This window comes from Notothenia rossii (genome assembly GCF_949606895.1).
Source record: "Notothenia rossii genome assembly, chromosome: 2".
Lineage (NCBI taxonomy): Eukaryota > Metazoa > Chordata > Actinopteri > Perciformes > Nototheniidae > Notothenia > Notothenia rossii.
In genome coordinates, this window is record NC_136904.1 from 52487028 (window position 1) to 52558576 (window position 71549).

A 71549-nucleotide genomic window follows, 5' to 3' on the forward strand; every position below is an offset into this window, starting at 1 on the left:
CCATCCAACTCGGCATGGATCTTTTCAAGTCTCTCCTTGAGGCGTCTACAATTTTTGAGATTGTGCAGAAAAGCCTCCGAAGCGCCTTGGGTCATTCAAACATCCGTGAAAATATCTTTATCAATAAGAGTCTGGTCGATCTCAGTAATGAAGTCGGTGAGCCAGTCTTTTCATTAACGTGTTGTAATTGTTTCTGAAGAAAAAATCGGGCATGTCATTCAGACAATCGTGTTGCCTCTGGCCGGGGTGACTGACTCGGCATCCGTTGCATATTTCTTCTCTGTACCGATGTATCACCCCCTCCACAATATCAACCAACACTGATTTCACTGTGTCCATAAACAGAGACGTCTTGGCCCAAGGAGCAAAAATAAGCAGCAGTAGTACTGCAAGATTAGGGTGTCCAGAATGGTGGTGATGATGGTAGTCCAGGAGTTTGTTCCTGGCTGCAACTCACGGGGGGAGACTTGGTTTTTCTCAGATCCATAGCTAGTTTTCAAACTGTCGTCTTAGTGGGGTCCTTAGTTTTAGATGCTTTGCTGAGTGGAGGGAGGGACTTATTGCGTTGAGTGGAGGGGGAGTCATTTGTATAATTGAGAGTTTTTTTCACCAGTATAATGTCCCTCGCTGTTTGAGTCTTTTTTTTTTTTTAAAGTTATTTTTCAACTATCATTTTCAACCAAGCAGCAAGAGGTCAAATTTAAGAATAAGTAATAGTTTGTCACGATTTTACGGGGGATAGTCAGAGCGCAATGTCACATCTTAAAGACAGCTTGAACTGGATAAATGGTTAGTCTTCAAACATACCATACGTTCTGCATGTTAGTATATCTGGCCAATTGGTTTAGACCCTACTGCCCTAGATGCATGCTCTCAATAGGGAAGTCACACTTTGGGAAGAGGTGTTTAATTTCACAGATCCACCTTGATTCTTGTTGTGCTGGCTGAAGGAAGAGGGACGGGGGAGGAAAATTCAGAGGATGAAGAAGCAGAAAAATAACTTGTTTTGTAAAACGGGCAGCACGTCAGTTTCAAGGAAAAGATGACACCGTGTTTATGCATGACATGCAAAATATCTTGAAGCCCTACAACCACAACAAAAAAAAAAGGTACAAGTATATTGTGTTAAAAATATGGCAAAAAGTCGTAATATTGTATAATGTATTGTTTCTATGTTGTATGCGGATTCCGTCCTGGTCGTGGAACGACGGATCAGCTTTTTACTCTCGCAAGGATCCTGGAGGGGGCCTGGGAGTACGCTCATCCAGTCTACATATGTTTTGTAGACTTGGAGAAGGCGTATGACCGGGTTCCCAGGGAGTCACTGTGGGAGGTGCTGCGGGAGTATGGGGTGAGGGGGTCTCTACTCAGGGCCATCCAATCTCTGTACTCCCAAAGCGAGAGCTGTGTCCGGGTCCTCTGCAGTAAGTCGGACCCATTTCAGGTGAGGGTTGGCCTCCGCCAGGGCTGCGCTTTGTCACCAATCCTGTTTGTAATATACATGGATCGGATTTTGAGGCGTAGTCGTGGGGGAGGGGGTCTGCAGTTCGGTGGACTAAGGATTGCACCACTGCTTTTTGCAGATGATGTGGTTCTGATGGCTTCATTGGTCTGCGACCTTCAGCTCTCACTGGATCGGTTCGCAACCGAGTGTGAAGCGGCTGGGATGAGGATCAGCACCTCCAAATCTGAGGCCATGGTTCTCAGCAGGAAACCGATGGACTGTCCACTCCAAGTAGGGAATGAGTCCTTACCCCAAGTGAAGGAGTTCAAGTATCTCGGGGTCTTGTTCTCGAGTGAGGGAACAATGGAGCGTGAGATGGGTCGGAGAATCGGAGCAGCGGGAGCGGTACTGCAGTCTCTTTACCGCACCGTTGTGACGAAAAGGGAGCTGAGCCAGAAGGCAAAGCTCTCTGTCTACCGGGCCATTTTCGTTCCTACCCTCACCTATGGTCATGAAGGATGGGTCATGACCGAAAGAACGAGATCGCGGGTACAAGCGGCCGAGATGGGTTTTTTCTCCGCAGGGTGGCTGGTGTCTCCCTTAGGGATAAGGTGAGAAGTTCGGTCATCCAGGAGGGACTCGGAGTTGAACCGCTCCTCCTTCGCGTCGAAAGGAGCCAGTTGAGGTGGTTCGGGCACCTAGTTAGGATGCCACCTGGGCGCCTCCCTAGGGAGGTGTTCCAGGCACGTCCAGCTGGGAAGAGACCAAGGGGTAGACCTAGAACCAGATGGAGGGATTATATCTCTTCTCTGGCCTGGGAGCGCCTTGGGATCCCCCAGTCAGAGCTGGTTGATGTGGCCAGGGAAAAGAAAGTTTGGGGCTCTCTGCTGGAACTGCTACCTCCGCGACCCGACCACGGATAAGCGGGAGAAGTTGGATGGATGGATGGATGGATGGTATTGTTTCTTCGAAACAGTGTTAAAATCACAAACTTGCCTTTTAGAGTCGCAGTCTTTTACAAAAATTCTGTTTTGTTAAGAGCTACCAAAACATAGTAAACATCGCAATTATTCCCAAAACAAATTGGGAATGGGGACATCGATAACATATTTTAATGTTTAATTTTCTTCCGGGCTACCGTAGTGCACACGCTGCTGGCTGGCTCACCCGGGGAATTCAACGCCTTTTAATAGAAATGAGTAAGTATATTAAAAACATTATTTTTTTATGATCTGCTACGGTTACTCACTACATGACCTCTCTGGTGAATCTGTAACCCTTTATAAAAACCCCAGCTGAACTAGCTAGGTTTATGACTCTAAAAACCAACCAATCGGATTATTCCTAGTTGTTTAACAAATTAGCATCACATTTGTTTTTTATGACAGAGAAAATACTGTTTAGAATTATTCTTATATATATATATATATATATATATACACATTAAAAATATGTACATACACATTACAACATGTAGATAGTAGACAAAACTAAAAAAGAATTTCCCAGCCTTTCTGTGTTCTGATCAGCTCTGAATCAGCATATTTTGGTCTGGATATATTGACACCCCCGAGTCTCCTCTCAAAAACCCCCTCCTACCTGCTTTTTCTAAACTTTTACAGCCTCAGCCGACTGCAGGACCTTGGGTGTTAAGACACAGGAGTCTTCATCTCCATGTGAAGACATCCGTGACTGCTTCACACACGCACCTAGGAAGGCAAAAGGTGCTTTCTTTGTTCTGATCGGCCCCAATCTGCATACTCTGTCTGAATACATTGAGAGTTACTTTTGACTCTAACAGTGTTCCACTGGAGTCATAGCTTTCTGAACTTATTTCTTAGCAACAATTCGGTTTCTTTTAAATGGCCAAGGAGAATTTTGGCTTTTTTTTTTTTTTTTCTGTTGCCAAGATACTTTTAGACACACTTTGAGGTATGCAAAGCCTTAAAACTAGAACACTGATGGCTGGCATACGCTGCAAACTTCATCGCCTTTTAACAAGAGAGTAAGTATATAAAACGTTATTTTGTATATTTTACACATCAGCAGAAACAGAGAGAGAGAGAGAGATGGAAGGAAGGGGTGAGGAAGTCTCCCCCAACTCTACAGACACAGGCCATAGAAAAGAGGAAAGTGTGACATTATTGACAAAAGGTGTTTTCTTTGTTCTGATCAGACCGAATCCGCATACTCTGTCTGAAATTCCTGGAGAGTTACTTTTGTTAGAGCTTTCAGAGCTTTCTGAACTTATTTCTTAGCAGCACTGGGCATTTTTGTGTTGTATTGTATACAGTTGAAAAGTGCACAGATAAACTGTCAAGCATGGGCGGTAAAAATGTGTCTCCTCAGGCTCTCTAATACACACACAGTCATCTCTCAAACGAGGTGCCTGCCTGCTTTCCAGGACTTTTTACAGCCTCTGGCCGACTGCAGGGCCATGGGGTGTTAAAACAGGCACCTATAGCTCTGGAGTGAAGGTCTAGCCCCCACACACACACACACACACACACACACACACACACACACACACACACACACACACACACACACACACACACACACACACACACACACACACACACACACACACACACACACACACACACACACACACACACACACACACACACACACACACACACACACACTTGGGGGGCGGGCCCACCTGTCACTTTTTATGCATACTAATGTGATTGAAACATTTTTTATGATACACCATAAGGCGCAACAGTGGGGGCTTTTCACACCTGTGAATACACATCAACCCCCTCCTATCGACGGATCTCACACCTACTTGGGATATCACACCTACTTGAGATCTCACACCTCGAACAAAGGGGAGGCGGGACTTAGCTCATTAGCATAAGTAGGTAGAGGTGTGACCTGTCACAGCACCTGTCACTTTCTATGCATACTAATGTGATGGAAGCAGGATGAATCTTGCTACTTATATACACACACACATACATACACACATATATTTTTTTATATATTACCAAGTGGTTTCATGTACAAACCACACAAGTATCATGCTAAATTAAGCTGTGTTGCTTGGATATCACTAGATCCTGCTTCATCAGCGTGATATAAGTCCACTGAGACAAATGTAACATTTGTGATATTGGGCTATATAAATAAACATTGATTGATTGATTGATATAAAAGTACATAAATTAGCATAATGACTAGCTAGCCGCTAGCTGCTAACTGCCGCGGCCGCCTCGTTAATATCAAAATCCATCAACAATCCATTACCTTGCTGTCATGAACGCGCGGTGCTGTTACGTGTACAAATAGACGTGCTTAATGTGAACGAGCTTTTTTGGGGGGCGTGGTTAAAGTTGCGCATGCTCTATGAGCGCACATACGGGTACTTCTCAGGCATGCCGGGTAATCTGTGACGTTTCGCTCCGCTCTCTCAAAAGTTGGGCCATTTTGACTTCATGCGCCAATGAGCAGCTCCCATAGAAAAGAAGGCGACCCCTCGCTGTATCCAGTTCTTATTATACATCCATGCTCCAGACGGGTAACATATAACTACCCTCGAGGCGCTTAGTTCTCTCCGCCGTGTGTGTGTTTGTGTGCGTGTGTGTGTGTTGCATGCATGTAGCAGGTTGTGTGTGTAAACTGCCCCACCCCCTCTCACACCGACAGTGGAGAGAGAGATCTCTCGTCTGGATTTGAAAGATCAAAAATAAATCAGACGTATTTTGTAGTCTTATTGCATATTAGAAACGGAGTTGGCGACAGTAAGACTGCGATATAATGTTTATGTAGATATAATACATATGAAATCTATTTTTTAAATGTCTACTGTCCAGTATCGATAAAAACATCGATAATGTTGGACCTTAACAGTACCACGGTCTTTAATAATTCAGCCCCGGGGCCCCGTTAATACGGGGACCTGGTACCCATCCCTAGTTTTAATTATTACATCATCAATATTACCTTTCAAATAACCAAGTACTTGGTGTCTCACAAAGAGCAAGTGGCTAGTGCTGCTAAGAACATACCTGGTGATGGTGATGATGGTGGCTCTTCGCTGCAGGATCTGGTTGATGTCCTCCTAGCAGAAGCGATTGCCTTTGTCGTTCTCGTCAATGAGGGCGGCGTAGGCTCCTTTCCTCAGCAGGTCCTCGATCTCCTTCTTGGAGAACTAATGGACCGGCTAAAGGCGACGCAGATGGAAATTTACACAAGTGGATTTAGAAAACTCTCGAAAATAAACTAAGCGTACTGCAACAGCGACTGGCCCAAAAATGACTTGGCATCTAGAAATATGACAGATTTTCTTTTTCTCATCCCAGCCCGAGCTTCAGACTAGCTTTATCCAGCATTTCCCTCTAATAGTTTCTTGTGATCAGACGGTACACCTTCAGTCCTTCACCGCCTTGGACTGGCCAAAACGATGACACCGAGTTTGAGCCTGAAATACATTTTCAGGTCAAAAGAGCATCATGTGCAGTTGCTGTTCAACGTTTTTAAGCATTAAATGGGAAAATATACACTTAAAGAACCGAGGGAATAAACAGAAAAACTGTTGTTGTTGTAGCCCTATTGAACAGACAGAGCAGATATATATATCGTACCTGCAGGTCATTTTGAGGGTTCCAGTCAGTCGAATATCACACAGGTGTCCGCAGCATTGAGGTTCACAAGCTCTTGATCAGGTGTTTGATGCATGATCCTTTCTGCAGCGATAAATAAAGAAAACAAAGAAAACATTTTTAATAATAGTAATGATGGTAACAACAATAATATTAGTATAACTATTTATATATATATATATATATATATATATATATATATATATATATATATATGTAATAAAACATAATGCACAATGGTACACAGTATCCAAACTCTTTAGGCACTGGTCAGAGGCATTCATGTAAAGCAGATCAACAGAAACCAATACTGGTAAAAACGTTACAGAGATCAAATGTTTCCTTGTCTGAAAGGAGAAACCTAATTTTAAAACAACATTTTCAGTGTGTGACTTGAAAGATAAGTTCTGATCAATAATAAAACCTAGATATGTGTATGTAGTGACCCTTTCAATGTTAATGTCAGTCCCTTGAACAGTACAAATGTTGGGGAGAAAAGAAGTTAACTTTTTGCCATTTGAGAATATCATGAGTTTGGAGTTGTCTGCATTTAATACTAACTTGAGTTGAGATAAATGGGATGGAATAACATCAAAGGCAGACTGGAGGACATCAAGACTTTGCTCTATAGAAGAGGATGAACAATACATAACAGTATCATCTGCATAAAAATGGAAAGCAGCATTTGAACAATTATTAGAGATTATTTACATATATGGTGAAATTATTGGTCCTAATATGGAACCTTGGCGCACACCCTTTCAAATCAAATCAATCAAATCAAGTTTTATTGATATAGCACATTTATAAACGATTTTTGGTCGAGCCAAAGTGCTTTACAAATAATAAAAATACCCTACCAGGGGTAGACATTAAGGGTAAAATGCCACTGGCCCTCCGGGCCGGTGGAATTGTATTATCACTGGCCCCACCATTGTAACCACTGGCCCGGAGCATTCGTCCAAAAGAAATCGACTAATAATGAAGAAAATTAACACATTTGTTGCAATAGTAATTTATGCTAACTACATTACTACTTGTACTACAACATTTTAATACTCAGTTCTTCCTCACTTTCCTCAATTGATCATATTTGGTTTATTAAAATAATTATATTGTGGTCATTGTTAAAACATTTCTGCTATTATTATGAGTATTATTATTTGTATAATGCTCTTTCTGCCGTCATTAGGAGTTAGAAATGTAATGGCTATGTAGTAGATTAGATTAGAACCTTCATTATCCTAAACTGCTGGGACATTTCCCTATAGCCAATACCTTTTATATTTTCTACTCTTCACTTACTTGTCAGCATAGGTCGGCATTGATGTAAAGAGCCGACAGAAGACCTTGTTTATATTGGCATCATATTGAGAGGTGCAGTGATGCGTCATAAAACCAGGAAGTAAGCCGCTGGTTCCCTCGACAAAAAAGCAATGGGACTTCTCTACAGGGTTTTGGAAAATAGCTGGAAATAAAGTCTGTGGAAAACGAACCTGTTTGATAAATGCAGGTTTTGTTCAGCCGGATAATCTCCACATGTCTACCCTACTTTTATAATTTTCGAATCATAAATCTAATCGATAGATTATAAAAGGGTTTTCGGACGCGTCACTGCACCACTAGAAGCCAACTCCATCGATCAAGCTGGCTGAAACTTTCTCTCCCTCTTCTTCTCATGCTCCCTGTCACTCTCCTTTAACTCCTCCGGTGACTTTCTTTTATTTGAAGATCGTTTTTTGCCCGGCGCTTGGCCGGTTACCGCTGGTATTAAAAACATTTTGGCGAATGGTTAGGTGGCGCGATAGTCTTTAGTGAAGGAGCGCGCTCCCGCTCACGGGAGCCTGCTCGCGCTGCGCCCCGCAACAAACAGCTGTTTGCTTTTCACCCAACAATGACAAGCGACTCACGAAACGCTATGTTGTAGCGTTGATAAACGAAACAATTTAACTAAATTGATAGTCAAAATACCAATACCACAGGAAACATTTTTTTTTAAACAATATTTTTAGTGGCCCGAGCGGGCAAGTGGAAAGTACGTTATGCTGGCCCGGGGTGTCTAAATAGTGCTTCCGGGCCAGCGGGCCAATTATAATGTCGAGCCCTGCCTACAGTAAAGACATTTTACAGCTAATACAACAGCAGTTTGTTCAGAATATCAGTATGAGAAGAAAACGACACCCTCTGTCCTTAGACCCTCAAATCGTACAAGGAAAAAGTTCCAGAGAAAACCCACAGTTTAAAGGGAAAAATGGGAGAAACCTCGGGGAGAGCAACAGAGGAGGGATCCCTCTCCCAGGACGGACAGACGTACAATAGATGCCGTGTGTAAATCGAAGAGATAATACATTTTACAACATAGACCGAATGTTAGGAAATGCATGTCTATAATAAGAGGATGAATCCACGAAGATGTCAACAATCCTGTGGGAGCCTTCAGGGAGGCAGCACGACGAGACCCAGGCAGGACCGCAGAGACAGGTTCAGCCCGAAGTCCACGACTTAATCCAGAACTCAGGATAGAGGATCCAGGATGCGGGACCACAGCAAGAGGATCAGCCTCGACTCAAGATCCCGGCGTTGATATAGACACAAAAGAAGAATACACAGATACAGACAGACAGAAGGAAGAACAAGCGCTCCCTTTGGAGTGATTTTTTTTAAATATTGAAGTTAAGTTAAGTTAAAAATAGTCCGTTGTTACTGTTTGAACTAACGTACCAACGGCACTGAACATATTACATATCCATCCATCCATCCATCTTCTCCCGCTTATCCGTGGTCGGGTCGCGGAGGTAGCAGTTGCAGCAGAGAGCCCCAAACTTTCTTTTCCCTGGCCACATCAACCAGCTCTGACTGGGGGATCCCAAGGCGCTCCCAGGCCAGCGAAGAGATATAATCCCTCCATCTGGTTCTAGGTCTACCCCTTGGTCTCTTCCCAGCTGGACGTGCCTGGAACACCTCCCTAGGGAGGCGCCCAGGTGGCATCCTAACTAGGTGCCCGAACCACCTCAACTGGCTCCTTTCGACGCGAGGGAGGAGCGGTTCAACTCAGAGTCCCTCCCGGATGACGGAACTTCTCACCTTATTCCTAAGGGAGACACCAGCCACCCTGCGGAGAAAACCCATCTCGGCCGCTTGTACCTACCATATTACGTTATATACTTCTTCCCTTCTATTTCTCTTATTCTTCTCCTCATTCGTCTTTGTTTTTCTTCAAGTTTGTATTGTATTTCTTCAAGTTTTTATCTTGTTGGTCGAATGCACTTATTGTAAGTCGCTTTGGATAAAAGCGTCAGCTTAATGCAATGTAATGTAATGATAAAAAAAAACCTCGATACCAGGGGTCTCAGACTCAATTTACCTGGGGGCCGCTGGACGTAGAGTCTGGGCAAGTCTGGGCCGCTTCAAATATTCCGCAAAACATTTATTAAAAAATACAACATTAACAGTTATTCAACATCTTCTTAACATGAACTGTTCTTCACAACATAACTATGTACAGTTGCTCTTTCTTGCCTACTCCTTGCTGGTAGAGACCTGGCAGCGCTTCCTCTCACACAGCTGAGCCACATTTGGTTTGAGGGAGGAAGCAGTTGAAAACCCTCAGTATGGCTTGAAGATGTGCATCAGTAAGTCTGGACCTGTACTTTGACTTATTGAAGTTCATGGTGGAGAAGAGCTGTTCACACATATATGTGCTCCCAAAAAGGCACATGGTCCGCTTGAACATCCTGGAAATCTCAGGGAAGGAGGGGGGCAATTCTCTCATGAACTGTCCAAGCTTGTCTGCTTTCCCATTCACTTCCCTGAACTTGGCTTTGAGCTCAGAATTGCACTGCAGGTCGATGAGCTCCATTTGAAGCACACCAGGGGCATTTTCCACATCAAAGGAGAAGGGGTCTGCAAACATTTGGAAAGTGGCTCTGTGTGTCTTGAAGTCTGCAAACCGCTGATCGAATTCCTCCTGTAGCTTCACAATGGCATCAATATACTTCTCACCACTGAATGCTGTGCCCCTGTCCATGAGAGCCTTGCATGCTGGGAAATGGCAGAGGTTTTTCTGAGTGAGCTGGGCTTTCCATAACATCAGTTTTGTAGAGAATGCTCTGACATTGTCATATGCTGCACTAACAAGCTGGCCCTGGCCCTGCAACTTCTTATTCAGAGCATTCAGCTCCTGCATGATGTCAACAAAAAAAAGCTAAGTCCATGAGCCATTTGGGATCACTCAGCTCGGGAGCAGCCATCCCACCCTTCTCCAGCATGAATACTTTCAGTTCTGTTCTCAACTCAAAAAACCTCTTCAGGACGATTCCCCTGCTGAGCCAACATACCTCTGTGAAGTAGAGCACATTCTCATATTCTGACTCAATTTCCTCCAAAAAAGCACGGAACTGGCGGTGCTTTAAGCCCCTGAATCTGATATGGTTGATGCATTTCACAACGACAGACATCACATTGTCAAACTTCAAGCATTTGCTGCAAAGGGCCTGCTGATGGATAATGCAACGCAGAGCAATAGCCTCCTCCACACCCTCCTCCTCCAGTTTTCTTTGAACAAGTGCCACCAGCCCGTTTTTTCTCCCTGTCATTGATGGCGCTCCGTCCGTCGTAATTCCAACAAACCTCTTCAATGGCAGACCGATATCCGCAATGGCATCACACAGTTGCTGAAATATCTCCTGAGCGGTGGTCTGGCCATGCATTGGTTTCACTGTAAGCAACTCCTCTGTCACTTCAAAATTGTCATCAACACCACGGACATACATTGCGAGCTGAGCGGTGTCAGTGATGTCTGTGCTCTCATCAAGAGCCACAGAGTATGCACGGAAAAGTATGGCTTTGTAGCACAGCTGATCATATATGTCACTTGATAAGTCAGAAATGCGCTCTGCCACTGTGTTAGCTGACAGGCTGATGTTGTTGAACTGACCCTTCTTTTCCGGACAGACTATACTTGCAGCCTGCAACATGCATTTTTTTACAAACTCGCCTTCCGTAAACGGCTTTCCCGCCCTAGCAATCATCTCACTCACCACATAGCTAGCTTTGACTGCTAAATCAGCCTCATTGCTTCCTTTCTTGAAGAGATTTTGTTGCTTCCATAGAATGTTTTTTAGCTCTGTGACTTTTTTCTCTCTCTCATCTCCCAGGTATTTTGCATACTCTGCATGTTTAGTTGAGTAGTGACGTTTGACGTTATACTCCTTGTATACAGCGATTTTCTCTGTGCATATAAGGCATGTTGCGTTTCCCCTGTACTCAACAAAAAAATATTCAGTCTCCCACTTCTCCTGAAATGTTCTGTGGTCATCATCGATTTTTCTTTTCCCTGAAAGTTTTGATGAAGACATGGCGATATATTTTGCTTCCACTCTGTGTCACTTTTGGATCACTCTGGATTGATTCCGCTGCGTGCATTTGATTGACGTGTGGCGCAGTTCCCTCGGAGGGGGGAGGGGCGAGGGACCTCCACGCAGCAGTTCCCTGCCAGCAGCAGCAGCGGGAAAAATAAAATTGAAATATAAAAGCGCAAACGCGCGGGCCAGATTAACACTATTACCAGTGCTTGAATTGGGCCGGTACTCACCGGTACGCAGTACCGGCACTTCTGATTTTTACCCATGTGGTACCGGCACTTCTTACTGAGTACTCAGTAAAATGCCGGTACTCAGCCGCCGGCAATATACGTATATATTGTAAACGCAACGCAGCGCAAATGTGGGTCTGACTCTGCCTCACAGAGGGTGACTGGCTGTCTACATGACGTGGCCTGCCGACATTGCCACTTTCATACAGATCATACTAATCCCCTCGATTGGTCTCTGTGTGTCATTCAAGCTCGGGAGGGTGTGTGTTGGTGTATGTGTGGCGCGAGCGAGCGAGAAAGCGCGCGCACCGGTTACGTGTATTGTTGTTAGCATCTGGTGCTAGCTAGCTGCGCTAACGGATATAAGGAGCTTTTTCAACAACAAGGTGGAGGGAGAGTCCTTTGCTGTCAGACTGAGAGGCTGATAACTATAGCTCTAGTGAGGTAAATTACTCTCTGAGTCTTTAGATAGTTAACTTAGTTTAAGTTATCTCAGTGGGTCTCAAACGGTTCGGTCACCATTTATGTAAATGTAGCAGGTATATAAATATACAGGAATGCATTCCACCAATAATCCCTCACGTTTTATTTTATTGTTCCAATATTATTTATTGTCACTTTTATTTTGGTATGTTTACTACAAAAGACCGTTTTGGGAGCTAATGCTATTATTTTGAAGTCTTCACTTTCGGCAGTGACGTCATCTACCTGCGTTGCACCCTCTCTCACTCAGTTGTTTGTATGGCAGACTGAGGTGAGGAGAGTTTGTCATGTGCTCTTTGTAGATTTCTGTTCTAAATGATGTTTACAGTGTTTATATAATCTTAAACTGTGAAACAAGGTTATAATATCATTCCATGGTGCTAATGTGTTGCTGTGTAGTTGTTTTGCAGAAGTTTGAGTGTTTTAGCAAACTTTTAGTTAAGTGTACTGTTTAGCAGCACTTGTGAGGACTCACACACAGCACCTGCAGCATGTTTAATGGCGTCTTTTCCCCACCACAGACTGTTGTGTTGCAGACGTCCATGTTTATTAATGCTGCTGCTTTATTGTGTTTACTTCATGCAGGTATGTTTGTTGCTCCCATGTTTTCGTCTATTGTGTTTTGTACTATGTGTTTATTTTATTGTTTTATTTACATGTCTAAAAATACTAATTAGCCGGTGGTGTATACATTTCCAGTGTAACTGTAATTGTACAGTGTATTGTGATCTATTGTGACAGATTTGATATCTGAATGTTTTATAAGGACTAGTCTCTCAGTTGTTTGTATGGCAGACTGAGACTGGTGTGTTGCAGACGTCCATGTTTATTAATGCTGCTGCATTATTGTGTTTACTTCATGCAGAGGAATAAATACGCCACAGTTTCGGTTAAAGACAACAACCGAATCTCCTTGTCCATCAAACACGCACAACACAACGCAGAGTCGTAGCAAGGGTCTGCTGAGAAGTAGGCCCAGACCGGCTACATAAACACATATTTCCATTTGAGGGGGTAGTGATTAGTCAAATATGCATGAATAATACAAACAAAATGTTAACTAGGTGAAAAAAGGTAAGATAAACTTGTTGAGAGCTAAAACTAGTCTTTGCTGTTGCCTCAAAGAGGAGCAGGGGGGAGAGGAGGGAGACAGGAGAGGTCGATTCAGGAGCCCAGACACACTCACAACTATAAATGAACCAAAAACAAATAAATAAACAAGTTTCAATGTTTTTTCATATTGGGTATTGTATGTTATTTGTTATGGCCATGTACTTATGATTTTATGATTATTTAAATGTATACATTTTTGTTTCATATGGGTGTAGTCTCTTTATTTCCCCCTCAAAATGCACCAGATTGATGCATTTAAGTCCCAACATTTAAAAAAAAATCTTACCGGGGGAGCATGCCCTCGGACCCCCCTATAGGATTTGAGGCCCGGCCCCACTGTTCCCAAATAGATTTGCAATTTTTTTTAAATAGTAACCCATCTCCATATGTTTTCTTTTTGGGTAGTAGATTTAAATTAGAGGGCTATCACTTTGTGCAGCAACGCTATTGACAAATAAATCCAGCAAAATGGCACAAAAAACTGGTAGTGGCCTCAGGGACGAGGAGTCATTTAACCAGCCAGTAGGAGCCAAGCTTTACTTTCTTTTATATCCATAAAGAAAAAGTAAATCTGTTTACAGTTGTTTCATTATGGATGTTGAGAGGTATCCATATATCTCTTCATTTTGCTCTCAAATTGCACCAGATTGATGCATCTAACTTCAATATTTTAAAAAAAATGTTCCCGGGGGAGCATACCCCCGGACCCCCCTAGACTAGAGGGTGTCTGGCCCACTCCCCACTTATAAAAATAGCACTTTACCACTGCACCCCCTCTAATCTCAGATGCACCCTGAGTCATTTTGTTTAAGTACAGTGAGCCTTTCTAAAATATACAGTAAAGAGATAAACCCACCAGCATTATAGGATATACTATGACTTTGTGCAAAATACTTGTTGCTGATTTAGAGTACTGGCACCTTTTTTATTCCAATTCAAGCACTGACTATTACATGATATCAACAAAGGGGCCATGAGAAACTGTCTCGCGGGCCACGTCTGGCACGTCTGGGCCTGGAGTCTGAGACACCTGCTCTATACTCTAGTTTTTATCTTGTTGGTCGAATGCACTTAAGCGTCAGCTAAATGCAATGTAATGTAATGATAAAAAAAAAACTCTATACTCTAGACAGAGTGGGTAAATGACCGTACAGCCAATCACAATGCGTGACGTCATTGACGTCATTACGTCGTACGTCGTGACGTCACTGGTAAGAGACGGACCCCGAACACATATGGTACCCCGAACACATATGGTACTGACACCGGCTCCGCTGCGGCTGAAACAGGAAGAACCATGGCTAAATCAGGCTGTAGCCCGGAACTGGCTCTGGACTCAGAAGCAGAGAAGAATCAGTTAAGCACCAGAAAAGCACAAGAATGGTTCTTGAACCGGTTTGGTTTATTGGCAGTTTGCAAACCACTTAAGAGTACTGGAGTGCGAAACAAAAGCTATTGAGTCAGTGTTGTGGTGCTGTTGCTTTGGTCTGGATCTGTGAGCTAACCACGCCCCGTTCATTTGCATATAAGGAATGGAAATGTGTCATTATGAAATACAAGTCCCCTGAAATAAATAAATGTGTCATTATGAAATACAAGTCCCCTGAAATAAATAAATGTGTCATTATGAAATACAAGTCCCATGAAATAAATAAATGTGTCATTCTGAAATACAAGTCCCCTGAAATAAATGTCATTATGAAATACAAGTCCCCTGAAATAAATAAATGTATCATTCTGAAATACAAGTCCCCTTAAATAAATGTGTCATTATGAAATACAAGTCTCTTGAAATAAATAAATGTGTCATTCTGAAATACAAGTCCCCTGAAATAAATGTGTCATTATGAAATACAAGCCTCTTGAAATAAATAAATGTGTCATTATGAAATAAAAGTCCCATGAAATAAATAAATGTGTATTTAAATGTATACATATTTATTGCCTCATTTATTTATTTCAGAATTTATTTCATAGGCATATTTTGTATTATGTATGTATTTATTTAATTATGTATATATTTATTTAATTAATTAATTTTGGCTTAAATGGCATTCCATACTTTCGAGGCGAGTCGCAGCTCGTCTCAAACGAGGGTTGCGTTCCAATAATCCATTTAGCTTAGGAACCTTCCTAACCAAGTGAAATGACCCAGAAGTACGTCAGTGGCAGCCATGTTAAGTGCCATTCCAATTCTCCAAATGAAAGGAAAGGAGGTTTCAAACTTCCTTTATAACCTCCTTTAGCTTAGGAACCACTGGACCTCCATTGAAGAAAGGAGAGGAGCAAATGCTGCCCCACAATGCATTGCAGCCGCAGCATTTGCCGTCACTCAACAGTCGGCAGTTCACGGAAACAACCGATTATGACCGAGAAATTATATCATGAACGTTACGGTGCTTATTAAGCATTTTAAAACGTATGTGGTAAGTTGCCAAAGTGCTTTGTTCTGAACGTTCATCAGTATTATAATGAAAAAGAGAAATATGAACGCTAGTTTTTACTGAAATTATCAAATAAAGTCAACATTTCAGTCTTTACTGAGCTGTGTGGAGTTTGTTCAACTTTTAAAAGATGTTTGAATGGTGATATACACAGTGATAGATGTTAAGGAATAAAGTTTATAATAAATACATTTGTATTGATTTTAAGATCTTTTCATAGTTCATACAATCATACGTATTGGGATCTGTAGCGGCCAAAATCCTATAGAAATAAACAGATAATTAACTTAAAAATAATACAGCCGCTGAGGCACTAGTTAGCAGATCTTACGCAGGGCAATGATCCAGGTCCAGACAAGAATCTCCAACCGGAGATATTTTCTTTATTGCAAATACAAGTGGACCCTGGATGAGGGAAAGGATGGACAATGATTGGTCAGCTCTAGCCCCAAATGAAGACCAGTGTCATGGAGACACCTGTTTGAAGATCTGCCTGCTCCTGGATGCAGCAGCGTAGCATCATGAACATTTATTCTTTCTGTTTCTCTAGACTATTTTTCTTTCTCTCTATTTCTTTTCCAGGAAGCTGTTGCCTGAAGACTATAGACGATTATTTGTATGGTTAGGATAAAGATAGAGTAAAGCTCCATTTATATATATTTAAGTAATTGTGTGTTTACACTGGCCACAATTAGGGGCCGGAATGTTGGAGCTATATATCTCTTTATATTATTTACTAGTTTAACATTTATTTTCTTGCTGTTTTAGTGTTTATTTTAAATGTATTCTTAGTTATTCTCATAAGTTAAAGTAGTTTCTATGCTTTTATTTTGAAGGCATGTTTTGGGCACTGGGTGATTAGAGCACCTGGTGTATTTGTATATATTGGAGACAGGTGGGTGGTGGGAGCCAGAGCACTAGTAGGCAAACGGTTTTTTATCAGGGTGTTTAGAGCCACAGGGTTTTCCAACCACAGGAAAGGAAAGGAAAGCCATAGGAAAGGCTTAAGGAACAAACCATAGGAAACCTGTTCATTGTCAATGATATTGGATCATAATAAATGTACAACGGAGAATCTTGTCTGGACCTGGATCATTGCCCTGCGTAAGATCTGCTAACTAGTGCCTCAGCGGCTGTATTATTTTAAGTTAATTATCTGTTTTATTTCTATAGGATTTTGGCCGCTACAGGATCATTTGTATTAATGTGGACCGAAGGGAGAGGGTGACGAGCATAAGTTATACTTTCCTTTTTTATTTCAATTCCAACTTTGGTCATGAAGAATATTCTCTGTTGTCCACGTTCATAAAGCATAAAACAACAGCATCAGAGCACGGTGCAGAGTCTCTAGATGAGTTTACAGTAGTCCCTCCTTCTTATTATACATCCATGTTGTAGTCCGCTATAGAAAACTGTAGTGTCCATAGTTTCCCCACAGCAGCAGACGCACATTCATGACGTCCGCTGGCGCATCATAAACACGTTGGATAGTGAAAATGCATTCGGATTCTCTAAAGTACCGCGGTCTCTTCTTCTAAGTCCTTTTGAATTCTCCTATCCACTATCCCTTAACCCCGTGACGTTTCACTCAGAGGTCAAGGAATAGGAGATAGGGTTAAAATTTAGGAGCTGATTTTTGGATTATCGGAACGCAACCAAATATTCGACCGCAACCAAGGTCCCATGGAGGTCCCCGGAAGGGGAGGGACTTCGCCTGACTTCGCCTCACTAACAAACAGAAAATCATGATGTGTCCGAGAAGGGTCTAGCTGCGGCCGCGGACGAGGAGCCCCTCACTGCAGTGTGCAGTGCCTCAATGAGCTTGATGTGGGCGGGAGCTCAACGTGGGCGGAGCTTCACAGATGACGCGTTGCATCCTGTTTCCCGGGTAGCAGTTCTCTTCCCTCCCTTCAATCTAACCCTTCCCTTCCCCCCATCCTAACCCTAACCACTCCCTACCTTTTTACCTAATCCTAATCTTCCTTCCTCCAACCCAAACCCTCTCCTCCTGTCGTGTAGTGTCGTCAATTCGCTTTGCGTGTAGTGTTGTGTAGTGTCATGTAGCTTGGTTTCACTTGACGTCACACCGCTGCGTTCCTTTGGCGCGAAATTCCATTGGAGGTCAGGAAGTAATTTTCTACAGAGGATCTAGCTGCTGTTAGCATTGTGAAAATGCCGGTGTGTTGTGTAGTTTACAGTTGTTCCAATCGATCCGGCCGAGAGAAAAACAAGAGGTTTTACTGAGTGCCGAAGGTTGTCGTCCATAAAGCTGAGCAATTTAAGAAGCTAACCGAAGAACGCCGGAAAAAATGGCTTTCAAACCTAGATCTGTGGTCGGGAGGAGCAGAGTCGTCTAATTAGACCCTCCAGAAAAACACGAGTCTGCGATCGCAGAATTTACCGCATAATCAGCAAAATGGCCCAGATTTTTAAAAGGCCGCATATTTATCAAAAGGCCGCATAATCCCCGCATTTTTCCACACAAAGTTGAGAAGAAAAAAAAGTTAACTCGTCTTGACGTGACGTCATCAGCTCGCGCATCACAGAATGTAAACAACACTGTATAGAGCTCATTTACCAACGAACATTTCTACTAAAGACCGGGCAAAAAGTGGGGGGAAACTATTCTGCACCCCGTGCAACTGTGTGTTGCAGCATAAGAGAAAATCGACGGTGGCGACCCACTTTGATTCATTCAAACATTTGAAAATGCTTTCTGCTACTGCGGACAAGAAAGCCATTCAACTCACGTTCACCAAGGGATCAACCTCCAAAACCCTTTCGAGGGCTACCAGAAACGAAGTGAGTAGCCTACAAGATTGAAGCTGGTCAGATAACGAAAGAGTAAATTAAAACAGAATGAGGCGGAGAAGAGTGTGTGTGTGTGTGTGGGGGGGGGGGGTGGTGTCTGTGTGAGATTAAAATAGCCTAATTGCTTTTACAATAAATAAACATTGAATGTGTTTAATTGAATAGTAAAGGGGTTTAACGTTAGTGGCAGGTTGTGTGTGAGAGAGAATAAATAAGACAGCCCAATATTTAAAAAAATGGTTATTCTTTTCCCCCGTATATTTAGCATATTTCGCAACTTTCCGCATATTTCCTAACTTCCCGCAATTTCACCGCATAAAATCACATAAAACCCCGCATGTTTAATCGCATAATCAAGGATTTCTGCCCGCGTTTTTCTGGAGGGTCTATCTAATGCACGTGTCTGCAGCGACCACTTCATCAGAGGTATTAGCTAACTTGGTTTTTGTGGCTTTGTTTATGTATTATTGGGTTGTGGTTAAATGCTTATTTACTTAGTAATACTGATCATGTTTAAGTTACCTGTAGTCTAATATGGACTTTGTTGGGACTTTTTAGGGTGCCTTAGCGCTTTGGGTGACGTTGAGTCGGTAGACTGGGCTCCCACTGTTAGCCTCGGTTACCACACAACAAGTAAGCCCAGATCAGAGGCATCTCTTCGACGAAAGCAGAGGATGGAGCTCAAGGAAGAACAACAAAGACAATCAGAATGTGCAGAGGCTTTGTTGGATCTCCTGCAGACAACCGAGAGCCCAGAACCGACGCAACCCCCGTCTGACAGCCCACAACCAGAAGACACCAGTGGGATATTAAATGACCAACAAGGTAAATTAACCACCAGCATTATTATTAAACATTACAAATGTGATTGTCAGAAAATCAATGCAAACTTTGAATTAGGTTTAGAAAATAGAGTACTAACTTGAGAATCTGCAATAATTGGAACAGAGAACTTGCATGTCTGTAAAAAGGTTGTCAAAAAGATAACTTCACAACAATTCATATTCATATTTGACTATTTTAAATAACTAATTATGCTTGCTACTGCTATATTTTATGCAGATGCAGGATGCCAGACTGATTTAACGATGGAGGACATCGAGAGGATGGAGGATGTTCTGAGACAGAACACAACAGAGCTGGGAGATCTTCGGACAAAGGCACTGGACACAAAGTTCAACCAGGAGTCCTTTGAGAACAACGAAGAGAAGACAAAGTTTTACACTGGGCTCCCCAACTTCTTAGTTTTACTTCAGGTTTTTCAACTGTGCGAGCCCGACATCACCTGTGGCCCTATGTCTGTGCTCTCCAAATTTGAACAGTTCATTTTAGTTTTGCTGAGGCTGAGACTAAATCTCCCTCTGAAAGATTTGGCTTTCAGGTTCAACATCTCTCTCTCCACTGCTTCTAGAATTTGGCATAAGTTAATTGACATACTTCTTGAGAGTACAGAATTTATAATTGAGGGGCCAGAGCGACATGTACTTCAAGCTACAATGCCAATGGGATTCAGACAGGCATTTGGATGTAGAGTTGCTGTGATTGTTGACTGTTTTGAAGTTTTTATTGAGAGGCCCTCTAATTTACTAGCAAGAGCCCAAACATGGTCCAACTACAAGCATCACCATACTGTTACATTTCTGATTGGTGTTGCTCCCCAAGGCTATGTCACTTACATATCTTGCGCCTGGGGAGGAAGAGTTAGTGATAAACAGATCACAATACAGAGTGGGCTCCTAAAAAACCTGTTACCTGGAGATATTGTCCTAGCAGACCGTGGGTTCGATATTGGCGATAGTGTGGGATTTTGCTGTGCTTCACTAAAGATGCCTGCATTCACCAGGTGGAAAAGTCAGCTGTCAGGATACGAGGTGGAAGAGACAAGAAAAATAGCTAATGTGCGTATTCATGTCGAAAGAGTCATAGGATTAGTCAGAAGAAAATATCAGATTCTGCAAAGCAGGGCTGTGCCCATAGAGCACATGCTAACAAAACCAGGTGAGGCACTAGCATTAATTGACAAGATTGGGGTTATTTGCTGTGCCTTGTCTAATCTGTCAGTGTCTGTCGTCCCATTGGAGTAAAGTCATGGAGCTGTAGTCTTGTAAATAAGAAACCATGTATTATTCAGTATCATTTAATCTTTTCAGTAAACATCTTTTTGTGTGTTGTAAATTGTGTAGCCCTACTCAATATAAAACTTTCATCTACATTCAGGCTTAATTCATTCAACAATATTCTAGAGATGACAATTGGTCTGGTGACGCTCCCATGTATGGCCATTGAGGGTTATTGTAAATGTAAATGAGAAACCATGTATTATTCAGTCTTCTTAGTATCATTTAATCTTTTCAGTAAACATATTTTTTACAATAGCAATATATCACACAGCCCTACTTCCTCTAGTGAGTGTAGTCAGTGAATATGAAGGTGCTGTAATGCAGGTTAAAGAGCTGCCACTGTGCAAATAATAATGCAACAAGGAGAGAACCACAACTTCCGCTCACAACAAAGTCTTCTGTCACCATGGGGCAGCCAATCAGATCCAAGGAGCACATGAATGGTTTGGAGGTTTTTGGATCTATTCCGGCGATCACAGGCTCGATATAGTATGGCCCAAACCTGATGAGAGCATGACATATTTACCATTTATGCAGGTATTTGTGCCTACTGTAAGCAGCTTAAATGTGGACATGGGTCTATATTAAGTTCAGTGCACTCACCTCTTCTCGTACAACAGGTTGGACACCATTCTCATGAAGGTCTCGGGCTTGATCTGGCGACCCTCCTTCAGCTCGTACAGGTTCAGTCTGAATTTAAGCCTCTGGGATCTACACACAAGGCAAAGACGTCCATTAATCCTCAGATATTTACATTGAATTCAGTCATCACAAATCTAACTTATTTCAAAGCTATGGATAGCAGAATTTCTAATAACGTTTTCTCCCCTATTTATTGGAATGAATAGTAATACTATTCAACTACAACACTTTTGTTGTTGGTATTAACATTATAGGTGTAGTATTGTACTTGACACTCCAGGCTTTCTCTAAATGAGAAGTCTTACTTAGTCTAAATCTGAGAGTTGTAGCTTTATAGAGTTGTAAATCAATCCTGTCATCATAGTACCCTGGTGTTCACAACTGTTTAGCCACTTTGAGAGGACAAGGTGGAGGTCTACACACTCACACTGTCTGAACATCAGTGGCCAGTCCTGCCAGCCCAATATACAGCTTATCTCCCATGGGGAAGATCTTCTGGAAGTCTGTGGTGACCATCTGAGCCTGGATGCCAAACCTCCGGTCCGCTGCTATCGCCACACAGTTCTTCCCTCGCATGGCCATGACGGCCCCTCCGTTATAGGACATAATAGACTGGATGAAGAAGGAGAAACGCAAGAAGAGTTAAGTTAGTCAGAGCTTAAACCATTGATAGATCAAACAACTGATTAAAGAGACAAATCAAACTATTTAAACATAAAGCTCATTTTTAAGCACATTCATTGAAATAAAAATTAAGTTTAAGTTGAGGCCCTTCTATACAGCATAACATGTAAAGAATATCCTAAGAATATGTATTATTTGCAACATGCAAATAAGATACTGAATAATGTTATCCTCAAAATAAATGACTGAAATCTATGTATTTCATTTAAGGACCAAAAACATGACTCAGGGTTATTTCCAACCACCCAAATGTGTAAACATGGAGCATAACGTTAATCTAAAATCATTTCAACGATCAAAATAAATAAAAGTAAGATAAAATAAAAAGTGTAGTTGTAGAACATTATTATTGAACCAAAGTCTTTCTTATCCCGCGTTATACATGTTTAAATGTAATGATGTATAGTGAAACCTCGTTGCTGGGTTGTTGAAGTTGTTGCAGTTGTCTGCTGTCAGTGGACTCACATTAACAAATTGCTGACTAGCTTAGTAGGTTGAAGCTTTAGCTAACCAAACTAGCAATGTCTAATCAACCAAACGTTAGCTGATGTTGACCCAAACGCAACATCAGCCCTTTAAGTGAACCGGATTTATTGAATCATAATGCCATTAAAGTGATTTCGGGGAATGATTGTAACAGTTAAGTTAGCCTACAAGACACAACGTTAGCTCGTGTGCAGCTAGGTAAGCTAAGTATTTAGCATTGCAGCTATGCCCCGGCTACCATCACAATGAAATGTTTTGTATAATTAACTCCAACATTGAATATATTGAAACGTTTAGAGTTGTGAGATTGAAGTTACTTGCAACCCCAAACTTAAAATATGTTTTCATTAAATATTTGCTAAGTTTAAGCAGGATGGAGAAGTCTATAAGCTAGCTGGCTACCAACATTAGCTTAGCCATCTCTTGTAACTGTTACCCTTAAATACTAGTTACATTTGACCATTTACCTAAAAACACATTGGCATGTGATCTAATGTCTGGTGCTCTTACCATTGTGAGTGTGTTGTGATTTTTTCACGATATCTGCGGCGTGCAGGTTCATTTAGTTGTTTGACATAGTCGGTGTCCTCCATGATTCCTGCGTTGATGAATGATTGCGTTTTCACGTCCTGACCTCCACTTGAATTTCGCGCGTCATAGAAGTCACGTGACTGAAACCAAGCTAATTTCGCATTGCATCCTGGTTCTTGTAGTCCGTTTTCTACCTTCCTCTGTTGTTGTCTCTGCAGAGCTGCACTGCTCCGCCACTATGATGTATTCGGGCAGCTCAGTCTTACAACCACCTGAATCTGGAATGGGAGGTTTGTAATTCAACTCAAACACTAAACAATATGCAAACTTGCTATGTGCTGTCCCATTGTGCTTAGCGGCGCTAGCTAACTAAGTTAGCATGCAAGCTAGCTCGCAGCTTGAGTTCTGTCCCTAATTTCCTGACGTTTGTCACCGTCACAACTAGATACGAAATTCACGGAATGTTTGAAGAGTTATTTTTCTTTTTCAGGAAACAAGAGGATACCGTGTCCGCTACACGGCTGTAAGCGGGTGTACACAGACCCGGCCGCTCTGGAGAGCCACATCAAGGACCATGAGATCGCAGCGCAGTCTCTGCCCGGTGAGGAGGCTCAGGGTGGGCGTGAGGAGACCGCTCTCTGAGTGGGTCATGGGTCAGCACTCAGCGGGTTATCAACCATAGATTGGTTCTTTTAATTTAAGTCAATAGCATAATAACTTATTGCAGATGAATGACTCCCAAAGCAGTGGTGTAAAATACATTTACTCAAGTACTGTACGATTTTGGGGTACTTTACTTGAGTATTTCTACTTTTTGCTACTGTGTATCAAAAAACAGCTGTACTACAATTCTGAGGTAAATGGTGTACTTTTACTTCACTACATGTATTTAATACCTTTAGTTACTTTACAGATCTGGATGAATGATGTGAAATATAATCAAGTGTTAAATCAGACTTTAGTTCCACCTGGAGTAAATTCACGAGCTACCCTGCAGTATACAAAGTCATTCAAACTAGCTGCACCTTTACCAGCTTTGAGAACACTTTAATGATCAATCATTATAAAACATATCATATATATTTTTCTGAAAAGGACCAATCTGTAGAATGAGTACTTCTACTTTTGGTAGTTTAAGTATATTTAGATGGCAATACTACATACATGCCAACCTTTCCAAATCCAAAAGAGGTAGGTTTGCGCGTGGCAAATGTGCACGCCCAAATTAGGTAATCAGAAGAAATGGAACCCCAGTAATTACATGTATAAACCATGTATTTAACATATATTGCATAATTGTATGCATTTTTCAGACAAAGTGGTAGTTTGGTAAACAGTGACATCAACGACATGTTTGGTCTGTAAAATGCCCGAAAAGTAAAAGAATGGGAGATAAATATCCCAAAGTCTCCACATTTTATTATATTTGTAATGTGTTTCTGGTCCTCTTTCAGTTGAGACAGTGTAGATGAAGGATGTGTCAGGATGTAGAACTCTTGTGTGAACATCGGATAAAGCTAGGTTCATATTCTTGTTTCAGGTTGTTGACATATTAGAGTCAAAGGTTTGCACAGAGCGAAATATCTTTGTGTTGCGCCGTAAATCAGAAAATAATGCATTAAAAGTCATGTCCTGCATTTTTCTACTGATAAAGTGTGATATAAATAATGTACAGGCTTTCAGATGGCTGTAGTTCACTAAACAGAGACATTAACGACAGAAAAAGTGAAAGAATGGGAGATAAATATCCCAAAATTGTATTATATTTTTTGTTTGTTTGTGGTCCTCTTTCAGTTGAGACACTAGGTGAAGGATGCTTCAGGAAAAGACCAAACACTGGATGTCTTTCAGTCGCCAACATGTGTTTTCGAGACACTGATATTAACGGGGAAACCCTGCAGGACTCAAATGCCTAGGCCGTGTCTCGTTTCTGAGATTCCCCTCCTCGACTCCGATCCTCTTGTCTTAGTCCCGCCCACAGGAGATGCGAGCCGAGGAGGGGAGCCGAGGAGAGAGGAAGGGAAGCAGCAGGCGGTTAGAGAAATGAGAACTCCTCTCCTCTGAGCGGTCACTTTAAAGAGACGTCCGTTAATGATGACAGCAGCTCTCTGTCTGATGGACAGATGTGTTCATGATGACTTATATATTTACTTTTAATTCATTCACAGGCAATAATAATAACAATAACAATAACAGGCTACAGATGCGGAGACACAGGCCCTTTCTCATTTCACTAATTCCCCTCCTCGACTCCCCTCCTCGACTCCTATCCTCAAGACTTAGTCCCGCCCACAGGAGATGCGAGCGGAGGACTGAGGAGGGGAACCGAGGAGAGAAGAGGGGAACCAAGGAGAGAGGAAGGGAAGCAGCAAGCGGTTAGAGAAATGAGAACTCCTCTCCTCTGAGCGGTCATTTTAAAGAGACGTCCATTAATGATGACAGGAGGCACAGCAGCCCTCTGTCTGATGGACAGATGTGTTCATGACGACTTATATATTTACTTTGATTCATTGACAGTGCGGTATAATGAGATAATAACACGCTACAGATGCGGACATATACACACACACACATATCTGGACACTACGTCATCGAGTAGCGCCAAATGCTGGGCATTTAACATGCATTCAAACAGTCCTTCGGTGCCACTCGATGACGTTTACTCGACATTGAGAAACGGCCACAGAGCACTGTTTGTATGATGGGATCACAGACACGCTGCAAATGGTGTCCGCCAAAAGTCGAGTCCAGTGTCTATGTAGTGTCATTTTTATTTGTTATAGTTTAGGAAGATTGAAAATCGGTAGGGAAAGCCAGCTAAGTCGGTAGGCGGTAGAAACATGTCAAAAGCGGTAGACTACCGCCCAAATCGGTAGGGTTGGCAGGTATGATACTATTGTATTTCTACTTAAGTAGCATTACAAATGCAGGACGTTTACTTGTAACAGAGTATTCCTACACACTGGTACTTCTAATTTTACTGAAGTACAATATCTGAGTACTTCTCCAACCTCTGTCTAAAGGAGAAGGGGTTGGCAAGTTTTCTTTTTTTAACATTTTAGTAGTTGTATGTAATTTGACCACGAGCTATCCTATCTATTAGCACATTCATTACACTAGTACTCCATGTTAATTAATACATTTGACACACCTGACAGAATAAGTCACATCCCATTAAGGACTTCATTCCAGCGGTAATTCGCCCTGGGGGGCACCTGTAATCCCAGAGAGCAAGATGAATGCTACATGTCATTCAGATTAGAAGTAGTAGTAGCAATAGTAGTCGTAGTGGCACGACCTCCTGTAAAGGGCATAATGTGTGCAGATACTTTAGATAAAAAAAAAAAGGCCACATGTTTTTTCTAAAATCCTACTTATGAGAACATAGATGCTGTCAATGTATAAAGATAACACTACCTTAAACAAGTAGTTATATTGGTTCAAACAAGGTCCATTCCGGCTGTACTTTTTAGTTTTATTGAGTTTTTGGTTGGAGATGAGAATGGAAAGTCTGCATGGCTGCATAGTGAGAGAACCTACATCATGTTCTCACTGTGTCATCCCCTCAGGAAAGGTGATGCTGTGCTCCACGGTGGGGTGCAGTGGTTCCTTCCCCAACATGCAGAAGCTGATTGAACACATGAGGCATCACCACAAACCCAACATATTCTTCGTGTGAGTCTGACTGGCCATGCACTCAGCTGACATACTGTTCATTAGTAGAAATGTTTCATCCTGTGTATTCAGAAGGAAAACATAGGGAGGGGAGGATACAGGATTTTATCGCAAATCACAATAAAAAATACTTAAGTTGATCGTGGAGAAATTCCATTATCAGGATTATCGTAAACATCCTTGCAAGTGTAAAATAGAGCATGATTAAAAATACTGGAATAATAAGAAAGAACAAACTCAAATAATTCCCTTGATTTGAATAATTTATTTATGATTAATTGTTACCCTATTTAAGTTATTGTTAACTAAAACGGATAGATAAATACTTTATTGATCCCAATTTGGGAAATTATTTAAGACGTTAACTAACAACGGTGTTTTCTATCTGTGATGCAATACAAATACTTGTTTCTTAAATAAATCAAACGTAAGGTAATTCCAGTAGGATTTATAGCCGTTTCACAAGCTTGGGCATATGTTTGAAGATTTTCAAGTTAACGTAGTGAATTGAGATTATTTTGTGGAGGATAATCATGACCTGATACCTTACCTCTGTCCCACCCAATGCCTGAATGTGTTGCATTGTATGTCAGCTGCTAACATCTTCTTTCTGTGAAGGTGTGAGAGTTGTCGCACAAAGTTGCGTTCCTACCGCGGCCTCCTGACCCACCTGCACACCTGCTCCAAAGTGATGCGGGGGAAAGCCAAGCCCACTGAGCCAAACATGGCCCCCATGGAGGTGGACCAGAAGCCCCCCTGGCTGGAAGCAGCATCTGCCCCCTCTCAGATCCTGAACCCAGACCCCTCCTTCCCAGCTGTGGTGAAGCCGGGGCCCGATGGCCCCCCTCTCCTCGGCCCCCCCTTCATGTCTAACCTGGAGCCCACCCCCCCCCACCCTGCTCCTCCAAAGCTCACAGAGGCGGCTCCACAGCCCCCCATAAGGAGTGACGCCTCTGATCTGATTCCGTCCTTACACTTTGGGGCCCCACCATTGACTCCCACCCAGGGGCAGCACCCGACACAGACCAGGTCCCCTGAGGACGTCCACCCCGCTCCAGGATCAGCTCCTCGCTCTCCTCCTGGGCCCTCGGCTGTGTGGAGGAAGAATCAAGGTGAGCATACCCTGGCAGATGTGGCTCCACTTTAACTTTCAAACCGCCTTAAAGTGCACCATGTTAACATCATTGAAGGCCAGTTCATACTTTCTGAGTGTGTGTGTCTGCCAGGTTCCACTGTGGTCCTCATCACTCAAATTACTTCATCCAAATTGTTATGCATGCCCCAAAGCTGTATACATTTGGGTCATACATAAAAAATACAAAAATAACCTACAATGCAGGATGAGGCCCAAATGTATTTCTTAAATAAAACAACGTATTTAGTATAGTATAGTAAAGAATCTGGAGTTTCTGAAATAAAGGTACAATATATTTTGTTACCTTGCAGACTGAACACTTGACAACTAATGTTCTTCCCTGTAGCCAAGAATAAGAAAATAATATGTATTGTTTTAAAGGGAGGTTGTGTAAGCAGTCTTCTGTGGAACACAAAGGCAGCCATATGGCGTTATACTCCTGGCACAGGCAGACATTCAGTTGTAAATGGATTAGCATGCACATCTTTGGAGTACGTGTGAGATCAAAAGCTGCAGACTCACTCAGGCTGACATCAACTTCCTCTGTAAAGACGGCAGTGCAGAAGAAATATGATTTTTTTGTATTTTTCATTTTGTCAAGACATTAATTTGTCATTCCTTTTGTCAGGGTCCTGCAACAGCCGCATCTTGTGGGAGCACACCAAAGGGCGCTACACGTGTGTGCAGTGTGGCCACATGGTGATCAGCCGTAAAGAGATGACTCAGCACATCTCCACTAAACACAGCAGGAACAAAGCTGCAGAAGACACAGGGAGCGCTGCCACCAAAACGTAGAGAAGAGGCAACATGTCTCTTGTTCTCCTCAGGAACTGAAGTACATTACCCGCAGCACTGATTCATGAACTGAGTATATATTTCATTGATTGCCACAAAGCACTTTTATTGCCTTTTTGCTTCCAGGAAACCATACGACTTTTCAGCTAAATAAAGTTCATTACTAATCTCCCTATTGTTGAAAAATAAAGAGCTTTTTGAACATTAAGCATGGAGACATGTCACCTTAGAGGCACCAAATACTAATTTGACTTCAGTCATTGATGTTTGCAGGAGGGCATTCTCGAGACAGATGGTGAATAAAAACTGCAAGACTATTTTTTTGAAACTTCACTTTATATTGTATAAAAATTATTATTATCCGTTTATAAAAACGTTCTAGTCCTTGATTTTATTTTTTTTACCCCTTAATTTCCCTAACTTTATAAGGACCTGTGATAGATGTGTGTGTACTGGATGATTCATGTGTTTCCCAGTGAATTGTCCATGAAATACCTAATAAGAAAAGACAGGGTAAAAAAAAGAAGCAGTTTTTATTGGGGTCAGAATGAGTTGATACAAGCACTCAGGCTCCCTCTGTACATCCAAAACATGCTCCTGAACATCCAGCCCCTCCCCTGTAGACTAGCATCACGCTGTCAAGCAGCCCTATGACCATGAACACATCGAGACAAACCACATGACAAGGGTCCCACACATCACCAACATGTCAATAATTACGTTACCACATGCAGACTGTAGTGCTGTTTTCAACAAACAAGTCCCATCACGTGGGTGGGCATTTACATTAATCTATACTTAAAAAAAACATCGGAAAGGGGGGCTCTTACACATTGATCTGTCAACACTATTCAGACACATGAGCCATGCCATGTGGGTTTTCAAAACGAAATTAATGCTCTATTATTTTACAGCCCTGCAGTTTCAATCTATTAATTTATGTTACCAAACGAAGCCTGCTGAAAATTAACTGGAAATTAAAGTGTTTTTATTTCACATGATGACCGGTTGTCAAGAAAATAACCCTCATGGTAAACAAGTGCATACAAAAAAAAGATTAAGTGCCGACCCCAGATCAGGCAATGATGATTTGTTTTTAGCTTTATTATCACAACTATGTTCAGCTCAGTTTCTTGAGGCTTTTTAAAAAAATCTCTTCTGGTCCACTGCGTACATCTTTCCTGCCGGGATCTTCCGGAAAAATAAACTGTTGCCTCTGCTCATGTTGCCCTGGAAACAAGAGAAGATGAGAAGTGCTTAGAAGTGTACAATGGTGAAAACGGTTGATCTTTTCAAGGAAACATTTAGTAACGAGAAGGTCATACGTAATGTCATCCTGCAGCTACATGAACTCATATTAGAACCAATATCACAAAAACAGCTAATGACGAAATGACTTAATTATGAGCATTATTAGTCCAGACTTCAGCTGGACCTGAAGATATGATTATGGGAAATTAATAATAATAGTCTTGCGACTCTAATCTAGGTTTTATAGCATCAAAATATACAGAAAATACCAAAAGTATCCACTAATGTTGCAGCTGGTAAAAAGGTGGAGCTTTTTTTGATGCTGGATGGTTTAACATAAAATAATTGCATCATTACTGATTATTTATAATTTTTCTTTACAAATTGCATTCATCTAAAACCGTCAAAAGTATCAAAATCTTTCAAACAAATGCAGTAAAAAATTAATTGTCTGTTATGAGATGTAGTGAAAAAGTATAACGAAGCAGACAATACCTACAATTGCACTGTAGTAAAGCACTTGTAAATATACTTGTTACTGTCCAACATTTGTTATGAATAATGACAACCAGGTAGAAAATGGGACATGTTTCATGAGAATATAATTACTGAAACATTTAACGAGATAACAAAAAAATGTGCACAGAAAAATTGTAAACATGTTTTCACTGACTGACATTTTAGCATAATTATACATATTACAAACTTCTTCTTTTTTTTATTCTGGCTTGAAATATATAAATTCAAGCACTCCTCTCTAATAGATGGAGCTAGTACAAGTAACAAGTACAGTACTTGAGCACATTTACTTAACTATCTACCACCATTCATGATTAAAAAAAACAACCAGGTAGAAACAGGACAAAAAAGCAGCGCCTTGTAATGTAATAGCGATATACAATTACTTAAAAAGTAATAGGAAATAAAAAATGTAAACACGTTTTCACTCTGATGAATCCCAGGATTTGTGTGCATTGAATAATATATAGTACATATGATGTGTGTACCTCTCTGCTGAGATGCCTCCAGCAGTCCACCCAGGTGGGGTATACTGAGGCGTAGGGGGGCAGACCTCCAGCCAGCCTGTGGAAACACAGTTCATTAAAGTCTGTAGGATCTCTCCTGAGGATTTAAAGCAGAGGATAACCGGAGCACTCACCCGCAGTTATTAACAGCCATGAGGTTTGACACCAGGACAAAAGGGTATGTGAGCATACTGGCGAAGAACTGGAAGAGAAGAGCAGAGCAGCATGAAGAAACTACACACTGCAGGCTGACAGGCAGCCATGTTGGTTAAACTCACCCCAGTCACTGCCTGGGAGCAGTTCTTGATTTCTCCTGTGTGACTCATCTGTAAAGAGGAAGACATCAGCAGTTAGTCCGAGTCGAGACAATTTACGCCAGCTTCAGGCAAACAACACTGAGCCTGATAAGTTGTTGCAGGCGACTAAATTAAATGGACCGTTATTTGGATAATTATTTCAGTAGGATTGAGAATTGTTGACACATTGCGATGGTGAGAGTACACACCATAACAGTAGGCAATCTCTGTTACAGGCTAAATCCAGCCTGATAGGTACACCCCCCTTTACAGAACACAGAAGCAATGACTGAGTCCTGAGTGTGAGAGAAAGCGTACCGAGTCGTCGATGGCATACGTGTTGATGGCGTGGGCTAGCAGGTTACAGATCCACAGAGACAGGACGTCACAGAGCAGGCGGGGTATCAAACCACTGGAGGAACACAGAAGGATAAGATTCAAGGTTCAAAGGTTTTATTGTCATATAGTTACAGTCCAGCTACAGTGAAGAAATGGCAATAAAAATCTTATGACCCGAGCTCGAGCTCCTCCAACAATGCAAAAAAATACAAAATAGTGCAAGAAGTAAATACATATACAGTGGGGCAAAAAAGTATTTTGTGCAAGTTCTCCCACTTAAAAAGATGAGAGGCCTGTAATTTTCATCCTAGGTATACTTCAACTATGAGAGACCAAATGAGAAAAAAAAATAAAAAAATCACATTGTCTGATTTCTAAAGAATTTATTTGCAAATTATGGTGGAAAATAAGTATTTGGTCAATAATAAAAGTTCATACTTTGTTATATACCCTTTGTTGGCAATGACAGAGACCACACGTTTTCTGCAAGTCTTCACAAGGTTTTCACACACTGTTGCTGGTATTTTTGGCCCATTCCTCCATGCAGATCTCCTCTAGAGCAGTGATGTTTTGGGGCTGTCGCTGGGCAACACAGACTTTCAAATCCCTCCAAAGATTTTCTATGGGGTTGAGATCTGGAGACTGGCTAGGCCACTCCAGGACCTTGAAATGCTTCTTACGAAGCCACTCCTTCGTTGCCCGGGCGGTGTGTTTGGGATCATTTTCATGCTGAAAGACCCAGCCACGTTTCATCTTCAATGCCCTAGCTGATGGAAGGAGGTTGTCACTCAAAATCTCATGATACATGGCCCCATTCATTCTTTCCTTACACGGATCAGTCGTCCTGGTCCCTTTGCAGAAAAACAACCTCAAAGCATGATGTTTCCACCCCCATGTTTCACAGTAGGTATCAGGGCCGTATTCACCATATACATTGGGGGGGACACATCCCCCCCCAATATTCAGATGCACTCAAAATGTCCCTCCCAATAAATAGCAAAAAAAAAAAAAATTGTAAAATTTAAAATTTAAAATTAAAATAATATTGCTATTCTATGACTTCTTTATTTTCGTTATTTTGAACTTCACCAAAATGATATTTCTTTTCAAATGTAAATTGGTTCCTTATTTTGTACCCGGGGGTGTCTTTCGCTGTTGCACGTCTGAGTCCACCTTCAGTTAGCTTGATGCTCCAAGCAGGTCAGTCATGTTTTAATTTGCCCTCCATCAGTTCTGGTATCTTTTCTAGTTAGCCCTAAAGTAATCTATATTATTTTTATTTAGTAATGAAATGTTAATGAACCCTCCGGTTTAGCTTCTTTGTGTAAGTAACTTGTAGTTCTGATGTTAAAACCGAACTTTTCAGGAATAGTAGCTAACTAGCTGTGGGCTAGCTGGTTTCAGTTGTTAGCCAGGGTTTGGCGGGCTAGTGTCAGCTATGTGGAAAATGACGGTGTCGTTTTGGATGTAATCCAATAGATATTTATTCATGTGGATTATTTCTATTTTATTTTGTAATTTGTAGGGTGTTTGGAAAGATTTAAAACTGTGCTGTGTGACACCTATGGAATACCAAAGGTGCCAGAATTAATTAAATAATAAATACTCTACAATTATTATGAAATAGTATTTCATAATCGTCAGAAGCATTTAAAAGATACTCACACGCAGGAGGTTTGCAGTGTGCATCATAGCTTGTGCTGGGTTTAGAATGCTCAGAATTGCTAATAAACATATTTAATTATCTTATATCCAGCGCTGCTGACCCGTATTAATCACATCAGCAACTGCAGATCGCCGAGGTCAAGCTGTAAGCATGAGCAAGATGAAGGGCGGCAGTGACATTAGACAGTTTTTTGGGCAGCCTCAAGTTAAGAGCAGTGAGAAAGTGAGTATTGTTACCAGTCAGATAGCTTGTTTACTGATAATATTTCTTCCATGTTCACTCTGGTGTGTTCAGAGTAAAGAGAGAGGGAGAGAGAGAATGTGAGCATGGCGACCGGAAAGGGAGAGTGTGCGCTGGTGACATGGAGGTAAGCCAGAAAGGAGCTATATGGATGGTTAAGACAGAATAATGACAACATAGCAGTCTAATGTTAATGTACAGACTCCTGTGTCCCCCCATATGTATAATGTGTATCAACAGTCTTTCTAGTCAATAGTTTACTGATATTTCTTCCATGTTCACTCTGGTGTGTTCAGAGTAAAGAGAGAGAGGGAGAGAGAGAATGTGAGCATGGCGACCAGACAGGGAGAGTGTGCGCTGGTGACATGGAGGTAAGCCAGAAAGGAGCTATATTGATGGTTAAGACAGTATAATGACAACATAGCAGTCTAATGTTAATGTTAATTTAAGATGAGATCATCCTCATATGTATTTCAGATAATACCATCAAGCAGGGAGAGTGAGTTTGACAATTAGAGAGAGAGCAGCCAGGCCGGCGAAAATGAAGGTACAGGAAAGGAAGGGGAGGAGCTTGGACTTTACCCAAATCATCCAAATGTCAAAGTCATACCCAGTCAAACCCTATCAAATAGAATACTCTACTTTCAGGAGAAGTGGTTTGAAGATCATACATGGCTCCATTACAGCCCCTCTGTAGAAGGGGTCCTCTGTTTCTATTGTGCTAAATACTTTGCAGCACAAAAGTCTAAGCGTGCGTCAAAAGCAGATTCAGCGTTTGTCAAGACTGGTTTTAACAATTGGAAGAAGGCACTGGAGAAATTTAGTGTGCATAAACACAGCCAGTGTCACAAATTAGCTGTGATGACTAGGATTCAGGAGCCAGAGCCTGTTAATGTGCAACTTTCACGTGAGTTTGAAAGACGGCAGCAACAAGCAAGAAGAAATCTGATGAAGATTTTTGAGGGTGTGAGATACTTGGCGCGGCAAGGTCTGACTTTTCGAGGCGATCAGAAGGAGAGTGGGAATTTAAGCCAGCTTCTAAAGTACAAGTTAACGGGCGATGCAGAGCTGACCTCCTGGCTAAAAGGTCCCCTCGATTTCACCAGTCCGGAATTGCAGAACGAACTGTTGAAGGTGATGGCCAATACAATCATCAAAGAAATTGTGTTGGAAATAACATCAATGCCAGTGGTCCAGTTCTCAATTATCATTGATGGCACCCAAGATATATCAGGAGTTGAGCAGGAGTCAATATGTGTGCGCTCTGTAGATGCAGATCTACAACCAAAGGAAGAATTACTGGGAATCTACCAAGTGTCATAAACAACAGGGCAAAATATAGCCAAGATGGCATGTGATGTGATGACGCGCCTACAGCTTCCTCTGTCTCAACTCCGAGGACAAACTTATGATGGTGCCGCAAACATGGCTGGACGATTGCAGGGAGTACAAGCCATTTTAAGGAAAGAACAACCGCTGGCTGTGTATTGTCACTGTGGTCCCCACTGCGTGAACTTAATTAGTTCATGTGGAGCCTCTCCACTAGAAAGAGATGCAATGGGTCTGGTCCATGAATTGGGGGGCTTCTTTAAATCAATCTGGGAGGTTCAAGTTGATTTTCCAGAATATTGCAAAATCAGAGCATATTCAACTTTCACCTCATTGAAGCCTCTCTGTCCCACCAGGTGGACTGTACGTACCCCTGCCATCCGCTCAGTTCTCAAGCAGTATGAGTCAGTGCTGATGGCCCTTGAAGAAATGGCATCATGCAGCTCACCTGAAACTTCAGCCAACGCCAATGGTCTTCATGGAACATTTCTTAAAGGGAACACTGTGCTTGGCCTTTTAATGGCTGAAGACCTGATTGGGGATTTGGAGTGCCTGAACACCTCCCTGCAGCTTAGGAAACAGACCGTTTCAGGCATGTTGGAGGCTGTAGACCATGTCAAAACAAGCATGCAGGTCAAACGAACGGAGGAGCATTTTGATGTATTGTTCTCGAAAGCAACTGCTGTGGCAACAAAGTTGGACCTACAACCAATTCAGATCCCTCATGTCCGCAAACCTACAAAGCGTTACACCGGTCAGGCTGCAGCCCATATCCCTCCCGATGCCCAGTCCTTGTACAGAGTCCAATTCTACAATGCCTTGGACACAGTGAATACTCAATTCATAGAGAGGTTTGAACAAGCTGGATTCCACAAGCTGCAGTAGCTTGAAAATGTGCTGCTACACGGAGACATGGACAAGGTGTTAGAAGAGTATCCTGAATTGAATTCAAGACTACTGCAGGTGCAGCTGGCCATGTTTGGGGCTAATTACACCTGTGAAACAAGCTCAGATGTTGCTAGCATTATTCGGGAAATGGTTCCAGAGGTGAGAGGTCTCTTCGGTCAGGTGGAAGCTTTAGTAAGGCTTCTGTTGGTCGTCCCTGCCTCTTCTGCAGAGGCTGAGAGGAGTTTTAGTGCCCTGAGGAGGCTTAAGACATGGCTTAGATCATCGATGAGTCAAACGAGGCTGAATAATGTGGCCATATGTCATGTGTACCAGAAGAAACTGAACAGACTGGACTTTGAGGGAATATGCCAGTCTTTTATCAGTGCCAACAATAAGCGCAAAAAGGCTTTTGTGTCCTTTACTTGAGGGTTGGGCTTTTTAGGCGGGTGCCTCGGAGGAAGTTGGGGGTCTTTTTGATTTTGAATGAGCGGCAAGCAGCTAGTGCGAGTCGTGGCTGTAAAACAAAAGGGCAATAAAGTGTTCCTGTTTCTACTGAAATTGTGTGGCACAGACCTTTCTATGGATTGAAATGCTTTAAGGTGATTATGGTTATAGTTTTACTTCATTCATCCCTAATCTCTGCCATTACAAACAACAAAACAAGAAAAGCTAAACTAGATAAAATAGGGCGATGTAATACAATGCACAATTAGACATTATGGTAAAACATTTTAACCAGTTAAGCCCCAAGCCTGTTTTTCAGGTCTCAGGTTTGAAAATGACATTCCCAGAACAATTGACTATATCTTCACTTCTAAAAATGGTTAAATGAATAATCTTTTTTCTCAAAGCAATGATAAACCTGTGAGTTGGATGTAGAAAAAGTCAGAATAAATATAGATGCTTTTAAAGTAAATTCAGATTGAACATAGTAAAAAAATGTAAATGATAGTGTCCGTGCAAAAAATAAACCATTACTTATTGTGAAAACCACTCTTGAATGATGGGATAGTAAAACTATAATCCAAACTATAACATATAATAAGTACCCTGTATCAAGATTGATGCAAAACAAGTATTTCCAAGGCACACCTTTCTATGTTCATTATAGTTATACAAAATAAGAGAATAACAGAATAACAGGTATGAAATCATTCCAACTCATACTAGTTTAAAAAGGGAGTGATTTGTAAAACATGCATAAAGAAAAAAGTAAATCTGTTCAGTTTGGTTTCACATGGGTGTTGATGTGATGTATCCATAGATTTAGTCCCTAATGTTGCTCTCAAAGTGCACCAGATTGATGCTTTTAACGTCAACATTTAAAAAAAAATCTTCCCGGTTAGGTCACCCGCCCGCCCACACCCCCCGTCAAATTGTCCCACCCAAATTGAGGATGCTTCGTACACCCATGCCTGAGACACAGTTTTGTGACTATTGTTGTGTTTTGCCCCCGCGGGCAGGGGCATGGGGTTTAACAGGTTTTAAAGTATCCAATGTGTTAGTGATTTTTTATGTATTTTCCTTTAGAATGGCAGGAAATTAGTATTCCAATTTGTATTGAATTTTTGGTCCCCCCCAATGTCGACTCCATGAATACGGCCCTGGTAGGTATGGTGTTCTTTGGATGTAACTCAGCATTCTTTCTCCTCCAAACACGTCTAGTTGAGTTCTTACCAAAAAGTTCTATTTTGGTTTCATCTGACCATATGACATTCTCCCAATCCTCTTCTGGATCATCTAAATGCTCTAGCAAACTTCAGACGGGCCTGGACATGTACTGGCTTAAGCAGGGGGACACGTCTGGCACTGCAGGATTTGAGTCCCTGGCGGCGTAGTGTGTTACTGATGGTAGCCTTTGTTTGTCCCAGCTCTCTGCAGGTCATTGACTAGGTCCCCCCGTGTGGTTCTGGGATTTTGCTCACCGTTCTTGTGATCATTTTGACCTCACGGGGTGAGATCTTGCGTGGAGCCCCAGATCGAGGGAGATTATCAGTGGTCTTGTATGTCTTCCATTTTCTAATAATTGCTCCCACAGTTGATTTCTTCACACCAAGCTGCTTACCTATTGCAGATTCAGTCTTCCCAGCCTGGTGCAGGACTACAATTTTGTTTCTGGTGTCCTTTGACAGCTCTTTGGTCTTGGCCATAGTGGAGTTTGGAGTGTGACTGTTTGAGGTTGTGGACAGGTGTCTTTTATACTGATAACGAGTTGAAACAGGTGCCATTAATACAGTTAACAAGTGGAGGACAGAGGAGGCTCTTAAAGAAGAAGTTACAGGCCTGTGAGAGCCAGAAATCTTGTTTGTTTGTAGGTGACCAAATACTTATTTTACCGAGGAATTTACCAATTCATTCATTAAAAATCCTACAATGTGATTTCCTGGATTCTTTCCCCCCATTCTGTCTCTCATAGTTGAAGTGTACCTAGGATGAAAATAACAGGCCTCTCTCATCTTTTTAAGTGGCTGACTAAATACTTTTTTGCCCCACTGTAAGTATACATACATGTAATAGAATATGGTATATACAAGAACAGAATGTGAACTGCTTATTGCGGTGATAACTACTTCGATAAGTAGATTGCAAGATGACAAACAGATGAACGTTTATGGAGGCACTTGACAGAAATCAGGTGTTTAGCAGTCTTATGGCCTCTGGGGTAAAACTGTCCATAGGCCATAAGACTGCTAAACAGCTGAGCTCTGTTGAGTGCCTCGATATGACTCATTAACACATCAGCAATATTAGGAAAAATAATCATCATGCATTATACTACTGTGAGAGAAGAAATAAAAAATACAAGTCTTCCTTTCTCCAGGCTGTGTAACTATGTGGGACTGGACTGTAGATAAACGTCCTGTTTGTAATGTTTTAATGATGATTACGCGTATTCATTTCACTGTCCATTCTACAACTGATATTACATAGTTTATAATTCTTTGGGATTGATCAATATATTTTCACACCCCACTTAAAGCTCAAAGTTTCTGTCTCTTTCTCGCCAAGAGTTGCTACGCTTGGACTCCTTGCTAGAAATGTTCATGCTTTCGCAGAAAGTCTATGACCAGAGGAGTAGAAGGAGAAAAAGAAAGAAGGAGTGTGAGACTTACGCAAAGAATCCCAGCATGCCTTCTTCTCTGTAGATTGTGACGATGGAGTCAAACACCCCACTGAGGATAGAAGATATATTTATTTGTTTAAGTTTTTAATAAATGTTAAGGTCATTTCATTGAGGTGTGTGTCTATCGTGAAAACATTACCTGTATTTTGTTTCCCTCCCAATAAACTGGACCATACATCGCAAAGTAATCACTGAAAAACAAGTGGAGGGAAGCAGAGTTGACAAAATGTCTCCCCACACACAAATCAAACAAACGTATGCTGTATCACAAGCCATAAAGACGTCCTCTTACCATGAAAGGGATGTGTGACTATGGTGGCGCAGGACCGAGCCACCATCTCTTTGGTTGTCTGAGGAAAATAAGGAAAAATAATTAACTCATATAATCACATAAAACATTTAAGTAAACCTTATCAGAATATTGTTAATAGGCGTTTTCACACCGCAGTACTTTTCCCACAAAGGTTCATCAGAACTTAGTTCCTGAGAACTCTTTAGTTCTCATGAATAAGTACAGATCGTGTTCACACCGGAATAAGTCCCTGGGGAAGGATTAGGCAAATGAAGCCGCTGACGTCACTTCTTCTTCTTCTGCTTTGGGTTTACTGGCAGGCCGCAAACAGCTTCACGGCGTATACTGCCACCCGAAGTCCCCGGAGTTGGGGACTGGTTCAGTAGAAGCTGTTGGGAATCGCCAGAACGCCGACACCTCCATCACTCCCATGTTTTCTTTTGCGTTGCCATAAGTTAGTCTCTCTGCGTTTGTGCGCTGGGCTAATGCTAATAATGCTAATGCAAGGATAATAAAATTGCGGCTTCACAAAACCTTTTCTCCCACGAAAGTCCCTGCTCTCTAAAAGGTTCTCATGAACTAATTTTAGTTCCGGATTTTTTTGGTGTGAACGCAACATTTCGGAACTATAGTGGGAAAAGTACTGCGGTGTGAACGCGCCTAATGAGCTTTATGTTGATCTTATTTGATAGTTAAACATTTATTTTCTTGCTGTTTTTGTTAATAGTACACCCATTATTATTCAGTTTAAGTATTATAATTCATTTAAGTTGTGTTTATGCTTTTATTTTGAAGGCAGCTTTGGGCCTGGGTGATGAGGCATTAGAGACAGGTTGGGGTGGGACTGGCGCAAAGAGAACACATTTCTTTTTACCAGGAAAAGACACAAGGAGGCCACAGGAAACAATAAGGGCAAGATGGGTCAAACTGTTGTTCATTGTACTCATTTGGATCATTGGAATAAAAAAGGCAAAACATGATGTGCTTGCCTCGACATTAGAACAGTTCGCTTTGTAAAATTAGCTATCTGATGCCTGAATAGCATCCCCCCCGCGGGAGATAAATGTTTGTATCGACACAATTTTTTTGTCAGTTTGAAGTAGTTCCACGAGGAACTCTTCTTTGAACGTACATCTTTTTTCATCTTTAGTTGTGTTGTTCTCACTGTTCTGTATATCGCCAATAAATCAATCGCACGTGTGACGGAGAGGGGGGGGGGGTAGCAGGCTGCATCAGGCAGCAGCAGTCTGCACTCTGCACAGCCTGCGCCTCCAAGTTTTACAGTAAAACAAATTGGTGGTGTGAACAATGGCCATTTACAATTATTAATACTATTATTAGCATTAGTCTATATGTTGGTTGAAACTAAGCCAGGAAAAAAAGAAAAAACATAAATAATAATAAAAAATATATAAATAAAATCGAATTTTAACCCTCCGGTATCATTCGATTGGACTACGCAAATTAGTCATTCGAGACAAAAATGTCCACTGCAAAATACTTTGATAAAAACATTATATTAAAAGTTTTTTTTCACAACTTTTTTGGGTTCAATCTTAAAAGCAACTTCCGCCCTAATAGAAAATACCAAAAATGTAATCATTTTCAGGATTTTAACCCTTTAAAGGCCATTTTGAAAACCTGAAACCGCTGGTTTTTTTTCATGATGAAAACAGAGAAAATTAGTTATTTTCCAAAAAATACATATCTGGTGACTGCAGGGTTCTTACACCTTTTCCAAAGTCAAATTCAAGCACTTTAAAGGTGCATTTTCCAGCTTTTCAAGCATCTTACAGCTGTTGTAAATTACATATTTATATACACATACTCAAATGATTATTCTCCTACCTCACATTAAATCGGATGTTCTTTATGCTATAAACAACCAAATGTGTGTTTCGTGATAGCCTTCTACACGAGGATACAAAATTAAAGAAAAGAAAACTAAGTTTAATATTTCCAAATGAGTAAACCATCTGCACCTAGACTGGGCCTCCCATATAACCTGGCTGAGCCAATATAAAACAATCAGCCAAATAACTTTTCAATACATTATTGATTACTATTTTTGAGGTACTTTTAGGTTGGCAGTAAACATAAGTCAGATGTAAATTGTGTACTTTTGCTCCACTACATGTATTACCTTTAGTTACTTCACAGATGAGGATGAATGATGTGAAATATAATCAAGTGTTGAATCAGACTTTAGTTCCACTTGAAGTAAATCCACAAGCTACCCTGCAGTATACAAAGTCATTCAAACTAGCTGCACCTTTACCAGCTTTGAGAACACTTTAATGATCAATCATTATAAAACATATCATAGATATTATTCTGAAATGGACCAATCTGCACAATGACTACTTTTACTTTCGCTACTTTCACTATATTTTGATGAGAATACTTTTCTACTTTCACTTGAGGAACATTTTGAATGCAGGACTTTTACTGTGACAGAGTATTCCTACACTCTGGTACTTCTACTTTTACTAAGTATAAGATCCAAGTACTTATCATTTCACTACAAGATCTGAGTACTTGTACTTTTACAAGTTCAATATCTGAGTACTTATTCCACCTCTGGTAGCGTATTAGCCTGAATTGTAGCCACAAAATCACGCAGAGCTGCATAAAAATAGACTCACAATGGTAACAAGAGGAAAATAATATTTACAAATGTGTACAATGATTTGTAGGTAATTTTGACTACTCAAGACACCCGACTTATACATCTTCAAAGGAAGATTGTGTTCATTCTACAATTACATGGGATTAAAGCAAAATGTAGTTTTACTTGTATAATACTTCAATTTTATATAAAAGACAGTTTGTTTTCAAATAAACAAAGTATTGGCTTTCACAATATTAAACTTGTTTCGGCAAATTCAGATGATGAGTACAACTTTGAAGCTTGTAACGGCATAATTACAAGCAGAGAACGGACTAATGTAACATCACAGCAAACATAACAACAGCCGGTGTTTCTTGTGAGTGTTTCCCCGGTACACTAACGCAAAAATACACAAACACACTCGCGAGCTTCCCCCAGACCAGTAATACAAACGAAAATGTGTCTTCGGGTCAATGTGACTGATTTCGATAGAGCAAGTCACATTTGGTTTAGGCACGAAACATACTACCAGTGGAAATACAACGCTTTCAAAATCGCTCTATGTCGAATCAATAGATTATATTTCGTGACTATAAAACGAAATGCCGTAAGTGCTTCATCCTCTGAACACCACACGATGGCGACTGTAACGCACATAACATAGGTACGCTCCTCTGAAATGATTGTCCCCTGTAATTATTATTATCCCCCAATCAAGTTCGCTATTCAGCTCGCTAACGTTAGCTTAAAGAAACGTAAAATGCAACGTTAACCTAATCTAAAATGCTCTATTACGGCGTACCTTTCATGTGGCTCGTCAGCGCAGACTCTCGCATCGTTATTTTTGCAAACTTTGCAGGAGGCTACTCGTGGGCTTGACCCTCGTCTAGCCATGGCTTGTATTTGTCTTCTGCTAGCCAACGCTCGTTGAAACTGCAACCTGGCACACTGTCATCTATCACTCTCATCAGAATGCCCAGGTCACACGTAACACAAACACTTGCAGGTCGCGCGCATAGCGCGGGAAGGCCGCAGCGGAGATGTTTTATGTAGAAGCGAAGCAATTATTTTCTTTTAATCTAAAAAGCGAACTATTCAGTCAGACAGCAATTTATTGTAAAAGTAAAGCATATACATTTTTCAAGCACTTTCTCAATTTCAAGCACCATTCCCAAAATTCAAGCACTTTCCCGACCTTGAAAACACCACGTCAAATTTCAAGCATTTTCAAGGATTTCAAGCACCCGTACGAACCCTGTGACTGGCTCTTTTTTTGTTATAACAGTCTTGGATATGTCAAAGATTAGCAACAACATTGATTTTGGTTGATTATTAGTTTTTGCACAAAATCAGATTAAACAAAAAACTCACATTAGTTATTCGGGACAAAAATGTCCACTTCCAAAAACTGCTCTAAAATGACAGATTAATATTTTTAAAAACTTTTTGGGGTTAAATCTTTCAATCAACTTGTCCTGATCAAAAATACCAAATGTTAACTTATGTTTAGGATTTTAACCCTTTAACTGCCAGTTTGAAAGCATGAATTTGCGTTTTCTATGAAAAACATGCACAAAAAGGCAGTTATTTTCCATATAATGAATGTTGGGGGGGGGGGGGGGGGCTTTTTTTTTTTAAATCACAGTCTTGGATATGTCAAAGATTAGCAACAACATTGATTTTGGTGGATTATTAGTTTTTGCACAGAATCAGATTAAACAAAAAACTCACATTAGCCACTCCCATCCACTCCCATTATAACCACATCTTTTGATCGCTCCGCCATACCGGTATAAAATCATGCATTTTGTAATGTCAGGGTTTTATATTAGAGGAAAATAGTTCAATTTGTCCTTTTTACTGTACATCACCAGATGTGACATTTTACCATTGAATTACACGCTTGTCATTTCTTGGTTTCTTTGCCTGTTGTATAATGGGGCCCTGACAGCCATTGGAATACATGTACAGGTATGCAACTAATATGATGTAGGTGTGTTGGTATGGATGTGGAAGAGTGGTATCAGCTGAGAAATATGTGTGTGTGTGTGTGTGTACAGAGACAACAATATACAGTAGATTTGGTTTAAAGCAAGTCGCAGTTTTCGCCTCATATCTTTCTTTCTCTCTTTTTCTCTCACTCCCTCATTCTCAAACTCATACACACTCTTAAATATTAAACCTCCTTATACCTTGTGTGTGTGTGTGTGTGTGTGAGTGATTGTGTGTGAGAATGAGACAGGACTAAGTGTGCTCTCATGGCATTTTGTTTTTCATTTGTGCTGTTTCATGTGTCTTAGAGGTAAACAGATGTATGATCTTGACCCAGCTTGACCTCGATGTTTTGAATTGTTTGGAACTTCAAAGTGCTTTGATAATGTCTCTTTAGCAAACAGACATACAAAGCCATACATACAGTCCTTTAAGTAAATAAAAACACCTGGCTGCAAATCCAAAGCTTCAAATATGTTTAGTTTGGCTGGCTGGTCATTTCATTCCTGTGATACGCAACAAGCAGTAAGATGAAGAGGAGCTTCTCTGTGGGACAAGAGGTCAAATGCAGCCCGTAACTTCAGCTGCAAGACTCATCCTCTGAAACAGAAACACCCTGAGAAGGAGAATCTGGTGTGGATCTGCCTGTGCTTGAAAGGAGTCAGCACAAGGATAAAACACTTTTGTTGCTAATCTTTGACATATCCAGTTTTTGGAAGTGGACATTTTTGTCCCGAATGACTAATATGTAACTTTTCTGACTTTTCTGATTTTGTCGTTTTCAAAATGGCATTTAAAGGTTAAAATCCTGAAAATGATTACATTTTTGGTATTTTCTATTAGGGCGGAAGTTGCTTTAAAGATTGAACCCAAAAAAGTTGAGAAAAAAACCTTTTAGTATAATGTTTTTATCAAAGTATTTTGCAGTGGAAATTTGTGTCTCAAATGACTAATTTGCGTAGTCGATTTGTTACACAGTGAATTAAAGACCGATTTGAAAAATTGAAATTGGAATTGCAAAATAGATCGAGAAAATAGCCTTGTTACAAAAAATCATGCCATTTGCACCAACACAACCGAAGTTATTGCAAAATGAAAAGTGACCCATATGGACAAAAACGTCCACAGTGATACCGGAGGGTTAAAAAATATTTTTTGATTATGGAGACTGTAACGAATATTCGAAAAATCGAATAATCGCTGGCATCCCTAGAAGCAAGCATGCCATTCAAACCTGCTAGCGGGTTGTGTGTTTAGGGGGCTAACGCAGCACAGATGTTACAGATTTAATAAGAACACGCATGCTTGCAGGAATTTTATAGCACAAACTAAGACGATTAAAAATTAGTGTTGCGTTACGGCTGCTATACGTTTTACAAACCACCAGATGTCACTGTGTTTGGCACTTTGAGAAACCCTGAGTTTTTCTAACCTTTTGCCGACTACAACGAGAGAAGTGAGAGTTGTGGGAGGACTTTGCCCGGCTTCAATACACTCCGATAGGCTGTCATTATTTGAACAGTGTTATAGATTATACAGACAGAGTATGGCATTCTGTCAGTCCCACAGTATAAGTGTAGTGTGTGAGAGTGGTACCTCATTAACAACGTGCTGCAGGGAGCCCTCGGCAGCTTTCTGCTGACCTCCCAGAACCTGGAGAACAGAACAAACCTCAGAACCATCCACATCACATCACAGTATGTTGTAATGGCACAAACAATGAATCAGACTAAAAACTCTTACCTGAAGTGTGCCTTCTTCCTGACATTTCTGTAAGAAACTAGAGGTTAATATGATACAACTGAAGGATTCATAAGGATCTGAATAAATACTTTACATTAAGAAATGAGTTTAATCTTCTTGAATAACATTACCGTAATTTTCGGACTATAAGCCGCGCCTTTTTCCCTATTTTTCGACGCTACGGCTTATACAACGGTGCGGCTAATCTATGGATTTTTACAGCTAACGGCCAACACCTTTAACTCTATGGGCTCTATGGCCGGTCCGCGGACCCACACCTTTAAGCGGCGGGTTCCAGCAGGAAAAGCTGGAGGCCGGAAAAGAGTGAGACAGGTAGCGCGCAAAAGTAAAAGTGGAACCGAGAGTGGTATGCCGCTGCTATAGTCCGAAAATTACGGTAAATGAAATCCATTTATCAGGCATCAGTAATCATTCAGGATGTTCAGATATCAGTTTGCTGCATATAAATCCTGATTTAAATTAGATGAGCGGTTAACATCAACCTACACACATCAAGTCTAATCTAAATCAGTTTATAAATGTAAAAAAAAGCCTAATTAATAAATGTGGAACAGCCTCACTTGAAATAAAGATTAAAAGTATTAAAGACCCATCTTTTAAAAATTGTATTTAAAAATTGGGCTAATTAGGCTTTATTGTCGCACTTTGGGCTTCTTCCTTGAATGAAAGGTGCTATACAAAAAAGTGTTGTATTATTACAGGGTATATGCAGGAATCCTGAAGTCAAATGTAATACCATTAAAGACCTTTTTTAAGACCCTTTCCATACATTTTAAGACCTCATCGCAACTTTGAGTTCTAACCGGTTACATTGGCGACACACTTTACCTCACATTTACTACCGTAATTTTCGGATTATAAGGCGCACCTGAATATAAGCCGCAGCAGCGGCATACCACTCTCGGTTCCACTTTTACTTTTGCGCGCTACCTGTCTCACTCTTTTCCGGCCTCCAGCGTTTCCTGCTGGAACCCGCCGCTTAAAGGTGGGGGTCCGCGGACCGGCCATAGAGCCCATAGAGTTAAAGGTGGTGGCCGTTAGCTGTAAAAATCCATAGATTAGCCGCACCGTTATATAAGCCGCACCGTCGAAAGATGGGGGAAAAAGCGCAGCTTATAGTCTGAAAATTACGGTATATTGATTGTAAGATAGCACAACTAAACAGAGTGCAGACAGACTACTGAAGCCTCCTCTCCACATGAACTTCAACCTCTCTGTGAAGGTCAGGTTTAATGCAGTATGCTGCTTTGTTGCTTCTGTACTCTGTGCTCTTTCATTCCAGTAAAACTCCTCAGAAACCAGTATTTGACCAATAAACAAAACAATTGACAAAACTTTGAACTATGAAATATGTTAAACTTTGGTGAGCTTCAGCTGGGTAATGCCATATAGGAGCTCCCTCGCAAATACCCAGGGGTTAAATTGGGCTGGGGCTGTCCGGGGCTAAGCCCTGGCACATAGGACGATGCTCTGACGTCATCACCCTCACACATTTGTCGTATGTTTACAAAAAACGATATATATGTTAAGACTTTTCTCGTTCTTAATATAGACTATATTTAGGGTTGATATGTGTTGACTTTACTTTAAAATAGCAGATCTCTGTGACCGGATATAGTTTGGCTTTGTGAACATGTGTCTCTTCTGCGGCTCCTCCGTGCAGAGAGCCTGCGGGACTTAGACGCCACGGCTTTCTGGCTAGAACTTAGCATGTGGGACCGGACAGCTTTGATCCCCATCGACAGACTCTCTTCTTCCCCCCCCCCCCCACAGAGCGGAGTGGCGCACTATGCATGGGGCCGCCTTGAGGGAGTTTCCCGACATGTCGTTTCAGTAAATTAAAGGGAGTTTCATGTTGTCGTTGCTGTGGACCTTCTTAATACCTTGGAAAATGCTGTTTAATACTTTTTAATAGCCTTAATATTCGCTAAATTGATTTATCAACTTTTAATACTTTTTAAGACACCCTGTATTACCATTACTGAATCCTTACTTCTATCTGAGGAACCAGCTAAATGTGTGCTACAGTATGATGTATTCATTCCTACCTGCAGTACTCTGCTGTGCACTATGGTTCCGATGGAGCCGGCACAGAGCCTGGGACCGAGCCCTTTGAACAGTCCTGCTTTCCCATCAATCTTGATGATGTGTTGAGCTGAAAGTCAGAAAATACACAAAAGTTGGAAAATTACCTTCTCAAAACAGTAGACCACAAATACATAGTTACGGATTTTAGAAAGGATTCATATAATATTAGTTATCTTTTTGTACGTGAAAATGTGTCGCTGTAATGTAGGCAGCAGTCAAGTACAAATAAATACATATTTCCGAGTGGGACTGGTTCTTTGGAGTATTTTTAGAGGTAGTTTGACAGAATAAATAAAAAAACAAAGCTGTATTCGTCAGATCTCCACAGCAACAAGCTGTTGGGTCCTGCATCATCTGAACCAAACCACCAGACTCAGGGACAGTTTATGTTCAATTCCTTAGCTCTGTGAAGTGTCACCACTTACGCATATTAATAATATGCTGGTTATTTGTGTATCTGTTTGTCCCTCATATCCACTGATTTATATATTGTTACAGTTAACAGTATTTATTATACCGTACCGTTTATATGTACACACGTTTCAAATTACTTGAACCATTTTGCTATGGCACTATTTTTATATCTTTAACTTTTATGTTAAGTGTGTATTGCGTACATAGAAAGTAAGCCTGCAAACGATATTTATCGAGTATATGACAAATAAAACGTTTAAACCTTTGAACTTTAAGACGGTTTCAGCAGATGATGTTTAACTCTCTTAATAAGCCACTTGAGGACACAAGTAACATTGATTTTAAAACCCCCTTTATTACTAATGCATTTGCTTAAATAAATAAGCCAACAAAAGGCAAAAGAAGAAGTACACTGTTATCAAGTGTTCTATGGAGAATAAAATGCACTCGACCTCAGGGGATGATGCACTTCTGCAAGAAACATTAGCTGAATAGCACTTTGTTTACTTGTATGAAAAATCACAGCCAGGGCACCTTAATGGAAATTGAAACACAGGGGAATAGTGGGGAATCAGTGTTTTAAATGTCTCCTATTAGGCTTTTTTTAGGCATATATTATGAGTCTCAAATATATACAAATCATGTGTATGATGTGTTTTGCTCAAAATACCAAACAGATCATGCATTTTAGACATCGTGATTTACGTCATATCAGCAGCAATTCTGGATCAGCTCCGTTGTACCCCCGTTTTTAGAGATTTGGGTACGGCGGAAAAGAGAGAGGGTTTTGTTTTCTGACACTTTCTGAGTATCCTGGCACACCGGGGACACATTTATTAGGGCTGTCAAGTTAACGCTAATAACACACATTTTTTTTAGCCTCATTAATTATTTTAACTTGCGTATATACATGTGTATTTGTCCTCGGCCCGCCCCGTAGTTTCAGAGCCCAAAAGGCTTGACGTTGTTGTTGTTAGTTGGATGGTGGGAAATTCTAGCGAGAGATATGGATACAAAAAAAAAGGTGTTTTAAACAGCGAGCCAAGCACACAGCTGATGCTGACAGCCCTGCTCCTGCCGCTTGCTTGCGGCAGACCACCCTTGAAAGTTTGCCGGGGAGACGCCTGGACACGTCTATGAGCAACAAGCTTTCAACAGCGATAGCTAAATGGATGGCTAAAGCTTGCAGGACAATTCACATTGTGGAGGAAGAGGGACTGTGTGAGATAATTCAGATCGCATCCAACTTGTCGACTGCACATCACAGCGCATTATTTTGACCCACAGTGGGAACTTCAATCTCATGCTTTGACTGTTATGAAGACAGAGGAGCGGCATTTCACCGACAACTGTAAACAGGCTTGTCTGTTTGAGCAACTGGCTCAGTGCAAAGAAGTACACAGTGTTGGAATATAGTGTAAGAGAGAGAGAGGTTCCAGGTTGTTGTATTGAAAATATTCAGGAGAATATTTGTCATTGTTCTAATGATGATAAACAAACATTTGTCCACACATATGTTGATAAGAGTATAAAAAAACTTGAAAAATATTCCTCTAAGGTACATTTAGAACAGGTTAAAAATGTGCGATTCATCGCGATTCACTATGGACATCATGCGATTAAATATTTTAATCGACTGACAGCCCTAATATTTATGTATAACACATCAAAAAGTGCATTTTGCATGATAGGTCCCCTTTAAGAACAATGTTACTTTAAGGGCCTCATTTAACACAATCCGATTTACATCATGACAAAACAACAAGATTATGATCACACACGGAGCCTTTGGACCCCCCAGAGCGTTGCGTATGCCGGTCTACCCACCTTGGGACCCGTTATCTTTACCGTAGTCGTTTAGTGCCCCCCCCCCCTCACCCACAGTGCGGAGCAAGGCAATGAAACTTAAAATAAGAAGCAGCATTTTACGGCGCGCTATGCATGGGGCCGCCTTGAGGGGGTTTCCCGAAATGTCGTTTCAGTAAATTAAAAGGGTGTTTCATGTTGTCATTGCTGTGGGACTTCTTAATACCATGGAAAATGCTGTTTAATACTTTTTAATAGCCTTAATTTTCGCTAAATTGATTTATCAACTTTAAATACTTTTCACGACCCCGCGGACACCCTGTCTGATGAACTAAAGAGCAGATCACGTTCACACCGGAATAAGTCCCTGAGGGAGGATTAGGCAAATGAAGCCGCTGACGTCCCTTCTTCTTCTTCTGCTGCTGCTTTGGGTTTACTGGCAGGCCGCAAACCACTTCACGGCGTATACTGCCACCCGAAGTCCCCGGCCGGAAATCCCCGGAGTTGGGGACTGGCTTTAGTAGAAGCTGCTGGGACTCCCAGCAGCTTCTACTGAAGCCTTCCGAGTAAATCGCCAGAACGCCGACATAAATCCACTGCTCCCACCTTTTTTTTTTGTGTTGCCATAAGTTAGGCCCCGGCCACACGAGGACGCATACGGCTAAATGCATAGGATTAACGCAAACGCAAAAAAGCTTCCGTCCACACACAATGTTCACCGGATAGTGTCTGTCCACACGAGACAGCTCCGTTTAGCTCCAACCGCTGGAGAAGCTGCAGTACATATGCAGGAGCCTGTACGTGGCGCTGCAACTTCCTCCACAAAAGCAGCGAAGAAGCATGGTTGTCATGGTTGCCCTTCTGTTTATTCTCCGCGGTGGGGGCCGAGGGAACCGGGCAGAGTTTTTCGCCAGTCAACGTGTATTAGTTTAAATCTTCCGGACAACATTTTAAAGTGCCGGTCTTTGCTATTTATTGAGCTTTAAAACAAATGAATAACGAATGTAATAATAAAATACACGGAGCCTCTGTTTTTCCTCCCTCTTTTCTGACAGCGTCAGTCTCTGTCTCATGCAGCAGCTGATCCAGTAATGAGTGACAGTAAAAATAAACATATTTATAACTAGTTTAGGTAGTTTGAGAGGTAATTAAAATAACTAAGGGTGATGATCTGACTTGAAGTGTGTGTTTTGCTCCGTTCACCGCTGCATCACAGCGAGAGGAGCTGCAGGTGAGCCGAGCTGCGTGTCTCCGTCCTGTCAGATTAGACTTCACTCGCGTTTATGTCCATATCGAGAGAAAGATAAATAATCTGAATTCAGTGTGCAGTTTACTTTGACGCGGGGGTGAGCAGCAGAGGTGGGGAGAGGCGGGGCTATTGCGTCATCATTATCAGAAAATGATCGTATAGGGCATACACACAGAGCCGTTGAACCCCCCAGAGCGTTGCGTATGCCGTTCTATCCACCCTGGGACCCGTTATCGTTTCCGCAGTTGTTTACTGTCATATTTGGTCGTCCTCGTGTGGCCGAACGGTCTATATGACACTAAACAGTAACGCAAACGACCGTTTCGTCCTCGTGTGGCCTTTGTCTCTCTCCGTTGGCGCGCTGGGCTAATGCTAATAATGCTAATGGCAGCAAATACAAAACTTTTCTGAGTTTTACGGGGCGTGGTTTGCAATCAGAAATGGAAACCTTTTTCTCCCATGAAAGTACCTGCTCTCTAGCAGGGACTAAAAAGGGGGTGAAAAGGTTCTCATGAACTATGTTCTAGTTCCGGATTTCTTTGGTGTGAAGTACACAACATTTCAAGAACTATCGGAACTACACTGGGAAAATACCCCGGTGTGAAAGTGCCTAATGTTATAAAGGATACACTTGTAAGCAGGGCTTAATGGGAAAGACACTCACCATAAGCAAACAGTCCAGGCAGCTGGTAGACTTGTCTGCCAAACAGGTTCCTGCCCAGGGTTGGAGCGAGTGGCTCATGTCCTACCTAACGACACAGTGATAAGAGAGTGATAAGCAATATGCACTGTAACTGTATGCACTTCATGTCTTAGCAACTGTGGCTCCCCCACACTTCCTGTTGTGTTGATACATTGTAGTCAAGTTGTTGACATTTTGCCTCAGTGGAATTTGTTTATTCTACAAACTATCCTAAAAATGTTCTGGCCTCTACTTAATTTGGTATTTTTTGCAACTTTTTGCAACTGTAAACCATCAATGGGTCAAAGCCAGCTGAAGTAACTAAGTGCATTTATTCAAGTATTGTACTTAAGTACAATTGGACTGTCTTTACTTTGACGTGTAGTTACTTTTACATAACGTGTTTGTATAATATATATTTACTACTAACTTACTCACTACTTCCAAAAATGTGCTCCATATTTAAGAAGTTAAAAACTCTTAGAAATGTTATTATAGAATATTATTCTGATTTTATTATTAGAAAAATACATATAACAGGCATTCTGCACTATGAGTACTTTCACTTTTGACACTTGATACATTTAGCTGATAATACTTCTGTACTTTTACTTAAGTAACATTTAAAACTCAGGACTTTTACTTTACTGTATGCTTAGACTGTGGCATTACTACTTTTACTTAAGTAGATACGGTGGCCCTGAAGTGCAAGTCAAAACGACGTTTAAGAAAACACTACAGCAGAAAACACCACAGCATTTCACAAAACACTTCAACATTTCATAAAACACGACAGCATTTCACAAAACACTTCACAAAACGCTACAGCATTTCACAAAACACTACAGCATTTCACAAAACACCTCAGCATTTCACAAAACACCACAGCATTTCACAAAACGCTTCAACATTTCAACTTTTACAGAAAGGAAGTTGTAAAGGAATACCTTTAGGGAGAACACTTTTGTGATTGGACAGAGCCAGCCAGAGAAGCACTGCTGTGATTGGTTGTTTTTGCTGCCAGTCAAGAAATGAGGCTTCGTGATTTGTCAGCATCCGACAGCGCAACATGTCCCAAAACATCAGCCGTTAGCACACAGCTCCTCATATCTGTTCAGAAACTGGACAAAAGTTAAACATGTACCAACCACAGACTGTCTGTGTCATGGAGAATACAGTCGCTGCTTTATTTCTGTATGTATGTATCATGTTGTTGTGAGTGTGGACGGAACAGCTACAGGTTAGTTTATCCTGATCGATCTGATCTCAATTCAGAAAACACGCATTTTAAAAAGGTTTTTCGCCTGCCGTCTTGTCTGCACACTTGTCAGAGCATTAATTCATGGTTTTTACTAACCGGTATCAGTATGTTGTTACTTCGGCATAATTTTGAAATGTGTATTAAAATTAAATCACGGTAAAATATATTCATTTTGTTGTAGTTGGTATCTACCATAGTATTTTCATATGCCCCGCCCCCTCCAGCGCGTCTTGTTTGAATGACAGGATTGAACACAGCTGACAGCCGCGGTGAAACTCCAGCAATTACGGCCCGTCCACACAGCGGCGTGCGTTGAAAGCTTCACCATTCACTTTGAATGGGGTGACGTCACTTTTCGCCGAACTGCATTGTGGGAAGTGAAGCGGAGCTTTGCTGGCATGGCTCGCTGCAAAAGTTGAGCAATGTTCAACTTTTGAAGCCTCGGCAGAAGCGTCAGCCAATCGAATCATATGCCAGTACAAGCTCTTGCCAATCAAACCGCTGCTTGTGTGTCAGGGGCGGGAGATTCATGTGATTGGTTGTTGGTCGAGCTTCAGACACACCCGCCGGCAAGCTTCAAACCACGCTGCTGTGTGGACGGGCTGTTAGAGCGATGCAAATATTCGGGGCTCATCTCCATGTACCACAGTCGACTACAACAAAATGAACATATTTTACTGTGATTTAATTGTAATATATGTTTCAAAATGATGCAGAAGTATCAACATACTGATACCGGTTAGTAAAAACAATTAATTAATTAAGTGTGCAGACAAGACGGCAAGCGAAAAAACTTGAAATGCGTGTTTTCTGAATGTGTATCGGATCGATCAGGATAAACTAACCTGTATATGCTCCGTCCACACTCACAACAACATGATACAGACAGAAATAAAGCAGCGACTGTATTTTCCATGACACAGACGTGTTTTCGTCATGTTGAACTTTGGTCCAGTTTCTGAACAGATATGAGGAGCTGTGTGCTAACAGTCGGGTGCTGACCAATCACGAAGCGTCATTTCTTGACTGGCAGCAAAACAACCAATGCTCCAATGTACAGTGCTCTGGCTGGCTCTGTCCAATCACAAACAAGAAGTTTGGATTGGAATACCCTTTCCGTAAAAGTTGAAATGTTGAAGTGTTTTGTGAAATGCTGTAGTTGTTTTGTGAAATGCTGTGGTGTTTTCTTAAATTGTGTTGTGTTTTGTGAAATGCTGTGGTGTTTTGTGAAATGCTGTGGCGTTTTCTGAAATGTTTTTTTGACTTGCAATTCAGGGCCACCCCGTAAGTAGAGGACCTGAATACTTCTTCCATCACTGGTCAAAGCTGACTTGGTAACAGCTATTGTGAGCTTACTGTCTTTTTCATTGGGCTAAATGACACCGGGCTGTAGATAACAGTACTGTTGCTGTTAATGAGTTATTAAAATTACACGACGATAGTGAGCCAACAGCACCCTGTGGTGTAAAACTAACTGTACGGACAACTAAGGACATTTTACTGTGAAACAGAGAAACAAAGCCACTGTTTCTGAATGGAAACTAGGAAGGCACTTCGGGTAATTGTATTCATACAACACAGAGGTTCGAGGTTAGCTAGCAAAGCAGAGCTGCTCGGCTGACAGCTAGTTAGCTGTTATTCCTAGCTATGTCAACCAGGTTAGAAATAACCGCATGTGTGCGTGAGAATATGTTCCTGGGAAATTAAGTGTTCAAGTAAATTATGCATACACCAAAAATACAGAAACAGGACTATATATTAATACAGTATGAACTTCAAAAATTGGTTAACACAACTAACTTCCGCCTACACAGAGTATTTGGAAACAGAAGGTCATAGGGACAACAGACGGAGCATAATGTAGTTGATGTTGTCTGAGGAATATTTGCTGCTGTATGTATTAGCTGAATCAAATAGTCCATAATCATTATTGACGAACGAGCATTTAGAATAATTTACTGACAGGCAAGGCAAATTAAAATGCGCTATTGTAAATGGAGTTTGACAGGTCCCTCCTCAGGCTACTAGCTAACGTTGTTTACAAATGCGAGCCAAAAGTGTCCAAAGCAGCTCCTAAAGCAGAAACATCTCCCAGCGTCTGCACCGACCCCTCGCCTCTTACCTGGATCAGGACTTTAATGTACATCAAAGGGTGGGAGAGGACGGTGAGCCCTGATCCCAGCAATACTTGGCCACACGTGTCCGCCATTTTTGGAGAGACAGTGGAGATAGGAAGCCCTTCACTTTCGTCTTGTTGCGTCAGAGGAAGCGATCCCGCCTTATTTATTACGTTACCGCCATCTAGTGTTCTTCCATGGCTCAGCATCAGACCCTGTCCATACATCAAATCACTCTGCTTTCTCTACTTGACAGCCGTGGTGGAAAAACATGTATTACTTGAGTAAAAGTACCAAAACTTAATTGTTAAAATATTTCATTCCAAGTAAAAGTCTTGTATTCAAAATCGTACGTAAGTGAAAGTAAACATGTAGTATCAGCAGGGGTTAAATTGGGATTTTATATGGGGGGGGGGGGGGGGGGGGGGGGGGGGATCAACGGCGGATAAACTATGGCGCGCTTACAATAATTGCACACTGCAGTTCATCCAGTGGCCACAGGGCCGGCCCTATACTTTTGGGGGCCCTAAGCGAGCTTTGGCTTGGGGGCCCCCCTCACTCTAGCGCGTTCTCACTACACACAACACGGAACCAACTTTTGTCTTATGATGTTATCATGAGCACACATATTGTATAAATAAGCATGTAAACACCGTGGACCTAACATCCTCTAGGGGGGGTCCTCATCTCCGCTAGGGGGGTCCGGGGCATGCTCCCCCGGGAAGATTTGTTTTTAAATATTGAAGTTAAAAGCATCAATCTGGTGCACTTTGAGAGCAAAATTAAGAGATCTATGGATACATCTCTCAACATCCATATGAAACAGAACTGTAAACAGATTTTATTTTTCTCATATTTTACAAATCACTCCCCTTTTAAACTGTATTCTTGTTTTGTCATATCGTATTTCACAACTGTTTTTCATTTATTCTCTCTGGCTGTCCATTTCATAATGTTCACATAGAAACTAGCTGTCAATAGGAATATCATTCAGAATAATTATAATTTTATGTAAAAATCTGTCACAAAAAGAGGTTGCACATTTAAATTCAGGTGTTGTTATGGCAACATCCATCAGTGGCCAAACAGCCACATTTACTGCTGCAAATAAGTTCAAACATGCTGTCGATACGTAAAGCAGTGGCATGCCACCATTTCAGCTGACCTTTTCTCAGAAATACTGTCACATAACATCATTTCATTGCTAGGTTGATGCTTAGCTAAGCTAACTATGAAACACTTTAACTGACAGAATGTCGAACAGTAAGTCAACATTTTCCAGAGAGCTTTCTTTGAAATCACCAGGTAACGCTAAAAAAAATTACATTTAGATTGTATGACTAAGTGTTTATTTAAAGTGGACCCATCATGCTATATTTGAATAATATAGAGTAGGACTATAGCTATATAAGGCATATTTATACTTTTTATTTTTCAAAATACCAAACAGATCATGCATTTTAGCCATTCCTCATTTCGCTCAATTTAACACTGTCTTTGCATGGGCTGATTCTGTGAGAAAAGCACCATCTACAGGCCTGGCACATGTACTACAGCGTCTCCAGCGCGTTCGAACGGCAATGTCCGTGGCTGTCCCCTCCTGATTGGTGGAGTTGGCCCAATAGCCGTAGCGCCACTTCTGTGACGTCACAGAAGTGTTCAAATCTGGATCAGTCTGTATCAGATCTGTTGCAGCCCCTTTTTTAGAGATTTGGGTATGGAGGAAAATAGAGAGGGTTGTGTTCCCTGGAACACCGGGGACACATATTCATGTATAAAAGACGTACAAAAGTGCATTTTGCATGATAGGTCACCTTTAATATAGCTACTTGCTAACGGTTTAGCTTACCCCCGCGATTCAAAGTAACTTCAACGTAGCTGTAATTTATGCTTTGCTTACATGTTCGCATATCTTGGAAGTTTACTGACATTTACATACCATTTACCTGGCTCAAGTGGTGGCTCTGGGGTTGTTGTGTGAGCCACCACTTGAGAATTGTCGTCTTTTTTAAGAAAAGATGTTCTTATGTCCATCTTCAAAAACTCTGAGTCCGACTGACAGTTTAAACATTGTCACAGCTCACAGGATAGGTACCTGTCAGCCAATAAGACAGATGTTTATTTCCATTCAACTCTCTGGTTGGTCTAGTAGTGTCTTGCCTCTGTTGCATTCACTGAACACGGGAAATTACAATTCTGCCGTCCTCTCTAGTGTCATGATGAGGTTCAGGTAAAGCATGGTGGATGTATTATATGATTGACTCAATAATATAATACATGACTTTGAGAGTAGGTAATCTAGGCATATTAACACAATTAATTAAACATACTTATCACGGCGACGATGTACTGAGATTATTATTATTATTATTTTTATTTTTTTTGCTAGGGGGCCCCTAGTGGCTGCGGGGCCCTAAGCGGCCGCTTATGTCGCTTAATGGGTCGGGCCGGCTCTGAGTGGCCAGTAGGAGCAGTCTGCAGAATGGAGAAATTTCCATAGACCCCCATGTTAAAATGCCCAACTTTAAAGCAGAAATAAACATGTTTACATCGTGGTTCAAAAAACCATATTCTCTGTATAGTTAGATCCCCCCTTCATGAATATGGATTGGGGGGGTGCATTTTTTCCCAACTCATCTGTTTAATTAATATTAAGCCTTAAAGTTATGCATATATTAGGGCGTGGTCACATTGAGTGACAGCTCTGTCAAGCGACTGCTGCTGTTAGCTTCTTGTCTCTCTGCTAACTGCTCCGTGAAGCTAGCTACAGGGACTCTGCCTTGTCAGTTCATCCAGGGAACACAACTTGAAGCCGGCCATGGTTTTTTGTTCTTCATGCTTATATATCGGACTATTGTGACTCGCTCTGCGGTTAAAACAGACGGTGCATGAATGCGGTTTTGCGGTTAGTGAAATTTGAGTAGTTTATTTATGTGTTAATGATTTTAATCAGCTACGTAATGAATGTTAAGGCTTGGGTTAGCGTGTAAGCGAGTGGTAGCTACATCGGTACTAACGATGCTAATAGTAGCCTCCAAGTTAAAATCATAGACTATATATATAAAGGTTAAAACGAAATAGACAAGTGTTAAGCGTTAAGTGGGATAATACTGTACAACAAACGGCTTCTGTTTGAGGTTGATAAAATAAGGTCATCCTTGTAAATTAGAGAGATATTTTACTATGTAGTTAGTGAAGTATTATTTGAGTTATTTGAAGTATTAAAGTAACGTGTTATGGCAGGAAAGTTCAATCTGGTATATTCATTTTAATGTCACCTTATATAGAATGTGTGTTAAACTTGTGATTTCTGCATTGAGTGACTTCTGCCTAGCAGATACCAAGAAGAGGCCCCTAGGGTCTCTCTGTTAATTATCAATAGTCCTTGCAATTAACAGGGGAAGTCCCAGATACATTTTCAGATAATGTAGTTAAAGTCTTGTAGAATTAATGTTTATCTCCTACACATCCTGCAGGCCTTGAGACTTGGGTCACCCAGCAGTAAATAAGATAAAGGTCCTTTTGAGCTTATCAATAAAATGTATTCATTCCTAGTAAGCTGACTTTGGGGTGAAGGGAAGTTCAGGGAAGCCATTAAGCGATAAGAACAATTAACTTCTGTTAAAGATACATAATACGATGTTTGTGTGTTGAGGATGTTTAGGGGGAATGAGTATGTGTCCTGTCAAAGAGTCCTCTGTCATGACTCCGAATCATTGATTGGGGGATCTGCCTGAGGGCAGAGGGACAGAAACACACACACACACACACACATACACTGTGAAGCAAACGATGGAATCAACAAACTGACTTACTACCTGGGATCCCGCCCAGAAGGGAAACCGACCAATGGAACACTGCCAACTCACTGTCTAGCTCGCTCAGAAGTGAACTCTGTGTATAAATGTTGTGATCATTTTGAAGATCGGGGCTCTTGTTTCTGACTGGCCGTTCCTGAGACGTGTCTCACACGGGGTTAGAACCTGAGCCCAGAGTACTCTGCAGAGTGCTTCGTGATTAGGAGATTGGGTGATGTATTTGTATGTTTTACCATTAAAGCAGATTATTGTTTAACCCTTATCCTGGCTGCTTTGAATTTTTCCTTCTTTTGAGAACCCGCTCATATAGGAACGGCGCGGAGCAGAGATTCTGCCCCAACAGTAGGGACTGTATGCATCGCTAAGGTTAATTTAAATTGGCTATGGTCAAGTATGTAGACAAGCTAATGTCGAAGTAGTGTATGTGAAATCAACCTCACAATAAGATGTGTGTATATTACAAATAATAATGTCATATTTCAAGAGGATTACTTAGATATCACAATATGGTTGGTTGAGCTGGAGTTCATTATTGAGCTTACACGTTAACGTCACAGTCATCTGAAGAACCAAACCAAACCTTGTTGTTTTTATTAATTGCATTACCAAATGGATATCAAATAAACAGTAAGCATTGGTAACACAACTTCCAAAGTTACAGTAAAATAAAAAAGGACCCTGACTCCGACAATACACAATCCAACATGTTCAACAGAAGATAATCACTTATATTGTTTGTTGTACACATGGTACTTTAAATATATATCTGTTTGTTTAAGGTGTCCAGGTGATGCAGACAGGCTGGACCATAGTGAGAGACAGAACTGGACTCCTCACAGCAGTGAACTTCAGCAAGGTACAAATACTCTATTTTTCATACTGTACAAATAATCAAGAAAGATATTGGTTTAAATAAATGAAGTATTGACTTGAATACACTGATATACATTCCATTAAACAATACTAAATACTAGATCACCTACACATCAGTTAAGTTGAGAGTTTTTTCCATGCTAAAAGTTACATTTAGATATTTAGCAATTTGACTTTGTCAGCTTTTTAATTTAATGTATTGAAGGCAAAGGTATTTAACACATAGTGAGAACTGCTACTATTTATCTCTCAATATTTTCTGAAAAAACGTGGTAAAAGTTATTCTTTCAGTGAGACAACAGAGCAAGCTTCTATAGTTTCACTACATTTTGATAACAGTTCAATATTATTTTGATAATAACATATATTTCAATGTTGATGAACTTCATACTGTTCATTCATAATCTGATTATCTTTGTAGCTCTGTTGAAAAAAAACAAAAAACATTACAATTACAAAATAATTATATCTACAGCCCCTAAACACACTGCTTTCATAAATAACACACTTGTTCTGCAATAATATGTTTTATGTTTCCTGTCATTTTTGTTAGGAAAGGACATGCCTGAAAGACACGACTCAACATTTTCTCCTTCTCTGAGGGTCAAGAATTAAAAGCTGATGTTAGGAGATTTTAAGACCAGTACAGGACATTCACTAAGAAACTACTTTTATAGTGAAAACACAGTCAGCTGATCGAATGCAGCTATTTCCACATCTACACTCCATCAGCTGATTATTTCTATTTGCCTCACTTTATGAGCTTCACAACACTTGTGCCTTGTACCGCAGAGTTTGCAACGTCACAAATAAATGGGGCCAATCTTCAGTCAGATGTGAATGTGTCTCTGGACACCACGCTGTCTCAATCCGTCATTATAGATATGGATCAAAACGGATTTGTTAAAGGGAAACAAGGCTTTCATAACGTACGGACAGTGTTAAATATACTTCAAGAGAGGAAAGACGCGCCAGACACTGCTCTGCTATCAGTCGATGCCGAAAAGACGTTTGATAGAATAGAATTGCCTTTTCTATTTGCAACAGTAGACCGTTTTGGATTTGGGACTGCTTTCTGTAATTGGGTAAGGTTATTGTACACTCAACCCATAGCTGAAATTCTGACTAATAATGTTATTCCTCAACCATTTAATATTAATAGGGGGTTCAGACAGGGGTGCCCTTTGTTACCCCTCCTATTTACACTTGCCATAGAACCCTTCGCCATAGTAGTCAGGACACACAAGAATATTTCATGTGTCAGGTTGGGACAGCTAGAACATCGCATAGCTCTTTTTCGCGGACGACGTCATTTCGTTCCTCACGGATTTAGCTAATTCAATTCCAGCTTTACTAAATGTAATTAAGACGTTTTGATTATTTGCAAGTTATAAGGTGAATAATGCAAAATCCTCCATAATGTTATTGAATGGAAAAGAAAGATGCAATCCTATGGACCATGTGTCCTCATTCAACTCAACAGACTCTTTTACCTGCCTAGGTATACATATAGTGCCTGATGTGGGAAAAATTGTAAAAAACAATTATGATCCTGCTCTTGAATCAATTTATAAATCACTGGAAAGATGGTCTAATATGCCAATTTCTTTAATAGGGTGAATAAATATACTGAAAATGAATATCCTTCCAAAACTATTGTACCTGTTTCAAAACATATCTTTACCCTTGCCACTATCACATTTCAATAAATTGAGGAAAACATGTTCGAATTTCATTTGGAATAATAGACGACACATGCTACGTTTGACGTTATTATACTTACCGTATGACAGAGGAGGACTCAAACTTCCTAACTTCCAGTGGTATTACTGGGTCGCCCAATTACGCAGCATAATGTATTACTTCTCCCCCGACCCAGTCCCAGCGTGGGTAGACATTGAAGCCTTTTCACTTACCCCTAAATTGCCACTTAAATCATACATGTATTCTGCCAATGTTAAAAAGCTCAGGGAACAAACATCTAACCCATTTGTATTGAATATGATCAATGTTTGGTATAAAATTCAAGATGTGCTCGGGGAAAAATCATCAATGTCCCGTTTTAGCCCAATCTGGGGAAATGAACAATTTAAACCAGGAAGAGTGGACCAAGGTTTCCATCATTGGGCAACGAAATGTCTAACAAAAATAGGAGATATGTTTCAAGATAAAACGTTGATGTCATTTGAACAGTTGCGTTCTAAATTTGGCCTTTCAAATAGCAGTTTTTATAAATACTTACAGGTACGAAGCTTTATAACTGCATCCCGCAAACAGTTATTAACTCCCCCACCCCTTTCTGAACTGGAACGATTGATCTCTGATAATTGTCATGGGAAAAGGCTTATTTCAGTGCGATATGATTTGTTGGTTTTTAACTCCACTGAATCCTCTACCGACCGGCTTAACGCCTGGAAGGGAGATATACAGGAGGATATTTCCTTGGATGACTGGGGTGTGATATGTACTGAGGCACATAGACAAACTGCGAATACCAGATTAAGATTGCTACAACACAACTGGTTTATGCGCACGTACATAACACCTGTGAGATTACATCAGTTTAATAATAACATTCCAGATATATGTACTAAGTGTGAACAGTCTAAAGGGACACTTTTTCACTGCATGTGGAAGTGCAAAGAGATTGCAACTTTCTGATGCGAGATCTCACAAATAATTCACAAAATGCTAGATGTTAAGATACCTCTTGATCCTAAATTGTTTATTTTGGGACTTTACCCCTCCACCCCAGTCATAACAAAGAATAAAAATAATCTCATAAACATGTGTTTACTCCAAACAAAACGCTCGATTGTCTTGTCATGGAAGAACACTCAGAGGCCACATGTGGGCCAATGGTTGAGGGAAATGAGTAATTGCTGTTCTATGGAAAAAATAACGTATATTCTGAAAAGGAAAAATGAAACCTATGATAGGGTTTGGGGCCCGTTTACTCAACTGTTAGGTGATGTTAATGTGTCAAACATGCTAAGAAATAACAATGGGAATCCATGAGAGTGATCTGGTTGAATGGAAAAGTAAAGTACTTCTTAAACTGCTGTGACTATGTACACTTTTTAGGATAATGTTGCTACTGCCCAAGTTTATTTTTGTTTTATTTTTTAACTTAATTTCATTAATGTCTCTTATTTTTATTATATATTTTATATTTCAATTTAAAAAATGTTTTTAATATGTTTATTGATTTTCAGCATACAAAAATCACATACATAGGACGAAGACATAGAGCCAAAAGCAATACATATATCTACACAGGACAACTAAATTACTTTACATTAAAGAAATATAACAACACTAAATTAAATTGGTACATACAACAAGGGCACTCTAATACATCGGCAACCATCCAGTTTTCCAGCAATAGGACCGTATTTCTGCAGAGGATATCACAGTAATTTACATTTTAACATATTATAGCATTATCGAATTATCCTGCCCCAGGTTCGTTCAGAGATTGAGATAGGTCGTTGTTCTTGGTATACTGTATAAAACGTCCCCAGACCTTCTGGAACAGTTCTTGTTTGTCTTTGAGAATGTAAGTGATTTTTTCTAAAGACAGACATAAAGAAAGTTCCCTAAACCACTGTGCAATACTAGGTTTGCCCAACTTTTTCAATGTTAAGGCAATCACTCTTTTTGCTTGTAATAAACAGATACCTATAAAAACGTATTCATAACGTTGTATGTTATGTCCATCCGGATATCGGCCAAGTAGGAACATTTTTGGTTCCAGCTTTAAGCTGATCACTAAAATATTCTGTACTGTTACCCTAACCTCTTCCCAGAATTCCTTTATTCTTGGACATAACCATAGACAATGGAACAGTGTGCCTTTTCCTTCCCCACATCTGGTGCACGTGTCTGGGATATTAGCATTAAATGTATTCAGTTTTTCTGGTGTAATACACATCCTCATTAGACACTTGTATTGCAGAAGCTTTAGACGGGTATTACCCGTCTCTGTTTGGGCTGTCTTACAAGCTGTGCTCCACTGTTCCAATGTTAGATCTTCCTGTAAGTCAGTTTTCCAGGCATTACGTCTTGAGTTCGAGGATTCTGGGGAGAATGCCAGCAGGAGATCATAAAATTCAGATATGATGCCCTTCCCAAAGGGGTTTTTAATTAAAACTTTCTCCAATATGGACAGAGGAGGGGCCAGCATGAGTCGATCCTGGTTCGATCCTACAAAGCTCCTGAGTTGCAGATATTTAAAGGTGTTTAAGGTGTTTTTAAAATGTTTACGAGGGATATCGTATTTACTGACAAGTTCCTCAAATGATAAAAACTTCGCATTATAACTTCCAAACATGTCTTTTAACTGTCCCACCCCCTTTTCAGCCCATAATCTAAAACCTCCATCGGCATTCCCTGGCGCAAAAAGAATATTTCCCCAGATCGGGCTAAACCAGGAGAGAGAAGAAGGTTCGTTCACATCTTTTTTAACCTCCTGCCAGACACCAATCATATTTTTAACTATAGGGTTAGGTGTAGTTTTTTTTAAGGTTTTTAGGGTTGTCAGAATATAGATAAGTGGGAAGTGGGAGCTTTAAGGAGCAAGACTCAACATCCCTCCACGCCGGAGGCCTCTCCTCTGTGTAATAAAACATCAATGTTCTCAGCTGAGCTGCCCAGTAGTACCACGGTATGTTAGGGAACTGTAATCCTCCTCTATCATAAGGCAAGTACAAGAGAGACAAACGGAGCCTGGGGCGTCTGTTATTCCATATAAAATTACTAAACATTTTCTTCATTCTAGGAAAAAAATCTGGTGGGGGTGGCAGGGGGATGTTTTGAAATAAATATAACAGCTTGGGGAGAACATTCATTTTGAGTATATTGATTCTACCCATTAGAGAGATCGGAAGGTTTGACCATCTATCAACTGATTTGGGAATTGACGCTATAGTCAGATTATAGTTAGAGTTCATAATATCTTCCAATTTGGGAACAATCTGAATACCCAAGTAAGTGAAAGTATTTACTGTTCTAAAATGGCCAGCATGTTTGGGTGGGTTAGACCTTTCCTCCGGGTTAAGGAGCATTATGGAGGATTTAGAATGATTTACTTTGTAACCCGATATATGGTTAAACCCTTTAATCAGATCCATAAGAGCCGGTATAGAATTCTCCAGATTTCTAAGGAAGAGAATCACGTCATCAGCGTAAAGAGCTATCGATGGTCAAACCCTCTAACATGTATGCCTGAAATCATTGTGTGCTCTCTCACAGCAATAGCAAATGGTTCAATTGCGATTAAGAAAAGAAGGGGGGATAGAGGACAACCTTGTCTACAGCCCCTACCGATCATTATCGGCTTTGATATGATATTATTGGTAATTATTTCTGCATACGGGTCGTTGTATAAGAGTTTTACCCAATTACAAAAATTCTCCCAAAAGCCAAAGCAGTCAAGAAGTTCAAACAAATAGGACCATTTCACCCTGTCAAAAGCTTTTTCAGCATCTAATGCCAAGAGAGCTGTATCCGGCGCCCCCCTTTGGTCATGTAGAATGTTCAAAACCCGTCTCACATTGTGAAATCCCTGACGTCCAATCATGAACCCATTTTGATCCTCTTTTATAATTTCTGGCAGCAGGCCTTCCAGTCTTCTTGCCAAGATTTTACAAAGTATCTTCCAGTCTGAGTTTAGGAGGCTTATCGTGCGCATATTTTCGCACTTATCATTTGATTCCCCAGGTTTTGGCAGGAGTGTGATCAGCGCCCCTCTCAGGGTGGCAGGAAGTATTCCATTTTTAATAGATTCAATAAACATTTCCAAAAGGGGTGCCTTTAATTTCGCTTCAAATTTTTTATAGATATCAATGGGCAGGCCATCCGGTCCTGCTGCTTTCCCCGATTTCATGCTCTTCACTGCCTCAGAGATCTCCTCCAAAGACAATAAATTCTCTAATTTCAAACTTTCCTCATCCGATAATTTGGGAATCGTGAGGCTATCTAAGAATGGACTCTGGAGCAGTGTCCCCTCGTCTATTTCAGAGCTGTGTAATCTTTCATAATAATCCCTGAAAGCCCCATTTATTACCACAGGGTCTGCAACAGTCTCCCCCTTATCGTTATTCAGCACAGTGATAGTTCTTTCAATTTGAAATTCTTTTATACGCCATGCCAGGATTTTACCTGACTTTTCCCCTTGATCAAAGATGGATTGTTTAAGCTTCAGTAAGTTAGCTGCTGCTTTAGAGGCTGACATTTCATTATATTGTGCTCTTAATAGTAACAATTATTGGTTTAATTTAGGACAGGGATTTCTAAAATAGGTGTTTTCCATATGGCTTTAATTTTGGACTCTAATAATAGTATTTTTTGTTTGGCTTTTTTAGATTTGGAGCTCATAAAGTTAATAATCTGACCCCTAATATAAGCCTTAAACGCTTCCCACCTGGTACTTGCAGAAGTTTCAGAGGTATTAAGCGTAAAATATAGATCAATTTGTTTTCCCAGAAAGGCTATTAGGTCTGAGTTCTGTAACCATTTGTGCTGGAATTTCCACTTGGGGGGATCCCTCAACAGCCCTGGGTCTGCATACTAGGGATGGGAATTTGAAAGCAAATGTATAATCGAAAATTCGACCCCCCAAAAAACGGTTAACCGAAATGTAAATATCCTATTGGAAAAAAATTAATACATGTTCAAATAAGAATAGAAACTAAGTCGAATTTGTCAAATTGATTGAACTGGTGATCACAGTTTGACCGCTATAGGCCTACAGCTTTCATGTGCGGAGGCGATTCACAATCAGGCCAGCTGTAGAGAAGACCCTCTCAGCTGGAACGGAGGTTGTGGGTATAGCAAGTCAGGGAGGCAGAAAGTTTAATATAGTTTATTTCTAGTATATTCATTTTAATGTCAACTTATATAAAATGTGTGTTAAACTTGTGATTTCTGCCTTGAGTGACTTCTGCCTCGCAAGATACCAAGAAGAGGCCCCTTGACTCTCTCTGGTAATTATCAATAGCCTCTCCAAAGGGAGATTTGCCTCAGATATAATGCAGTTAAAGTCTTGTTAATTAGTGGTTCATATCCAGCATGCATTAGTTAAGAAACGATAAGGATGTTGGTGTGTTGAAATGTACGTGCGTTTCCTGCCAGACTCTTAACAGAGCAGGAGACGATTAAGTCACACACAGTTAAAGAGACAATGGTTCTTCTGACTCTTATCAATAGATGTATTCTTTTGAGTGAGCTGGCTTCAGAGGTTGGAGGAAGTTCAGAGATGGCCTTAGGCTATGAAAATAGTGAACCTTAGTTAGTTAGCCAATCCTATGGATGTCATGAGACCAGGACGTTTAAAACTTATGAATTGTGGCTTTCATAGAGAAAAATATGTGTCCTTTGTATGATATAATATGTGTGCGTTCTGTCAAAGAGTCCTCTGTCATGACTCCAAATCATTGATTTGGGGACTGCCTGGGACAGAAACACACACACACACACACACACACACACACACACACACACACACACACACACACACACACACACACACACACACACACACACACACACACACACGCACAGAAGCAACAGATGGAATCAACAAACTGCTGACTCACTGCCTGGGGTCCCGCCCAGAAGTGAAACTGACCAATGGAACACTGCCAACTCACTGGCTAGCTCGCTCAGAAGTGAACTCGCCAATAAACAAATAGCTAGGGAAGAGCAAGCGACAAAACTCCTCCCCACCTGTGTATAAATGTTGTGATGATTTTGTTGCTCAGCGCTCTTGTTTTTGACTGGCCGTTCCTGAGATGTGTCTCACGCGGTGGTAGAACTTGGGCCCGGAGCATTCTGCATTTTGAAGCTGCTGTTGCAGAGTGCTTCGTGATTAGGTGATTAGGTGATGTATTGTATCTTTTACCATTAAAATATTATTGTTTAACCCTTATCCTGGTTGCTTTGAATTCTTCCTCTGGTAATCTGACCCATTCATAAAGGAACGCGCGGAGCAGAGGTTCTGCCCCAACACAAGGTATAGTATGTAGCCTATATACATTTAATTTGGCATAGTTTGCACTCTACACCGCACTCACTAACCTGGTCGAAATATTTCCACATATTACTCCTTTTTGACGCCATGTCTGTTGTATAGGACTCTTCTTAGAGTGTAAATAATTACTGGACTATGTCTCATAAAATATGTTGAATAGTGGCAAAACTAAATCTCTCCTGTCAAAATGTCTATGTACTTTGCCGCCACACACGGTTGCCAAGCAGCGCTTATCATAGCCGTGGAAACATGTTTCAAATGGGGGGTGCTGTGGGGATGACACCAGGGTCGGTTTTGACCAATTTGCTGCCCTAGGCAAGATTTTAGCTGGCAATGAAAAACCTCTACAAAAGACCAATACACTACAAAAAGAGAAACGTATTGATATGGTGGACAGCTTATATAAAAAGGCTTCAAATGTATTTAGTATTGCATGAACATGTTGAATTGGGGGGTGGACTTCACATCCTCTAAGGGGGTCCGGGGGAAGATTTTTTTTTAACATTTTAAAGTAAAATACTTCAATCTGGTGCACTTTGAGCGCCCAATTACTAGAGACTGATCTAGGGGATACAACTCTAAACACCCATGTGAAAAAGATCGGTTTGTATGTGAACATAACCAATAACCTACCATAGCCAATAACAAATAAATGTAGGCTAACTTGTTTTATTTTTGTGGTTCATTTATATCTTATTTTACCATCCATCCATCCATCTTCTCCCGCTTATCCGTGGTCGGGTCGCGGAGGTAGCAGTTCCAGCAGAGAGCCCCAAACTTTCTTTTCCCTGGCCACATCAACCAGCTCTGACTGGGAGATCCCAAGGCGCTCCCAGGCCAGCGAAGAGATATAATCCCTCCATCTGGTTCTAGGTCTACCCCTTGGTCTCTTCCCAGCTGGACGTGCCTGGAACACCTCCCTAGGAAGGCGCCCAGGTGGCATCCTAACTAGGTGCCCGAACCACCTCAACTGGCTCCTTTCGACGCAAGGGAGGAGCGGTTCAACTCCGAGTCCCTCCCGGATGACCGAACTTCTCACCTTATCCCTAAGGGAGACACCAGCCACCCTGCGGAGAAAACCCATCTCGGCCGCTTGTACCCGCTTATTTTACCAGTTAACATTTATTTATTTATGCATATTTTATAATCTCTCCAGTTTTAAACAATATTTTTGGTTTACTGTCCTATAGTATACATTGGAATGATTTCAAACCTGTTGTTATTTATCCTAATAATTATAAAGGTGTCCCTTTGAAGTATTTGCTTACATAAATTGTGATCAAAACGTTTGAGACCCACTGAAATAACTTAGACTAAAGTGAACTATCTAAACACTCAGAGTCCTTTACCTCACTGAGCCTCTCAGTCTGACAGGAGAGCACTCTCCCTCCACATTATTGTAGAAACAGCTTCTCATATCCGTTAGCGCAGCAGAAGCTAACAACAATCCCCGCTGGTACCGGTGCACCCCCTCTCTCTATCTATCTATCTATCTCTCTCTATCTCTCACTTTGGCTGTGAGCTGCGGGCGCCTGATAAGCCAACATTCCCCGCTTTCATCACTTACAGCGCCCATCGTACAGGGCAATTGGAAAATGTAACCGGGGTGAAAAGGGTGTTATCTTTACTTAATTATGAATGTTGTTACATCAAGGCTGAAAATTCGTTTTTTTGGTATTATATTTGCATTTAATCTTGTGGAAGTGCAGATCCCCTGTCCTCCACCAGGGGGTGCTGCAGCACCCTCAGCACCCCTACTTCCCACGGCCCTGGCGCTTATTGTTGTTTAGGCTGGCCACTCATGTGTCGCGAGTGTTGACAGGGGGCGGGGGAGCAAGCTCATGAACTGTTAGCACCGGAACCTCGCAACGGCTGCGGAGCGCATTTGCGCCGCATTTGGGCATAAGATGAGGTTTGAGTCTGCGTGATCTGCGTGTAGGGAGAGGCAGCAGCCATATCATTAGCTAGAACTAGCTAGATCTGATGTATTTGGACATAAACGTGAGTGAAGTATAACCGGACGCGAGAGAGAGAGATCAGCACCTGCAGCTCTGCCTGCTGTGAGGGACCGGTGAGCGGAGCAAAACACACCTTTAGACGTCACCTAACACATTTAGTTATTAGACTGTCGTATACATTGAATTATTCAATTTGATAATATGTAATGAACTTAGACATCCCTCCCAAAAAAATAAAATAATAATAATATAAATATTAATAACTCATATTCGAATACCTGATTAATTATTCGAATACCTTAATAATTTAGAATATTCGAATATTCGATTAATTGTTCCCATCCCTACTACATAGGAGAATACTGTTCGGGGCATGATCCGAAATCAGAATACTGTCTGATTTCCTTAACTTTGTATCCTTACAAAGTTAAGGATACAATCCTTAACTTTGCATACCAAACTTGCAGAAACTAAAAAGTAATCAATTCGGGACTATGTTTTATGAGTATTAGAAAAACAGGAATACATTGATAATCCAGGGTATCTGTCCCTCCATATATCCGTCAAATTTAGCTCTTTAATGGACTGGTGAATAATTGTCCTACTTTTGTTATGAGTCTTGTCTGTGAATATTTGAAGCTCTATCCTTACCGGGGTCTAGAGTACAGTTAAAGTCTCCAGCTATAATGTATTGGCCTTCGAGAGATGCCAAGATAAAAAACAAGTCATTGAAAAAATGTGTGTCGTCCTTATTTGGTGCATAAATATTAACCAGATTAAGACGTTCTGTATAAAGAGTACCCTGAATTATTAAATACCTTCCCATTTTATCTGTGATTACCTTTGTGACATTTAATAGAATGGACCTATGTATAAGAGTCATGACCCCTCTCACCTGGGTAGTAAAAGGAGCTGAAAATATTTACTTATTCTGATGTCTTCATTCAGGTGTGTTTCTTGGAGAAAAATAATTTTTGATTGTAAATCCGTTAACCTTCCCATAACCTGTTTCACCTTTTTAATCTTTTGCATCCCTCTACAGTTCCAGGATGTAAATTTAATTTCTAGTCCGCTGGTCATAACTATCCACTCCAAATGGACTCTTCATGTAGCAACATATTAGAGTACCCCTAAACAACAGTAACACAAATAATAACAACATATACAACATGGATGCTTCTAAGTAAACACATCAAACAACGCCATCCACCCCAACGTGTAATCTTTCCCTCCTGTATTTCAGGTATAGACAAGTTTACGCGACAAACCACGGGTAGCGCCATAACCCTACACAAATGCACTTCATTTCCGCCAGAAGTCTTTTGCACAGCGTCTGTCGGTGTAAACCGATGTAAACAGTCAGACGGGCACTGGTGTAAACACAGCGATTTCGATGCTAACAGTGATGCTAGCTTGGGAACACGATTCTACTTCTTTGACTGGAGATGGCGTTACTCTCCCCCACCCGAATTCAGTGCAAAACTGGGAGGATAACATGACGACGTGGCCCAGCATAAAACCAAAATAAACTGCCTTATTTAGGTCATGCCCACAGGAGCCAACAGTTGTCTGTTGTTTACATAATGCACAATTTACATGATCTCTTTATGCTGTGCAATATATCATATGTGCCTGTACTGTTTGAGTGAAAATAAAGTTTGATGTAATTTAATTTCATTATTGCACTGTTATTGCATTATTGCATTTCATATGTTCCTTAGAGTGCTACAATTTCTTTTAACACAGTTCATCATTCATATTAAGCTCATACTGTACATAAATAACACTGAATGAATTAATTGTTTAGAGGAAACTAAAGAAATGGCTTCAACAAGAAAGATCACATGTTTAATCCTAACAGGTATTAC

At 40.9% G+C, this 71549-nt stretch overlaps 5 protein-coding genes across 11 annotated transcripts; 3 read left to right on the plus strand and 2 right to left on the minus strand.

Annotated features, from left to right (window-relative positions):
* Positions 1-4420: 4420 nt before the first annotated feature.
* LOC307029268 (proteasome subunit beta type-3-like) lies at positions 4421-23246 on the minus strand. Of its 4 annotated transcripts, none has more exons than XR_013805277.1 (6): positions 22941-23246; positions 21688-21872; positions 21222-21329; positions 21006-21120; positions 6037-6138; positions 4422-5873 (listed from the first exon to the last, which is right to left on the minus strand). XR_013805277.1 is itself a non-coding variant. In XM_079665063.1 (5 exons), exons 1-5 carry the CDS (start codon positions 22941-22943, stop codon positions 6100-6102), a joined length of 450 nt encoding a protein of 149 aa, XP_079521189.1. In that variant the 5' UTR covers positions 22944-23246; the 3' UTR covers positions 4421-6099. The 4 variants fall into 4 exon arrangements, 2 of the variants coding, with proteins under 2 accessions (XP_079521189.1, XP_079521188.1); XR_013805278.1 differs by having other exon boundaries at positions 5442-5615; XM_079665063.1 differs by having other exon boundaries at positions 4421-6138.
* Positions 16884-20710, plus strand: LOC307029264 (uncharacterized protein). Of its 4 annotated transcripts, none has more exons than XM_079665057.1 (3): positions 16884-17575; positions 19057-19323; positions 19561-20710. In XM_079665057.1, the coding sequence occupies exons 2-3, from the start codon at positions 19173-19175 to the stop codon at positions 20580-20582; spliced, it is 1173 nt and encodes a 390-aa protein (XP_079521183.1). In that variant the 5' UTR covers positions 16884-17575; positions 19057-19172; the 3' UTR covers positions 20583-20710. The 4 variants fall into 4 exon arrangements, with proteins under 4 accessions (XP_079521183.1, XP_079521182.1, XP_079521181.1 ...); XM_079665056.1 differs by lacking the exon at positions 16884-17575 and adding an exon at positions 17582-18924; XM_079665055.1 differs by lacking the exon at positions 16884-17575 and adding an exon at positions 17582-18489.
* On the plus strand, positions 23180-28739 carry znf414 (zinc finger protein 414). Its single transcript, XM_079665060.1, has 5 exons — positions 23180-23251; positions 23452-23562; positions 26531-26636; positions 27255-27748; positions 28400-28739. Exons 1-5 carry the CDS (start codon positions 23200-23202, stop codon positions 28564-28566), a joined length of 930 nt encoding a protein of 309 aa, XP_079521186.1. The 5' UTR covers positions 23180-23199; the 3' UTR covers positions 28567-28739.
* A 341-nt stretch (positions 28740-29080) lies between these two features.
* Positions 29081-55162, minus strand: mtch2 (mitochondrial carrier homolog 2). Its single transcript, XM_079665059.1, has 13 exons — positions 55006-55162; positions 51605-51689; positions 47432-47538; positions 45363-45389; positions 45216-45272; positions 39017-39074; positions 38864-38915; positions 38714-38773; positions 31457-31550; positions 31121-31168; positions 30977-31044; positions 30825-30900; positions 29081-29796 (listed from the first exon to the last, which is right to left on the minus strand). The coding sequence occupies exons 1-13, from the start codon at positions 55090-55092 to the stop codon at positions 29710-29712; spliced, it is 906 nt and encodes a 301-aa protein (XP_079521185.1). The 5' UTR covers positions 55093-55162; the 3' UTR covers positions 29081-29709.
* On the plus strand, positions 31564-36975 carry LOC307029267 (uncharacterized protein). The gene is made up of 2 exons (XM_079665061.1): positions 31564-33754; positions 35069-36975. Exons 1-2 carry the CDS (start codon positions 33714-33716, stop codon positions 35595-35597), a joined length of 570 nt encoding a protein of 189 aa, XP_079521187.1. The 5' UTR covers positions 31564-33713; the 3' UTR covers positions 35598-36975.
* Positions 55163-71549: the final 16387 nt, after the last annotated feature.

Bases quoted from the DNA above. Each gene is read 5' to 3' on its own strand.
- LOC307029264 (XM_079665057.1), top strand. From the start codon at position 19,173: ATGGAGCTCAAGGAAGAACAACAAAGACAATCAGAATGTGCAGAGGCT. The intron at 19,324-19,560 runs GTAAATTAACCA...TATTTTATGCAG, and splicing joins GATATTAAATGACCAACAAG to ATGCAGGATGCCAGACTGAT.
- LOC307029268 (XM_079665062.1), bottom strand. The intron at 21,330-21,687 runs GTGAGTGTGTAG...CCTTGTGTGTAG, and splicing joins GCCACTGATGTTCAGACAGT to ATCCCAGAGGCTTAAATTCA. The intron at 21,121-21,221 runs GTGAGTGCACTG...TGCTCTCATCAG, and splicing joins AACCTGTTGTACGAGAAGAG to GTTTGGGCCATACTATATCG.
- znf414 (XM_079665060.1), top strand. From the start codon at position 23,200: ATGATGTATTCGGGCAGCTCAGTCTTACAACCACCTGAATCTGGAATG. The intron at 23,252-23,451 runs GTTTGTAATTCA...TTTCTTTTTCAG, and splicing joins ACCTGAATCTGGAATGGGAG to GAAACAAGAGGATACCGTGT. The intron at 27,749-28,399 runs GTGAGCATACCC...TCCTTTTGTCAG, and splicing joins TGTGTGGAGGAAGAATCAAG to GGTCCTGCAACAGCCGCATC.
- LOC307029267 (XM_079665061.1), top strand. From the start codon at position 33,714: ATGGCGACCAGACAGGGAGAGTGTGCGCTGGTGACATGGAG. The intron at 33,755-35,068 runs GTAAGCCAGAAA...CTGTCCCACCAG, and splicing joins TGTGCGCTGGTGACATGGAG to GTGGACTGTACGTACCCCTG.
- mtch2 (XM_079665059.1), bottom strand. From the start codon at position 55,092: ATGGCGGACACGTGTGGCCAAGTATTGCTGGGATCAGGGCTCACCGTC. The intron at 47,539-51,604 runs GTGAGTGTCTTT...TCTGACTTTCAG, and splicing joins GCCTGGACTGTTTGCTTATG to CTCAACACATCATCAAGATT. The intron at 45,390-47,431 runs GTAGGAATGAAT...AGTTTCTTACAG, and splicing joins TGCACAGCAGAGTACTGCAG to AAATGTCAGGAAGAAGGCAC.